General features: G+C 41.7%; 1 long non-coding RNA gene across 1 annotated transcript; it reads left to right on the plus strand.

Moving 5' to 3' along the window:
- The first annotated feature begins 3,585 nt into the window (after window positions 1-3,585).
- On the plus strand, window positions 3,586-32,102 carry LOC105538014. The gene is made up of 4 exons (XR_001005821.1): window positions 3,586-3,680; window positions 26,972-27,237; window positions 28,344-28,497; window positions 31,212-32,102. It is a non-coding gene; the product is annotated as an uncharacterized LOC105538014 (long non-coding RNA).
- Window positions 32,103-72,089: the final 39,987 nt, after the last annotated feature.

The raw sequence follows: 72,089 nt of genomic DNA on the forward strand, positions 1-72,089 counted from the left end.
ATAAACATATGTGAATATATACACATGTACATTTATATGTGTGTATATATATACACATACATTTGTATGTGTATATATAAACACTATAAAAATAGGATTCTACTGCCCATTCTGTTTAGTAACCTTAAGCAGTGTAAATTCAAAGATGCCAAGATTTTATCTCTTTTTTTGCAACAATAATGAAAACAAACAGAATGTGATTTTCTAAAATCCCTTTTCTGCAGAGATAATCATAAATATTTGTTAAACTATATCAGTAACTGGGGGTGAGAGAGGTGAGTGAATACTAGTCCTTTGTAGGGAGTGGGCTTTACATTTCACCTTCACTGACTTGCCCAGCCTTACAGAAAGCCATGAAAGTATTTCATATGTCCACAGCTATGAGTCGGAAACCATTTGTCATCAGAACCGAGGAAGAAGAATGAGGTGAACAAGGTGGGCCTAATACAGGTACTGTAGGGATTATCCATTCCCAGAAGGGAGAGGGCAACAAACTCATTGTCACCTTCGGATACAGTCATGCATTGCCTCAGAGAAAGGCATCATTAGGTGATGTTGTGCAAACATCATGGATTGCGCTTACACAAACCTAGATGGTTTGTGTAAGCGCAATGTGTAAGCGCAATCCATGTGTGTAAGCCTACCACACATGTAGGCTCTATGGTATAGCTTATTGCTCCTAGACTACAAACCCATACAGCATGTGACTGTACTGAATATTGTAGGCAATTGTAACACAATGGTAAGCATTTGTGAATCTAAACACAGAAAAAATACAGTAAAAATATCACATTATGGAACCACCATCATATCTGCAGTCTGTTATTAACCAAAATGTCATTACGCAGCACATGACTGTTTTTAAAGAACAAATGAGTCACTTAGGAAAGAACACATGAATCTTTTTTCATAATTACTCCCCACCACGGGTTCATTTTCCAATTCACTAGCTGTACTTTGAGCACATTCATTCAACAAATGGCAGACACGATGTTCTAGGTGCCGTTCTGGGTGCTGGTGACAGTGCAACAAAGCAGAAGAACTCCCAGCCTCTTGGAGCTTACCTTCTAGTAGCGGGAGGCAAAGCAGAAATAAATACATGGTATGTCAGATGGTAAGAATAATGAGGAAAATAAAGTAGGGAAAGGGATTGGGGCTGTCTGTGCTAAGGGGTGAGATTTTAAACACTGGAGGTCAGAAAAGGCCTTACTGAGAATGTGAGCTTGAGCAAAGACCCAAAGAAAGTGAGGGAGTGGGTCGTGTGGCTGACTGGCCAATGACATTGCATGCAGTAAATAGCAAATGCAGAAGGCCCAAGGCAGGGCGTGCTGGGAGTATCCAAGGGATGTAAGGGAGCATCCAGCTCAGAAAGGCTGCCAGTGTGTTAGTACCCAAGAGAGAAGAGAGGGAATCAGAGAAGATGAGACTAGCCGAGAACAGAGGAGCCAGTCTGGGTAGGGTCTTGTAAGCTCCTGAGTGATTTGGGAAAACACTGAAAAGATTTTGGACAAGAGGGCGCCATGATCTGCGTTAGGGTCACTCTGGGAGCTGTTTTCAGACTGCAGTACCTGTAAACATAGATGGAAGGACCCCAGAAATAGGGACGTCAAGCCTGGAGATGGCAATCATGATCAGGGAGAGGAGCCATTGGCGAAGCTGAATCTCCAGGGACAAGAGACCCATGGAGTGCAGTCTCCTTTACCCACGTGGTAATTCTCCTACACCACCAACCTTGGTTTGGACTCTTGGCAGCTGCGCATAATGTGGGCTCTCAGTCAGGCTTGTGAATAAATGGAAGAAGAAAGAGAGAACAAAAAGAATCCTGCTGATAGAGGCTGCTGGTCAGGACAGTGTTGGGCAGGCCTGGAAGGGAGACAGGTTGCAAACACAGGCTCCCTGTGCAGCGGGGAGAACAGCCTGCAGAGCTCCCATGTAGGGGAGAGCAAAGTCCTTGACCCCACAGGGGCCCGGGTGCCTGTTCTGATCATCTCCCCAACATGCATGCTTCATTCTGTCATCTGGACCCCTGGGGACATCCTCTTGGCTGCTCATTATGGTTTTACTTCTTTTTAATTCAGCTTCAGAGCTGTAAGGAGAGACACGGTATAATTAATGAGTTGAGCTTTTAGTGTTTGTCCCAGCTGCCAAGGCTACCTAGGTAAAGATGCTTTTGCAGCTTTTTTCTATTGTTAAATATTGGTTTACTCTTCAAATTTTCCCCACTTTCCAATATCTATAGACTATACTTATGTATGCCCTTTAGGGTTTGCCATCTGTTGAAAAGCAAGTACAGATGAGGAAGGAGAGGAAGCAAAGATCAGCTAGGGCACGTTGTGGTTGGAAAATATGCCAGCTGTGATTCAATTCTAAATTTACTACAGGTTCATTGCAGAATTCGAGTCACCTTTCTGTAAAATGGAGAAATAGTATCTTCTAATTTAACACAGAGAGATCCCATAAACACCCAGAGAGCAGTCGCTGCCTTCCTGTTATGAAGGCTATGCTTTCTACACTATTGGTCATCTATCTCTAAGGGCTTCTGGTGGGCCCGTAAGACTGTCCAAGAAACTATGATAGAGCCAAAAACACTTTCTACCAGTGTCCCCACTGTGGTCAAATGATGGTCACAACATTTACTTACTGGTGAAGACTGCAACTTCCAGATTGCAACTGACTGCTGGTCTGTGGCATGACATATATATATATCCTCAGTCGGGCACGGTGACTCATGCCTGCAATCCCAGCACTTTGGGAGGCCGAGGTGGGCCTCCCAAATATATATATATTACTTTTGAGATGGAGTCTCGCTCTGTCACCCAGGCTGGAATGCAGTGGTGCGATCTTGGCTCACTGCAGCCTCTACCTCCCAGATTCAAGTGATTCTCCTGCCTCAGCTACCCGAGTAGCTGGGATTACAGGCGCCTGCCACGAGGCCCAGCTAACTTTTTATATTTTTAGTACAGATGGGGTTTCACTGTGTTGTCCAGGCTGGTCTCCAACTCCTGACCTCAGGTGATCCGCTGACTTCGGCCTCCCAAAGTGCTGGGATTACAGGCATGAGCCACCGTGCCCGACTGATGATTAGTATTTTTATATGTTCTTAAACAGATCTGTATTAATTTGCTATGGCTGGCACAACAAAATTCCACAGACTAGGTGACTTCAACAACAGAAAATATATTTACTCACAGTTCCAGTGGCTGGAAGTCCAAGATCAAGGAGTTCGCAGGACTGGTTTCTGCTGAGGACTCTCTCCTTGTCTTGTAGATGGCTACCTTCTCAGTGTGTCCTCAAAAGGTCTTTATTCTGCATACAACCATGTCTGTGACCAAATCTCCTCTTCTTACAAGAACACCAGTCATGTTGGATTAGGGCCTACTCTAAATAGCTTATTTCAACTTAACTCTTTAAAGACTGATATGGTTTGGTTTTGTGTCATCTCCCAAATCTCATGTCGAATTGTAATTCCCAGTGTTGGAGGTGGGGCCTGGTGGGAGGTGATTGGATCATGGGGGTGATTTCTAATACTGTTTGAAAGTGTAAAGCACCTCCCCACTTCTCTCTCTCTCTCTCTCCTGCTCTGCCATGGGAAGATGTACCTGCTTTCCCTTCACCTTCCACCATGACTGTACATTCCCTGAGTCCTCTCTAGTCATGCTTTCCATACAGCCTGCTGAACTGTGAGTTAATTAAATCTCTTTGTTTCATAAGTTACCCAGTCTCAGGTAGTTCTTTACAGCAACGTGAGAATGGACTAATACAAAGACCTTATCTCCAAATACAACTATATTCTGAGATAACTGGAGGTTAGGACTTCCACATACGAATTTTGGGAGGACAGAACTCAGTCCATGATGAGATCTAATTTTCTATTTGACAAGCACCTGCTGAGTACTTGCTATGAGCTAGGCAGTTAGCCTAGCTGGTCAGGGCATAGTCAAAACCATACTGATTATGTTAATGAGCCAGTTGGCATAACCCTCCCCAAGGACAGGCAAGAGAGTATAGCAGAAGTGGAGTAATGCTTCCATCATTCTTGCTGAAGCAGCCCCAAGTACTTGTGGTAGGTGCACCAGGAGATCATTTTCAGCAATAAGAATGCTCCAGTTGGGAGACTGCTGTTAGACACAGTGGGCTAACCCAGGACTATAGTGTCCAGAGATGAGGGCTTCCTCTTTGAGCCACTGTAGGGGGCACAGTCCACTGGCGTTGGAGTCAGAATAGACTTGGGGAATATGGGCTTATAGGTCTTAAAGTGAAGGGGCCATATGAATACTTCGAAGATGTTAAGTGATGACATGAGTCAGTGCTTGGAATAACTCAGCCATGGCCATATGACTAGCAGCTGTTGACCAAGTGTTATGGGAAGGTGAATGGAGGCAGGGGGATCAATATCTGACAGTTGAGGGTAAAAGACAGGACAGCCTAGACAATATTCGGTGGCGGATGAGAGGAATACCTAACTCCAAAGCAGAAGCCCATGAACACATTGAAACAACACTGGACACAGTCATGGGCTTTCTTTTTGTATGCCTTAAACCTTTCATATTTATTATGTGATCTTATCCTCCCAACAAACTTGTTGAGTAAGTAGGGCAGGTTTTACTAATCCTATAAGTTAAATAAGGCAATAAGGCCCAAGTCAGTCAAATGAGTGGCTAAGACCACACACTACATTAAATCAAAAGCTGTTTCCTGACTCCCATTCCTGAGTTCATTCAACTTTCAGCGCTGAGACTGGTTGTGGGATTTGTCAGCAGTGATTTTTAGAAAAGCTCATGCAGTCCTTTTCGGCTTTGTGAGAGAAGGTGTTTTGGCTGGGTCTGAGCCCTGCCCACCTGCTTGTCATATGTCAAGAATCATAATGCAGGGGTGAACCAAAGGCACCCCTTGTCCTTGAATATGCTGAGTGGTCATTAACTAGAATGGTTTTTGAAGGGAGACTTATGCTTGAGTCATGGCAAGGCAAAAGGAAGCTTTCATCCCTCCCTTCCTTCGTTTCTTGTCTAGAGCTTAAAGGCAATGTCAAGCAGCCTACTCTATTCTATTTCACCTGGGCTACCTCTTTGGCCTTCCTTGGCTCCTAGACTCAAAGTCTCTCCCAAGCAAAAGATGCACCAACATTTCCAATCTAACTCCGAAGTCCTGAGGCTGCTTCCTCTGGGAAGCCCTTCTTGAGCCCCTAGACCTGAGGCAGCAGTCTATCCCTTCTGCTCCATAAACCCTAGCACTGTCATAGCACCAGAAACTTTGACTGGCAATTGCCCATTGGCCTTTCTGGGTTTCCTAAGAGACTGTGCTTCTCATGGACAAAGGCTAGTCCTTCTGGATCACAAATTTACTCCCAGGGTGACTACAGTGATCCAGGATACTCCCTTGAAGGAATGGAAAGAGGAAACAAAAGAGTGAGGTTTTACAAGATCTTCACTCCTGCCTCCCCCAAATTCCACTCCAGCTGTAGGTTGTCAGAAGAAAGAAGTAAGGGAGTGTTGATCATTCTTTGCTGAAGCTGATCTATGTGGTTCCATTATGGTTATGATTTTCAAGAAACTTGGACAGAAAGGGTGTGTGGAGAGAGGCAAATGAGGGCCACCACAAAGATCGCTTTCTTGGAAGGAAAGGAAGGTGGAAACCAGTGGGATCCTTTCTCTGACCTTGGAGGATAAGTGAGGAAATGGAATTCCAGTGGAACGGTGGTAACAGCTATTGATCATGACGGAAGCTAAAAGGGTTGGGTCATGTCTGCCATGGCTCATCTTGGCAGTTGCACTCGGATATGGCCTGCACTATTCAGAATCTGAGTTTGGACTCTGAACCATTATCAAAAGCCTGAATGAACCAAATATAAACATGCAGAATGCAAATTCCAAGAAATAAAAAAGTGATGATATTTATTAAAACCCCAAGGCAAATAGTATTTAAAGAGGACACTGATATACACAGGACTGCTGTCACTTCCTCACTCTAAAATAGAGCCTGTTCCAGCTCATCTCACACATGACTATTATGTAGAACAAGCCATAAAATATGACCATAAAGCACTTTGCACACATAAAATGCTACATGGCAAATCCTTACTACTACTTCCCATCATTTAATATCTGAAAATAAATGTCTACCAATCATAATAATTTTATGTGACTTTGATGGGTGCTGGCTCTTACCAAACATGGAAGTAGAAAATGGGCTATCTGTGGAAGGCACAGTTTTACCTTGTAGGTAAAACTGCCTTGCTAGAATACATTTGTTTGTGTCCTTCATATTGAAAAAAAAAAAAAATGTTTGCCTGTCTGGAAGATTCTGTAGGTAGATAAAATGCTTTACTTGACATTTCCCCCCCCCAGACCCTATCACACAGTAGGTAATTATTGTAATATGTTCATTGAATGAATTAATGATTGCATGAATTGATGATTCAAGATAAACTAAGGGTACAAGCTTCTGGGTACAATGGGAGCCATCAAACACTGTCCCTAACCCGGATACACACATTGCTTTATGACTGGAGTAGGATCACTGGCATTGTTAGGGAACTGGTCCAAGTTATTTCTATATTATGCATTTCTTCAGAGGTTAGGACTGTCAGGTTTAAATCTTTTCCTCTCATGCACTATAAAAACTGTTTTTATTTTGCATTCGTGACTCAGTTAGCCATATTCTTGGAAAGTGTTGGCACTATTTCATTGTTCAGATTAGGATCCTCTTCACTTTGTTCCCCACCCAAAACAAAACAAAAACAAAAACCACCACGGTTCATACTCTGAACATCAAACTCCTCGTCTCTAAAGAGTAGGGGCTGGTCCAAATGCCTCCTTTCTACTTAAGACTCCGCGATTTTGTGAGGACACCTCAGTCTAGTGCCTGCCAATGGAATAGATTTATTTTAAGAAGAAAACAGGTTGGGGAAGGAGCTGCTGGGCAGCTTTAGCCATTTAGTACTGTGCTTGACAATATAATTCACCTTGTGCTCCTTCCTGAATCACAGCCTCCAATATGCTGTGTGCCCCTGACAGCTGGGGCACCATTTGCTGAGTTGAGGCAAGATATGCATTTTGCAACCACTCTATCTCACCCACGCAGGAAACCATTCACCTTCTGGCTGACCTAGCAACCAAATCATAAGCTCAACAGAGAAGCCGGGTGTGACGTGGAAGCTTAGAGGGGGAAAGAACAAGATTGCTTTATGCAGGGTTATTGTCCAGATTTATTTATGGCCCTTAAGTTAGACCCCCTCCACATGCTGTTGGCTGAGAAAGAGAGGGCTGCTATTTAGCAGTAGGATGATTTTTTGAAAAAATCCTTGAAATGATTACATATTCCCAAAATTCAGCTTGTAACTGATTGACAAAACACAATGCCTGTATGTGTGGTCATTAACTACAATGATCTGGGGCATGAGGCAGGATGTGGACACACCACACACTCCTACTGAGATTACAGTCAGGAGCTAGGCATTGCTCTTCATTTTGAGTTTAAAATAAAAAAAGACTGACAAATGAAATATTAATATGGAGCACCCGCCAACAGGTTCATAAAAATTAAGTACTCCTTTTGCCTTTTGCCTCCTCTGCATGGTTTCTCTTTTTGGAATCAAACCAGCTCTCCTTGTCATTATCCAATCGATATGGCCGATGGCAATCCTGGGCACTTGGAAACGATGTCCATGTGCTGTCCAGCAGCTGCCATCCATCTCTTGCTTTTCCTTAATTTCTGCTGACAAGCATGTTTGCTCCCACAAAAGGCTTAGATTTGTAGGATAAGAGCATTGGGATTGTGTCCATTTGACCTAAATTTGGGGATGTGGTGACATTTTGATGAGATTTGCTCATTGTAAATCTTAATTGATAGGACTAAAGCAAAACCTGAGTGACTGAACATTGACTGGCTCCATCTGTGTTGGGAAATACAGGTACAGAGGGGAGCATTCGAAGACTGCAACTCTCTGATGTGTGTGTTTATTGGAAAACAGTGTGGAGAAAAGAATGGTTATAACAGTAAGCTATAACAGTAAGCAGCCAAGAAAGGAGAGTGTTGACAGAGGAAGGAGGTAGGTGAAGGAGATACTAGGTTTCCCCACTTTATCACTTCTCTCCTTCTCCATGCAGAGCAAGAGACATCATTGTGGCTTGGTTCCTTAGATGTACTTCTATATGCTCTCCTACACTGCAGATACATCCAAATGTCTTCAGCTGATTAAAGTCAATAGGTAAGTTTGGGGCCAGGTGCAGTGGCTCATGCCTCTAATCCCAGCATTTTGGGAGGCAGAGGCCAGAGGGTCACTTGAGGCCAAGACTTTGGGACCAGCTTGGGCAACACAGTGAAACCCCATCTTTGCGAAAAATAAAAAAATAAAAAAACAACTAGCTTGGCATGGTGGTGTGTGCCTGTGATGCTAGCTACTTGGGAGGCTGAGGTGGGATGATCGCTTGAGCCCAGGAGGTTGAGGCTGCAGTGTGCCATGACTGCACCACTGCACTCCGGTCTGGGTGACAGAGCAAGACCTCATCTCTAAAAAAATATTTTTAAATTTAAAGAAACAGGTCAGTTTGAGGTGTCAGGTTGTCAGCATCGCACATGGTGCAGTAATTAACGAAGGTGACTTGTGAGCTGCAGATTCCATCATGAGGCTCTTCTCGTGAGACTTGGTCAGCCACAGGCTCTCCCAGTGGGATGTGCTGAAGCCCCTCTCCACCCTGTCCCTGCCCTCCCAAACAATGAGAGTGCTGCTGGGCCATATGCAAGAAGCCCTGAGTGGTAACATCTGACATCATGTGCTGTCCTGGGCACCAAGGGGGGGCCTTGATGGTGTGTCCATCAGATCGGAGTCTTCCTTCAGCCATTTGACTGGATTTCTCTTCCAATTCCAACTTCACACTATTCATTTCCCCACTGGGCTTGAAGGTCTGTTTTGCACCCTAGGCAATTCGATGGGGACTGACAACCAGCCTGGTCCCACCCTGCCTGACCGATTCTCCTGGGGGAGCATAGTCCCTGAGATGACTGAGACTCAGGGCGTTTATCTCCACTTTGATGCTATTTCTACTTCATCCTGTGCCTCTAATGACCTCTAACAGTCAGTAGACAGAGTCCTACTTGATCCAACCTCATGAGAAAAAGACTTCATTCTTCTTCAAATGTCTTGAGGACACATGTGTCAACCATCTGAGGTCCTTGAAAGAGAGTCTAAATTCAGGTATGGGATATATCATGGTGATCAAGTTAATCTGCCTAATTTCTCTTCTCCACATGTCAGCAGATAATAACAGGATATAAGTAAGGAAGACACTTGAAGGTTTTTAAGAGGACAGTGTGTGTTTCAGACACGGCCTCTCAGCTGTGGCGGGGGAGAGGTGTTAGGTGGAGGATAAAGGACAAGGCTTGGGAAGGTACAGATGGAGACAGAGGGTCCTGAACACAAAGTGAGAAGCCAGACTGTTCCATTGCCCTTTTTACCCCTTCCCTGCTGGGGCACAGCTTCACAGGGCAGGGTACAGTGCAATTCTGACATCAACTACCACAGTTGGTGCAGACTTTCCTGGTTGAAAGCACAGGTCCCCCAAAAACCCCCACCCTTCAGACCCCAGCCACAAGCCCTGGGGTTTCCAGGCCACCCACACATGATTGAAATACAGGCTACACGATCGATCTTGTCTGCAGCCTTCCCCACTTCCCCAGCCCCTCTAAGCATATGATTGGTGTTTCTGGCCTGGATAGTCCCTATCCTGAAACTGTCAAGGGCACAGTCACCTCACCTCATCAGCACGAACTCAGGCCTGGCCTCAGGGGCCCACCATGAGTACCAAAGACACTCCTATCGCTCAGAACATTCCAAGGGTTTAGAAATTCCCACCCAGGAACCTAGACCAAGACCAGCCGCATTCTTTACTGTAGAATGTCTGCCTTTCTCCTCTCTGCAAAGCCAGATGGGCTGTGAAGCAATCAGCTTCAACCAGCGGCTCTCATCCCTCACCAGTTACAAATGGGCTTCCTTTTGCAAAACTGGAATTGAGACTTAAAAACAGAGGCCAAGTCAGATTTTGTTTTACAAACTTGCTTTACCATGGGATTTCTTTTAGCTCAAACTCCCCAAGGCATTTAAAAGCTAATAATAACTGCACTGCATTTGTGTGCTTGCCGAGAGGCTGTTCTGCACATGGAGAGCACAGTTCCAGTCCCAGCTTGTGGTTTCTTGGCAGAGGGACCTTGTAGCGGCTGCCTTACGGTGTGTGGCCCTGGGAAAATATTTTTACAGGGTCTCATCTCTATACAGAAATTTGAGTTACCTTAAAATCATGGTGTCGGCACCATTCTAGTGCCTCACACAATCTCATGAAAGGATACTCTGCCGGCTGGCAGGCATGATCTGCTTGGTGGGACACTCTCTTGGGTCTGGGTCCAACTGAGGACCCTGGGACAACCCCATAGGTGCAGGTCTTTAAGCTCCTTGGGTAGCTGGTCACCCCAGTGAAATGGGGTAAATAGAGTATTGGAGACACATGAAGACCAAGGCCCCCAGGGGTCCCACACTCCTCAGGGATGGGAGGGCCTAAGGCATGGAGCACAGCAGCCCCACCTCCACAAGTCCCTTGAGTTTGCCAGGGTGTCAGGATGTTTCTGGACATTGGACAAATTCCTTAATCTCTGTGTGTCTCTTTCCTCATCTGTCGAATGGAGGTTATAATAGCAATGACTCAGGGTTAATGGAAGGACAGAGCCAAAGCACAGCCTGGCGTAAAATAAGTGCTTTTTTAAGGTGTTAATTCTGATTCTGTTTTATGGTTTGTTTTTTGTTTTTTGTTTTTGAGTCTTGCTCTGTCACCAGGCTGGAGTGCAGTGGAACAATCTCGGCTCACTGCAACCTCCGCCTCCTGGGTTCAAGTGATTCCTCTGCCTCAGCCTCCCTAGTAGCTGGGACTACAGGTGCATGCCACCATGTTTTATGGGTTTTTTAAAAAATTAAATGTTAACCTTTAATCCACACAACTCTCTAAATAACTTCCTGTTTTAATTCACATTTCACTGATGAGGAAATTGGGATTTTTAGAAAATTAAAGTAATGTGTCCAAGGTCACACATATATCTGGTAAGTGTCTGAGTCAGAATTTGAACCCAGTTAAGTCTGACTCTAATGCCTGATTATTTTATGATATGCTCCACTATCCCTTAATTGCTGAAAAGTCAAATTTATGTTATCTTTAAAAAAATCATGGCTAATGCATACAAAGGCTCGTTTATGTGGCCTGATATCAGCATGGGGGTATTCTTTCTGGAGTGCAAGCTGCAGATAACTTTGGCTGCTAGAGGATCTTCTAGAAGCAGGAGCTGTGTGGCAGAATAGAGCCTATAATGCCAGCTTATTAGCAAGTATGTAAACACCAAGAAAGTGACACTGCAAGTATTTCTCAACCCAGCACCCAGTGGCACAACCTGCCTTCCTTTAGGGACTAACAGAACTTCATCCAACCTTCCCTGTAGGCTCCACCAAGCACTGGAGGTTCCTCTGTTCCTGCAATCCCCTGGAGGATGTTTGAACATCCTATTCTTTAGCCTTGGCTTTGGGAGTGTGGCATTTACAAAGGAGCTCCCAGCCAAGCTTAGGTATAGGGAGGAATCACTTAGCAGCCTGCCTATGAACAGAGTTAAAAAGGGAATAGATAATTCCAGGAGCAGCCTGAAGGCAGTTTCAGCCAAAGAAGGGCACATTAAGATGTAGAAGAGAACAACTGGGTAGGTATATATCCAAAGGATTATAAGTCATGCTGCTATAAAGACACATGCACACGTATGTTTATTGCGGCACTATTCACAATAGCAAAGACTTGGAATCAACCCCAATGTCCATCAGTGACAGACTGGATTAAGAAAATGTGGCACATATACACCATGGAATACTATGCAGCCATAAAAAAGGATGAGTTTGTGTCCTTTGTAGGGACATGGATGCAGCTGGAAACCATCATTCTCAGCAAACTATCGCAAGAACAGAAAACCAAACACTACATGTTCTCACTCATAGGTGGGAACTCAACAATGAGATCACTTGGACTCGGGAAGGGGAACATCACACACCGGGGCCTATCACAGGGAGCGGGGAGGGGGGAGGGATTGCATTGGGAGTTATACCTGATGTAAATGACGAGTTGATGGGTGCTGACGAGTTGATAGGTGCAGCACACCAACATGGCACAAGTACACATATGTAACAAACCTGCACGTTATGCACATGTACCCTAGAACTTAAAGTATAATAATAATAAAAAAAAGGAAGTTAGAGGAATCCACAAAAGTGAAAGAAGTCGTTGAAGTTGGGAAGAACCCATTAGGCTTGGGCCCTTGGGCACAGCTAAGAATATCTGTGCCAGGTACAAATTCCAAGCCGCATACTTAGAGATTTGGAGCAGACAAGCTAAGAAGAAAGGCAGGGAAAAGAAGTCGCTTCTACAGCAACCAGAAGAAAGTTACCCAACCAGGGAACCTCCCTGTTAGAACTATTCCGGTTATACCAATGTCAAGAACATCGCCAGTGAGTTCAGAAATTTAATAGCCAAGGAAATATCTAGAACCTCTAGAAAACTGAGGTTCTAGATCTGTGAAACTGGAAGCACCTCAGTTGTGATTCTGACATAGGTAGGAAGGGATGAAAAGGACATATTTTTGTGACTTTGTGGATCTGTGCAGAGCAAAACAGTTTCAAATGATTCCACAAAGCAAAATGATTCCTCTTCTGAAAACTGAATGTGAGAACCACCACCAACATCCACCTATGCAAACCTTCAGGCGATTGAGCCATGTCAGGATAAGTATAATCTGGCATTTTTATCTTTGATTCGAAGGTGGTCATAAAGACCTTTTCAAAGAGGTAGGAAATGAGGCCAGTGAGAGCAACTGTGAATGGGAAATGTCAGGATACCAGAGATAGTGCAAATGAAACAGAATTGAGCCAAGAGCTGCGGCAGGTAATTTCAAAAGCCTAAGGTCATCCAATCTCCCTCCATGGGGGTGTGAGCTTTTCAGCAACCAGAGACTTTGCAGCTCACACTTCCTGGGGAATTAGTCAAGGTCATATGGGCCGCCTGGAGGTAAAAAGGAGGCTGATCACTAAATCTCCTTGCTGATGAGGAGCTGGATCTGAGAATGCAATCCACCCATGAGTTCTGGAAGGTTTCTATGACTCTCTCCAGTCAAAATTGGGTGCTGGCTATGGTGTCATTGACATTTGTCTTCACGGTTCTTTGCCCTTTCTCTTTCAGCTCCTAACAGGACCCACTTCTACCCCCCAAACACTGGGCTCTCTCACCATGCAAGGCCTCCATTCATGGAGCTGACTGAGAAGGCAAATAATTTATGCTCAATGTTTGGTCATTTAAAGCATTGCTTTCCTATCTCCGGAAATATCTTTGTTGCTGCTCTTGTTTTTGTTAATAATAGTAATTAGATACAAAAAACAATGAATGTATCAGGAGGGGATGTGAGGGAGCCTTCCCTCTTCCTTCAACCCCCACTGAGTTCTAGTGCTAATCACTCTGGGTTTAAAGCCAGGAAGCTCAACTTCTAGCCTCTGCCACTTAGGACGCCGTGTGATCTTCAACAAGTCATGTCGCCTCTCGGGGAGCTCATTATTCTTATCTAGAGTGAGGAGGAGAGGATGGTTTCCAAAAATCTGCTTCAAAAATCTTCTAAATTCTATGAGCTGCCTGTGAGTGAAAGCCAGACCTGTTAGCATGTCTTGGGTCTAATTCCACAGAACAGCCCAGGGGGTATGCAGTGCCTTGGCCAATGTCTATTAGGTCTACAACCCGTTCTCCCTGAGAGTGAGACAGGAGAGCCAGTGGGAAACGTTACAGAGCCCACCACACTGGCCTGGATTGCATGAGACTGGCCAGAAGCAAGGATTTCAGACATGGTCATTGACGTGAGCAAACTTTTGCCTTCTCCACTCATTGAGATAAAGGCAGCAGGAAAAGAATGGCCATGCACCCTGGGAGGCAGCCCAGCTCCACGTGGGCCCAGTGGAATATTTGCTGGCCTATTTGGAAGTTAGAGAGAAAATATTGTGAAAGAAAATACTATTTAAAATTTTTTCTTTTTCTTTTTCTTTTTTTTTTTTTTGAGACAGAGTCTGGCTCTGTCGCCCAGGCTGGAGTACAGTAACGTGATCTCAGTTCACTGCAAGCTCTGCCTCCCTGGTTCACGCCATTCTCCTACCTCAGCCTCCCGAGTAGCTGCGACTACGGGCGCCCGTCACCACGCCCCGCTAATTTTTTTGTATTTTTAGTAGAGATGGGGTTTCATCATGTTAGCCAGGATGGTCTCGACCTCTTGACCTCATGATTTGCCCACCTTGGCCTCTTGAAGTGCTGGGATTACAGGTGTGAACCACCACACCCAGCCTAAAAATTTTTCTTTCAAACAAAGCCTAGTCCTCTCCCCAGCACTTATTTTTTTATTGTTGTTATTATTATTATTATTAACAGCTCTGGTGACCACAGATTCCATGCCAGGAGTCGTTTTGCTCAAGAAGTACTTTCCTGGTCCGTGTTAGGTTTTTCATAACAGTCGATGATGAAAAGTCTTGACAGCTGCTGTTTGCATTGTAGGTGGGGACAGGTGAGTTGACATGGAGTTGTTTGTGCTTCTTTTGTGCAAACATTGAGTAACAGTTACCTTCAGTTGAACTTTACCGGGTCAAGTAATTCCACTTTAATAAAACCTAACTCAGGCTTCCCATTAAAACAGAGGTGAAGAACTAGGGACACCTTGAGCTAAGGAGCAGAGAGGCCTAAAGTTGGTTTTACTGGCACCCAAGAAACCATCATTCTTCCTTTCTTGAGCTCAAAGCACTTGTTTTTGCCCACTAATTAATTACTAGGAGGTGATTTGAACCCGTGGTCATGCCTATTAGGTATAAGGCTTCTGACACAAGACAGATTCAGTAATCACTGCCTGGCATTTCCAGTTGAAAAGGGCCCATCCCAAAATTAGTTATAGGATACCTCTCAAGGCATCCGTGAGAGATCCAGGCAGCATCTCCGAGGAGAGCGTTCAATCTAACCTTAGGGCAGGGGAAGGGCCTTATTTTGTGATATTGTGCTTTGTCCCTGTGACGAGTCATCTCTTTTTCTCTGCTAATTTATTTCTGCTCTAGGTGAAATCCTCCAGTATGTGGCCCTTCCGGGAGGACCTTCCTGTTTGGCACGCACAGCCAATGAGCTGTGAAGCACTTGCAGAGCTCAAAATAGAAAGTCTGCAAGCACACTGCTCCCCAGGGCCTAGTCTGTGCCTGCTTGCTCAGATGCAGGAGAGTGAGGCTAGGAGGGCCGGCTCCTCCGAGAAGGCCAGGCACCTCTCAGGGGTGGGCCTCGGCGCAGAAGAAATATGATTGCTAAGTCACCACCCTCATAGTTCTAGAAATCATTTCAGATCTCTGCCAAATGCAACATTATCACTGAGCCCTGGATTCCCACCCCAATCTAATATCAAGAAAAAGTTGATTGCTTTCTAAGATTAAACAAGCTAAACACCCAAATTTTAGGATTTCTGAGGGTATGAAAGGTACTTGGCTATTATCACCATCAGAGAGAGCTATTAAGAGGAAAGAAGGGGAAGAGCTTTGAACAAACAAACAAAAGCCTTTCTCCTGCTCTGCTAATCCACCTTGAGATATGACTCATGTTGGGTTGCCTTGGTAACCATGACATCAGAAGAGGGACTGTGTGTGTACGTGTGTGTTGGTGGGGAATCCTTTCACACGTCCATCCTGTGCCTCACCCTGTGAGTGCCGTGAGCTGACCCCGCCTGCACAGACATCGCCCTTTTGCACCTGGAATCATTTTGCCATTGCAGGATCTCGCCACGGGCTGCTTGTCATTGATCATTTTCTTGGGGTGAGCAGTTTTGATGGACAGGGTGTCTGTCAGTGGCCCACGGGCACCCAGAGTATGATCAGAGGCTCTGCTAGCCTCCTTCTCCGTCCCCTCCCCAGCTTTCCTGATGGGGTCTGTGGTTTGTCCTCATCAAACGAAGACTGCTGCAGCCCCAGGGTGGTTTTAGTTTTGGGGAAGTCTGGTCTGTCCTCCCAGGCTGTGAGTCTGGCCCTGTATAATGACAACCAGGTGGGCACATTGAATCAGAATTAGAAAAAGCATCACCAGCTGGGGAAGGGGGTGTAGACTGTGTGGGTCCCTAGCCTGCCTTTTTTATCTCTAAGTCCAAAGAGAAATTCCTCTAATCCCTGGTTTGCTCTGGAATGCCAGCTGCAGAGAAACAGCCACAACAGTCACTTGTAAAGAGAGGCCCTTTCTTTGAAGCGGAATTTGTAGCCATGGCTAAACATTCAGGTGAAATCACATTACAGCAAATCCTTTCAGGCCGAAGTGCCTCAGCAGAGCTATTCTATCTCCTGGGAAGAATTTGGGATTCAGCGAATGCTCTGTGATGAATGATCCTGTGCAGTGATCATTTTATGTGGTTCTAGTCCAGTAACTGTTACCCATACTGTGAAAAGCTCTGTAAAATGAGATCTGTCTGAGAATAACTTGTATCCAAGAAGTGGTGTTATTAAAGGGCAATATGGCGACCAAGCACGGTGGCTCACGCCTGTAATCCCAGCACTTTGGGAGGCTGAGGCAGGCGGATCATAAGGTCAGGAGATCGAGACCATCCTGGCTAACACTCTGAAACCCCACCTCTACTAAAAATACAAAAAATTATCAGGGCGTGGTGGCAGGCACCAGTAGTCCCAGCTACTCGGGAGGCTGAGGCAGGAAAATGGCGTGAACCCAAGAGGTGGAGCTTGCAGTGAGTCGAGATTGTGCCACTGCACTCCAGCCTGGGCAACAGAGCAAGACTCCATCTCAAAAAAAAAAAAAAAGAAGCAACATTGAGCAGTTAAAAAATTGACCAGTTACAGGTAATGTGACTTTAGGCAAGCAAGTATCTTTAATTCTATGACCTCAGTATATTTTTAATAAGTTTATTTATTTTTAATGATGAGGCTAGTAGCACTTTTCAGGGTCTTGGTGAGAATTCAGGGAGACAGTGTGGGAAAGTGCTTCGTGATCTGGGATGGGACATTCCAACAGAGGCTATTACCATTGCTTCAGATGAGATTTGAATCCCAGCCAACACAAGTACATCAAAATGCTGGATGTTGACATTGTCTTGTCATGAGAATTGTAATGTCTTCCATTATTCCATGAATGCTATCAAAAGAAAATTTTGAATTTTTTTCTAGCTTCATTGAGGTATGATTGACAAACAAAAATTGTATGTGTCTAACATATACAGTGTAATGATTATATATATGTGTGTATATATGTATGTATAGTGGAATTCTTACCACAATCAAGTTAATTAATATTAATCTCACAGTTACCCTTAAATTTTTTCTTTGCAGTGAGAACACTTAAGATCTACTCTCTTAGCAAATTTCAAGCATACAATGCACTATTATTAACTATAGTCACCATACTGTACATTAGCTCTCCAGAACGTATTCATCTTATAACTGAAAGTTTGTACCTGTTGATCTCCTTATTTCCCCCACTTAAAATTTGTAATTTTATTTTGTTTATTTAGTTCTTTTGAGACGGACTCTTGCTCTGTTGCCCAGGTTGGAGTGCAGTGGCGTGATCTCAGCTCACTGCAACCTCTGCCTCCCCGGTTCAAGCAATTTCCCTGACTGGGCCTCCCAAGTAGCTGGGACTACAAGCATGTACCACCATGCCTGGCTAATTTTTGTATTTTTTTAGTAGAGATGGGGTTTCACCATATTGGTCAGGCTGGCCTCGAACTCCGCACCTCAGGTGATCCACCTGCCTCGGCCTCTCAAAGTGCTGGGATTACGGGTGTGAGCCACCGTGCCTGGCCCGAAATGTGGAATTTTAAATAGAATCTCACACATTATACTTAAGGTATGTGCTTTCTAGATCCCGTGCTGTCATGCAACCAGGAGCATGAAGTCATAAGTGGGGCGGGGGAGGGGAGGGGGAGGGAGAAGGAGGGAGGCACTCCCTGACACTTCTTGCAACCTGTTGTTACCAAGGCAGCAGAGTAGAACAATGAAGTGCAAGGACCTGGAAATCAGACACACCTGGGTTCCTGGTGAGTTTCACTGCTTCCTGGTCTCTGATATCAGGCAAGTCACTTAACCTCTTTAATCTTCAGTTTCGTCTTTTGTAAATGAACCATAATAATGACTCATCAGTTTCTTGTGACATTTAAATAAGCCAATGTATGTAAATGCTTAATCCACTGACTGGAACACAGTAAGTGCTCAAAAATGTTGGTTATTAATAATTCCCATAATCAATTGATGTTTCCTTATCATTGAATGTTTCTTTTAAATATGGAACTTAGAAAAAAATCACTCAATTCTGAGTTCATTTGCTGAAGGTTGAAAATATTAAAAGACACCCATATCTGTCACCATTTCCACTGGTGACTTCAAAGTTGCACACATGTCATAATGCAAAAGCACCTGGCACAGTACCCGACATGGCACATGGTGAGTGTTCTGGAAACTTACAAGAATGGGATGAGGACATATAAGCATCTGCAATGCCAGGCTCAGGAATTTCGAATGACTTTGATAATCAACTTCGTGCCATCAATGGTTTCTGAGCCATAGAGGTGCAAGATCATATCCAGGCTTTAGGAAGACAACTCTGAGAACAGAATGCAGAATGAGTTGAGGGGGAAGATGTCTGGATGCTCGGAGATTATGGCTCTGCTGCCAGAGATAAGATTATGGCAGTATAAGAACAGGGAGAATGGGATACACTGAGAAGCGTGGCAAGTGTAGGACCTACAGGAAGAACTTGGAGCTGGGGGTCAGGGTAGAGAAAGGAGTGATGGTGAATGGAAGTTTTGTAGGTCAGGCAGGGTGGAGATGTGAAGTCAAGGAAGGACTGTCGGGGTGGGGAGGCCCTCATTCATCTGCACTGTTGGGTTTGAGGAAGGGCTGGTGAAGGGGCATGAATGTAGAAACATAGTTTAGAGCAAAGAAGAGAGGGTGGGGCTTGAGCTAAAGTAAAGGGGCCTTCTGCCTAAAGATTACTACTGAGACCATGGGATTCTCTGCCCATATCCAGGCTAGGAGGGAGGAGTAACCCCAGGGGAAGAGTGGTCAGAGAGGCCACTGTCTATGAAAAGGGGAGAGTGGAGTATCACAGACATCAATGTGATAGAGCATTAAGACTTGTTCAACCAGACTTGTTGCAAGAGTCAAGGGAGGCTCCAGAGTCAAGGAGGCTGGATTTGTAATGAGGATGCCCCTCAGTACCCTAAGCCATCCCCTTTAAAGAAATGGAAGGAATGAAATCATGTCCTTTGCACCAACATGGGTGCAGCTAGAGGCCATAATCCTAAGCAAATTAACACAGGAATAGAAAACCAAACACCGTATGTTCTCACTTACAAGTGGGAGTTACGCATTGAGCATACATGGACATAACTGTGGAAACAATAGACGGGACTACCAGAGGGAGAAGGGAGAGGAAAGTGCGTTACAAAACTACCTCACGGTTACTGTGCTCACTACCAGGGTGACAGGATCCATACTCCAAACTGCAGCATCACACAATATTCCAACGTAACAAATCTGCACATCTACGCACTGAATCTAAAATAAAAGTTGAAATGTAAAAACAAAACAAACCAACAAAAAACAGCAATTGACGGGATCGCAAAAATATAAGAAAACACAAGATAGAGGGGGTAGCGAATGCAGTAGCAGAGTTTTACACATGTGAAATGCTTAGGATATGCACAAATATGATAATAAATATGGTACTTTTTTTTTTTAATGCAAGAATGTGCAGTTAAGTAGTCAGGGAGGGGGCTGAGTCCAGAAGTGAGTCAGCTGCCCAGATAAGACCAAGCATACCTTGGCTATAGATACCAACTGCTTTAGTTTCGAGCCTTGCCGAGAATAATACCCTCCCTTCTGGAAGCTGTGTGTAAAGGCTAATGTTTCAGGAGAGGAGCGGGAATCGGGAGGCTTGGTGGGAACCAGCTGTGCGACCTGGGGCAGATTTTCTTTTCCTTTCAGGTCCTTATCTCTAAAATGAAGTGATTGATCCAGGTTATCTCCAGGGTGTCTCAATACACTCACTTCTTCTCCTTGTGGTAGGAACAAAATATAGTTAATTTTGATAAAAAAGATATCAAAGACAAAACCCCATCAAGTCTCTCAATTGTTTTCCTCTCTGGTTTCCTACCCAAGTCTAAGTCAATATCCTCTCCTGCTTCAGTGTACGATCTTGGCTAGGACATCACGATACTTTGCTTCCAAATCTAGAAGACAGAGGAGAAGGGAAAAGAGAAAAGATAATATGTCACTTTTCTTGCCTGCCAGTGATTATATCTGGAGGGAAGGTGAGGCACAGAGGATAAATCTTATTGGATCCTCATCTCACAATAATTCTATGGAACACATAGAGCAGGGATGATTTTCCGTATTTTGTGGTCAATAGAACTGAAACCAGAGAGGTTCAGTAGCCTCCCAAAATTCATGCGGATAACTAATTAAACATTTACCAGATACCTCCTATGCTTGACTTCAGGGAAACAAAGATGGATAAGGCACTAGCTGTGTGATATGAAACAAATGACTTAACCTCACTGGCTTTAGTGCTACCCCCTATAAAAAGAGGGGACTCCATTCTGTGATTTGCTAGGTCCTTACGTTTCACACATTATGGTTTGGTCTCTGCATCCTTCTGTTCTATCACAGGAAAAGGCTGAAGCCTTTGCCTGGGCTCTAACTGGGTCTAGGTTGTGTGAACCTCTAGATGCAGACATCTGGGGCAAGAGGTGAGGCGCTGGTTGCCTTCCAGGCAGATGTAGTTAAGAGAGTTGGCTGCAGACAATGATTTTGCTCTGTGTCTCCAAGATCGTGGGCAGGTGGGAGCCCAAAGAGAGGCTATTAGGATTCACATCAGATTGTTAGTTGGGGGGTTATTATTTTTAAGCCAGCACCACTTTAAGCACTGCCTTGCTTGCTTGCTGTCTGGGACATTCTTTAGCACCTTTTCAGCTTGCAGCTCCCATGAGCAATACAGGTCACTCTTCAGTCAGTTCCCCTGATCTGTCCTTGCTATTTCAATCCCTATACTTGTGGAGGATCAGTAGCAGAGGAGAAACCAGACTAAAAAAAGATAAAATGATCAATGTCAATGTGAACATACCTATTTGTATGCAAGTTCATAAACACACTTCGCTGCGAGCCCACGAGAATGTTCTGCATAACCACCTGCCAGGGTTGTGGTGGGGTGAGGAGCAGGGCTGACTCTCTGGCTCTCACTTTCTTTTCTTTTTGATATGGTTTGCATCTGTGTCCCCACCAAATCTCATATCGAACTGTAATTGCCAGTGTTGGAGGTGGTGCCTGGTGGGAGGTGATTAGATCATGGGGGCGGAGTTAACAATGGGTTAGCACCATCCCATTGTTCTCGTGATGGTGAGTGACTGAGTTATTGTGTTTGGTCCTTTAAAAGTGTGTGGTACCTCCCCATTCTCTCTCTTCCTCGTGCTCCAACCATGTGAAGTGCTGGCTCTTCACTGTAAGTTTCCGCCATCACTATAAGTTTCCTGAGGCCTCCCCAGAAGCAGATGCTGCCATGTTTCTTGTACAGCCTGCAGAATCAGGAGCCAATTAAACCTCGTTTCTTTATAAATTACTCAGTCTCAGGTATTTCTTTATAGCAATATGAAAATGGACTAATACAGTTTTATTTTATTTTATTTTATTTTATTTTATTTTATTTTATTTGGAGACAGGGTCTTGCTGTCACCCAGACTGGAGTACAGTGGTGTGACCATAGCTCAATGCAGCTGGGCCCAAGGGATCCTCCTGCCTCAGCCTCCTGAGTAGCTGAGACTACAGGTTCATGCCACCACACCCATTTTTTTGTTGTTGTTTTGGAGACAGGATATTGCTGTGTTGCCCAGGCTGGTCTTGAACTCCTGCCTCAGTCTCCCAAAGTGTTGGGATTACAAGTGTGAGCCACCACCCCAGGCCAGACTCTCACTTTCTAGGTGGCATTGTGGGTGAAGCCTTAAACTCTGCGCTTTGGTTTCCTTGCTGTAGAGTAGAGATAATAATAGTACCTACCTGAAAGAGTTGTTTTGAGGACACAGTGTCCTTATTCATGTGAGATGCTTAGAGCAGTGCCTGGCACACAGTAAAAACTTAAACTATGAACTGCTCATCAGTTCTCATTATCTATAGGCAGTTAGTTCACAGGCTCACACAATGTCTCTTCACAGCCTCTTTGAGGATCCATAATTCTAATCATAATTCAGCCTTTCTTCTTAGAGCAGCTTCAGATCCTGACATTAATTTCCTCAGACATTTAAGGAATCACAAGGTAATGGGTTGTTATTATCTCATTTTTTTTTTTCAAAGTAAAAGCAAGTTTATTAAGAAAGTAAAGGAATAAAAGAATGGCTACTCCATAGACAGAGAAGCCTGTTATCTCATTTTATCAATGAAAAGATTTGAATAAAAAATTAAGTATCAGTTTGTACCCAGTCTCCTTGGGCATCCACAACAGAGATGGTAGAAGTATCTATAATCTTGCCTGGCCTGGCTCATCTTACTGTCAGCCCTGCCAGCTCTAAGGGTGCCCAGTAAGTTTCTGATCATGCTGGAAGGATCCTGTCCTACCCCTGGAAACACGGCTGGCCTTTTCAGCCAAAGCACCATCCCCAGAGACTTCAGTCCTGGAGTCCTCATGACACCCACATCCTGAGGGACACTTACCATTAATCCCCAAGTTGAAAGTTTGCTAGGTTACAGCTGACCCCCAGGAGGCCGAGAGCAAAGGAAGGGAACATGTCCTTCCTCTCTGTAGCCATGGAGGGTCCCTGCATATCCAACCAGCCAAAGTGGTGCTGTCCTCGGAAGGCTGGAGTGGAAGTGGCGAGAGGGGTTTGTTAGGACTTGTATTATTTTTTTCTTCAATCTAAATAAATGTTTATTATAAGGAAATAAGTTTAGATTATTGAGGTAAACAAAACTAAACCAAATATAACCTATATGTCCTATAATATAAAATATTCACCTATAACTTTGTTTCTCATAAATATCCGAAGGAGTAGAGTACCAATGGAAGTATGCTATACAAATAGATCTCAGTATGCTATACAAATAGATTTCAGCATTTGGTAAAGTAGAAATTTTTAGTGGCATAAAAGCTGGCAGAACCGATGGACTGCCTTTAGAGGAAATAAGGTCCCAGTTTCTGGGGAGGCTTCACAAGATGCAGGGTAACCGTTTCACATGGAAAGGGGTTCCATTTTAACGGCCATCCAAGAATTAAAATAAGAATTTTGCAGTAATGAAATAGGTTCCTTCCAAAATAGCACTGAACACTCTCTCTGTGGTGTGTTCAATCAAAATAGCTGACATATTTTTTTTTTTTAATGGCCCAAACACCTAGTTCATGATAAAATTCCTCAGGAATCTTTAAGAGGAAGGAAGGGTCTGTGTTAGCTGGGAGTGAATCCTGTGTGAGCAGATCACATCAAAAGGTCATGCTCAAGTATGTTGTATGTTCCAAGTACAGCTCTGGATGCTCTGGGAAATAAAGTGTCATAAGACAGGGGTCCCCAACCCCTGGGCTGTGGACCAGGACCAAGCCACAGAGCAGGAAGTGAACGGCAGGCAAGCCAGGAAAGGTTCATCTGTGTTTTTGGCTCCTCCCCATCACTCGCATTACTGCTAGAGCTTTGCCTCCTATCAGATCAGCAGCGGCATTAGATTCTCATAGAAGCACGAACCCTATCGTGAATTGTGCATGCGAGGGATCTAGGTTGCACATTTCTTTTGAGAATCTAAGGCCTGATGATCTGTCACTGTCTCCCGTCACCCCCAGATGCCCCAGATGGGTCCAGCTAGTTTCAGGAAAACAAGCTCAGGGTTCTCATTGATTCTACATTATGGTGAGTTGCATAATTATTTCATTATATATTACAATATAATAATAATAGAAATAAAATGCACAATAAATGCAGTGGGCTTGAATCACCCAGAAACCACCCCCTCTCACCCCCCACCAGTCCATAGAAAAATTGTCTTCCATGAAACTGGTCCCTGGGGCCAAAAAGGTTGGGGACCACTGGTATAAGACACAACCAGCACCCCAAAGGAGCTTATAGCTATTTGGGATATAGAGAGGTCAAACCCATTCTCCTTGCTTCTAATGTGGTAATACTGAAAAATTACTTGCCCAGGTCGCAGGGAGTTAGAGGAAGAGCTGGGAGGAGAATCTGGAATTGGACATGAGGAGACAGGAAAGGGAGAGTCCTAGGGAGCACAGGGGGTGTCGGGAGTGAAAGCTGACACTGGTGGCTCTGGTTCATAGAAAGAGATGCCCTCTGGATCATTTAAGGTCAGGAGTTCAAAACCAGTCTGGCCAACATGGCAAAACCCCGTCTCTAGTAAAAATACAAAAATTAGCCTGGCTTGGTGGTGGGTGCCTGTAGTCCCAGCTATTAGGGAGACTGAGGCAGGGGAATCGCTTGAACCCGGGAGGCAAAGTTTGCAGTGAGCCAAGACTGTGCCACTGCATTCCACTCCAGCCTGGGCAACAGAGTAAGACTCTTTCTAAAAAAAAAAAAAAAAAAAAAAAAGAGGTCTTCTGCACCCTCTACTACTCCTACTCCTACTCCCGGTTCTAGCTCTAACTTTGAGTGGAAAACATCTCACTTTCACTGTCTTTCCTGCCGGCACCAAGACCTTGGCTCTTTTGGGCAGTGGCAGACATGGGATCTCTCTCTCTCCTCCCACACTCCACACTCCCACCCTCCCTTCCAGAAAGCTGAGGCCCCAAGGAGGGAGGGCCTCTGCCTGCAGCCTGGCTGGTACCCCAGTCCTTGCCTTTTCTGTGCTGGAACTGCACAAGGCCATTTCATGTCCCATTTAGCAAGTGTGGAGAGCTCTTTGATTTGGTAGGTGATAGCACAAGTCATCCTGCCTCCGATGGTGGGTGAAATACCATCTGATTCAGAGCTTATTTCGTGACTTCCTCCAGAACCGACTGCCTCATTTGTGTCTCCAAAAATAAAAATAGCAAGGGTTAGATCCTATGCCTCTCCTATTCCCTGGGGATGCTGTGATTGAGTGATGACTCTACCAGCAAAGTATCGAGGCTGTCGGTCTGTTCCCTTTTGATCAGAACCTAGAAAAAGCACGTGGAGCAAGTGATGTTATCCTCTGAACTTCACTGCAGTCCTCCCCAGGGGTTAAGGGCTCAGGACCCTGTTTGGCCCAGCACTTTCAGCTTGTTCATTTCATGTTGAGCTTTGCTTTCTACAAATCAGTGTGTGGACAAGATCAGTCTTTTAGCAAAGGAGTAGTTAAGGCAGTGCTATGGGGGAAGTATCGGGTGGGACTACAGTGCCTGGATTTCACCATCAAAGATCCCTTCCATTGGCTGCTTCTCACTAAGATCCTTTCAAAAGGTTCTTTAAAAAGAATACAAAGCTTTGTAAAGAGCCACACAAATGTAAACTAAGGTGTGGCAAGGTTATGTTACTCTAGGTCAGAGGTATGGGTGTCAGGAGGCTCAGGGAACCATTAGATCCTAGAGACATTAGAGCTGAGACAAGAAGCTTCCAGAGTCTAGGAACTCAGTGGACAACAGCAAAGACACCAACCCCAGGACAAGGCAGTGCCTGTAACCCTGCTGTTATTGCCTATTTGCTCCAGGACACCATCCCCCCTCACCGACGCTTAGTATTGGGGTTAGAATGGGTGCTTATGATAGAGTATGTATTAAAAATCAGTTCCCGTCCAGGCTGAGAGGCTCACACCTGTCATCCCAGCACTTTGGGAGGCCAAGGTGGGCGGATCATTTGAGGTCAGGAATTTGAGATCAGCCTGGCCAACCTGGTGTCTACACCAAAAACACACAAAAATTAGCTGGGTGTGGTGGTGCATGCCTGTAATCCCGGCTACTCAGGAGGCTGAGGCAGGAGAATCACTTGAACTTGGGAGGCAGAGGCTGTAGTGAGCCAAGATCGTGCCACTGCGCTCCAACCTGGACGACAGAGCAAGACTCTGTCTCAAAAAATAAAAAAAGTTCCCTTCTCTTCCATTAAAAAAAACTCATTTCATCTATGTGTCCAACTATAGACCCCAGATCACATTTGAAGATAAAATATCAGGGATCACCCAGGCCCCTGACAATGTGGAAAGGAACCAGATTACATACAGGGGCAGTGTGAGTCTCCTTCTTAAGCTCCCCTCCCACCCCCAGAGCAGCAGCCACTTGCCTTTGGAAGAAGTAGATCATGGCTGGCACTCCACACTTGGACCCCTCTCTGAAAGCACATCTTGGCTTCCATAAGAATGGATCCATTCTTATGATCCCTTCTAATCACAAATAGCAGCCTTCCAGAGCAATAAGCTCAGCCCCTTCCATTGTTCCCACAGCCACAGACACAGGCATGCCTGTGCCCTCCCGTTGATTCTTGCCACGGACAATCCTAGGGACAAAAATGTAGTGTTTCATGGCGACTTTGAGATGACACGCACCTAGAGGTAAGTCTACAGACAGGGCCAGCATTAGGTACAAATTGCAGTGAGACTTGTCTATGGCACCCTCCATTGGCACCTTTCTGCCTTTTACATCTTTCCTGTCCCTTCTCTCCTGCACTTAGTGCTTTGATACACATAGGCCAGGGATGGTAAATACATTCCATTTTCAGTGCCAACTGTGATTAATCAGTAGGGATCACTGTATTGAGAAAGAAAAAACAGTGGTATGTGAATTCTGGAATCAATTGCTAATGTCTGCCATGGAGACATTATTTGCATCTTCTCATTCATCTGTGAGCCTTAAAAGGCAAGACTGTGTGTTATTCAACTTCAGATCTCTAATTATTAGTGCCCAATTATGTATTATATTTGAACAGTATCTGTAGCAACTGTGGAATCTTTTATGTCTAACTTGCTTGTTTTCAGCTCTGCCCGAATTTCAGCTGTCACAGAATGAGTGACGTAGTAAAATGGAAATGCATCATCTCAGTTTCCCCGTGGCCTGAATGTCCATACAAAATGAGAGCCAGTAGAGAAGAAGAGAGGACGTGAGGAGTTTTTAATAACTGAGGAAAAGTGGAAGGAAAAGTAAGGATGAAGGTGAAGATGAAGGAATATGTCGGAGATGCTAGCACTGGCATCCCCAACCACACAGTACCATGTCCTGCTAAAGAACTCTATAGAATATACATGTAAGTGCTATGCTGCAGCAGACTTAAACTTGCAAGAGCTGCTTGTTAAATTTTCAGGAATTTTGTGAGTCAATTGACATCATGTTTGTAGATTGAAATTAGCTGTGATGACAGTATTTATACCATAGGAATTGGCACAGACTAAAACATTTATAGTACCACATTGCATTTATGCCCCCAAACTCTGGGTGTAGACAGGAGTGAAATCATTAGTATCAGTCAATAGCATCCAAAATAGGCTAAGCTGCCTTCAGTTTTGAGTCTTGGTGGGAAAGTAGGACTGGCAATCTGGCTACTCTTCATGCCCAGTGGGGATCAGGGGTTGCTGTTCTTTTCAGTGTTCTGGGATTTGATTGGCCCTCTGATATGATTTGGATGTTTTGTCCCCTCCAAATCTTACGTTGAAATGTGACACCCAATGTTGGAGATGGGCTTACTGGGAAGTCATGGAGGTGGATCCCTCATGAATGGCTTGGTGCCCTGTCCTCATCGTAATGAATGAGTTCTCACTCTATGAGTTCACTGTTATTTAAAAAAGCCTGGCACCTCCCCCGTCTCTCTCTTGCTCCTACTCCTGGTCTTGCTATGTGACTGCTGACTCCCCCTCTGCTGTGATTGGAAGTGTCCTGAGGACCTCCCCAGAAGCAGATGCTGACACTATGCTCCCTGTACATCCTGCAGACCTGTGAGCCAAATAAACCTCTTTTCTGTATAATTACCCAGTCTGAGGTATTCCTTTATAGCAACACAAACAGAGTAACACACCCTCTTATCAGAGGCTCACCTTGACATCAGAGTGGAAGAGTGGTGGCCTGTCAAACATGGATGGTGGGAAGGGCAGCTGCACAGAGGGGGCTCTCGGTGATTACACGATACTGTAAATTAGGTATCACGTTGCATTCCTGCAATGGCAATTTGAAGGGAAAATGACACAAGAACTCCTAGGTCATGTCATTGACTAAGGAATGCTTTTTCACTCCATTAAAATGAGCCCTGAAGGACAGGCCCAAGCCTACACAGGCAGGGTCCTGTAACCTGAGGTCACTGGGAAGAAAGGAGTTTCTCACTGGAGCTCAATGTAACTCTTTCCTTCTCTGACTAACAAGGGTGTAGATGGCAGTCTTCTTGGGGAACCCATCTGAGAAAAAGAAGCTTCAGCATTGCAAGATTTCAGCTACTGTCTCTCCTTGGACAGGATTCCACCTTTCCCATGGCTGGAGCCCTTGACACATGTCACTGTACACTGCTGTTCTCGCTGGGGTAAGGAGGAGCGGGGAGTGCTGGTGGAGAGGGTGGAAATGTCCTGGGAAAATGGCTGATTTAGAGGCCATTCCTTCACTATACGTTGCTGGTGGCAGTCTAGACACCTCTTTTTTGCTAGATTGTGAATTTGGAGCCATGGCTGAATGGGACCACAGAAGGACTGTCCTGCCCATTGACACTGTCATTGATTCAGAGCAGTAGGAATGTGTTCGGTGAAGACAGGAGCAGGGCAAACTAGAGAAGCACAATAGATAAAATGAATGCAAGAAGGACCAGTCTCAAGAGAGGGGAGAGGATGATAGAAAGATAACCCTTGAATAACGTCTGCTCACTTTCTGAAGTGTTTTCTGAGCTTCGGTGATATTCAGTGCTCTCTCATAACTTCTGCCCCCTCTCTTCCCTTTCCATGTACTTTCTTATTTATTTAATATTGCCTTTAAAATTGCTCACTTAAAGAAAAACATACTCAGCCTCATGTTAAAAATAGAATTCTTAAAATCATAGGTTTGATAGGTGAGTTTTAGTTTCTCTAACACATATGACTATAAAGACATAACTGTTAAAATGGAAAACTCTTAATTCATCCACCCCCGAAGTCATGGCGGGTCCCCGTGCTGCACCTGGATGGGAGGAATGGTCTCCGTGGACACAGACAGATGTCACTTAGAATGAAACTTCAGAAAGTGCCTGAATCTGTATGTCTGTAATTCATCAATGCCTCCCCATCTCCTGCCCAACTCACATAATGTCAATTTAACAGCGGTGGCCGTAGTTGCTGCGGCATTCATTCACTGAAGCTCTCATTTGGCATCAGACAAATTTTTTCCCTTTTGAAAGGCCTCAAGCACGTGAACAAGAGTGAGAGGTGTCTGCTCTCTGTCCAATCAGGTGTTGAGTTGCGGTAGTTTGTTTCGTTGTCAAGAATAGAGTTGTTGCTTGTCTAATGTACTACAAGGTATTCCACTTAAAAACAGGGTCTCTGGAGGGAATTATTCTAGAATAAGCTATTTCCCTTCATCTAAAATGAAGGAAGAAAAATACCAAGAAGAAATCCATATTTTCATGTCATTCTTCCTGTTTCTGCTCTATCCTCTGTCTCCTCCTTTTCATGCCACTTCTCTTGTCTGTTCCTAATTTTCTTAATCTTTTTCTCGCTCTGTCTGTTGTCTCTTCATCATAACCCAAAAATACGAATCTAGGCCGGGTGCTGTGACTCACACCTATTATCCCAGCATTTTAGGAGGCCGAGGTAGGTGGATCACGAGGTCAGGAGATCGAGACCATCCTAGCCAACATGGTGAAACCCCGTCTCTACTAAAAATACAAAAATTAGCTGGATGTGGTGGTGCATACTTGTAATCCCAGCTACTCAGGAGGCTGAGGCAGGAGAATTGCTTGAATCAGGGAGTCGGAGGTTGCAGTGAGCCGAGATCGGGCCACTGCACTCTAGCCTGGTGACACAGCGAGACTCCTAAAAAAAAAAAAAAAAAAAAGAATCTAACTTCTTTTTGTTTATAACAATGTACATTTTCTTGGTAGACGCTTAAGCCTGATGTGCACTTTCTTGGTGGCATAAATCACTTCTGGTAGGGGACTGTAGGGCAAGTCTCCAAACATGAACGTTACCCATCAGCTTTTAATGGTAGTCTTGGCTGTCTGATTGGATTATATTTCCACTAGGGGGCGCTCTTCCCTTTAAATGTCAAAAACTCTACCTTCCCTGGAATTCAAGATTGCAACAGGAACAATGGAAATGTTGATTTCCTTTCTGAAATAGCTGCTACTGAGCACAACTCTGGAAGGAGATTATCAGCGATATGCCAGTTGCAAAGAAAATACTTGGTTGTAGCAGCAAATTCACCTACTATTGAAGACATAATGTCAACGAACAGTGGTTGTAGTTGCTGTGGGATTCCTGATGTAGTGACTTCTAGGAGATCCTTTCCTACTCCAAGTGCCAGCTAGCAAATTTCTCTCTCTAAATTCAACCTGGAGTCAAGGGATCCTTCTCAATAATTTCACAAACTTTTCTGCCTGTAATCTTTCTAGGTTGAATTCTAGGTTTGATTTGGTGACTTTAAATCTGGTGAGATCTCAGCCATTTCCAAGACCTAACCCTTCACTGTATGAACAAGGAAACGGGCACAAAGAGGTAGAGCAGTGTGTCTAGACCACACAGCACAAAGGGGCAGATCTTCTGATGCCATGTTTCCAATTACTTCAGTCCTTAGATGTCTGTGTCTTCATTACAAATACCTTCTTCCAGCTTTCCACAGTGTCTTTTGTCAATAAGATTTATTTAAAGTCTCTTCAGATTTGATAGGGTTCACTGTAGCTCTGACCTTGTAATATTTTACTATAGACATTAGGTTATGGTAGTTTTTATATACTCGGGGCTACTGCAGTTTTTTCAAATAATTCACACATATTGAATTCTAAGTGAATGACATTCACTGGGCCCTTAACACATGAACCATCATATCCAAGAGGTAATAAAAGAGAACAAAAGAGCACTGACTTTCTCAGCACCCACGGACTGATTTTTGAGTTCTGTCCACATCTTAAAGAACGAGTTACTTTGGACAAGATTACTTAATCTTCTTTGGGCTTTCATCTTCTTTTCTGAACAGAGACTTTCTGTGTATTCTTTTGTTTACTCCTTGAAATAGCCCTCAGAGGTCAATACAATTCTCATTGTCCCCATTTTACAGAAAAGGAAACTGAGACCCATAGGTGACAAGTGAATTTCCCACGACTGTCCAGCTGATACGGAGCTGAGCTGGAAAGTGAGCCCGGATCTCTCTGGTTCTGAAAGCTTTGCTCGAAAGCACAGGATGACACCACCATTCAATCAATAAGCAGAGACCCTTCCGTGGACTCAGCAGGTCCTGTTGTCCCTGAAGCTTGACACTGTCATTTCAAACCACAGCAAAAACCCAAAAAGGAAACAGTGCAAGGAAAATAATGTGATATTGGAGAGGCAGCGTGGGTTATTGGGGGACATGGGTTCATGCCCCTTCTCTCCCACACACGTGGCATGATGCTAAGCAGGTCGCCTGACCTCTCCAGGGTTGTTTCCTCAACAGAGAAAATGAGGGGGTTGAGATGAACGCCAGCCCTGGGTGCTCAATGCTGCAGTCTGGGGTGGCGTGGACTGAAATCAGAATTCTTTCTCCTCCGCTCTGGGTGCTGACACATGATCTCTAGCTCTCACTCCCCACCCCTAATCTTGCCCATCTGAGTTTCAGGTTATTTTTTCCTTCCCCCTGCTCTTCAATTTCCTTATTGAGGAAGCTCTTTCCTGCTGCCTCTGTCCCCGCTGGAGTTGTTTGATCCGATAGAGCCAGTTGAAGCCAAGGGGACCCTGACTTGAATCTTGCTTTCTGACATGCTGGCTGTGGCTTGCTTGGAACCTGAATAAGAGCTTGCTTACTCCCGGTGTTCACCACGGCGGAACCATGGGTGCAGAAATGTAATTCTCAACCAGCCCAGTTTAATCAGCGAAAGACAATAGGGCTTGCAGGCGGTATCACGTTGAGTCTCTGAACACAGCACGGCTGCTGTCGCCCTTTTCATTAAAATGATTGAAATGTATTTCTAAACAGAATTGAGGGCCCCTGTCTAAATCAAGCCACTGTATTGGTCTTATTGTCCCGATCTGAAGTGCTTCAGCTTCTAGTGCACAGTTGCTTCTCAATAGAAGTTCATTATTACAACGATAATAACAACTGTATAGATACACAGAAAAGAAGTTCCCATTTCATGAGGGAAAAAGAAGCTCATTCAAACCAAGAGAGAATGAAAATTACTCTTGTTCAGCAGCTCCACAATTCCTGCTTTCCCTTTCTTCTGGAAAGGAAGTTGAATTTAAAAGCTTATCTTGGTTTGATTTTCTTTTTCCCTGAACCAAAATAGAATAGCTATTTAGCTTGAAAATTTGTAAGAGCTCAAGTCAATTGGTTAACCAAACACACACACACACACACTCACACACACTTACATGCACATCTTAATATCCTCATTATATAAAATCTCAATCACCAAAAATGACCCCCCAAATTGTAAGACTCCAATGTATGATTGGGCAAAGGACATAAACAGATGATTCATAAGGAGGAAAGACACATGACAAAAAATAGGAAAAAATTTTCAACACACAGATAATAAAAGAAATTCATAGGATAACAAGATATTGTAGGTGCTAATCAAAGTAGCAAAGATTTTTAAAATTATAGCAGAAGAGGTCCTTGCTTTTGTGTAATGAGTTCCCAGAAAATACATGAAATTCACTCATCCTCTTCCAAATCAACATTACTGTCTGTGAAAGGAACAGTACAACCACACACACAGATCCCAGCCTCTGCTGGGAAAATCCTGTGTAAACTCACCGTCCTCTTTGTTTCTTAAGTTCCTCCTTGGTAAAAAGTTGTTTGGCTCATGCCTGTAATCCCAACACTTTGGGAGGCCGAGGTGGGCGGATCACCTGAGGTCAGGAGCTCGAGACCAGCCTGGCCAACATGGTGAAACCCCATCTCTACTAAAATTACAAAAATTAGTTGGGGGTGGTGGTGGGTGCCTGTGATCCCAGCTACTCGGAAGGCTGAGGCAGGAGAATCACTTGAACCCAGGAGGCAGAGGTTGCAGTGAGCCGAGATCGTGCCACCGTACTCCAGCCCAGGCAGAAGAGTGAGAATCCATCTCAAAAAAAAAAAAGGTTGTTTGTATTCAGACTCTGAAATTTCACAATTCTCCTCAGGTGCTGTTTTTCTTTGCCCAATGCCTTTAAGTCTTCACTGATGGATATGTAGACACCTAATAAATATTAGACCTGAAAGTATCCTTCAAAGCATAGAATTCAGATAGTGATTTTACAACTGAAGAGAGTGAGGCTCACACATTCTGAAGGTGGGAGTCAGGCTCTTTTTACCATAAAAGTTTTTCCTTGGGGTAATGGTCAATATCCACCAAAATCCAGGTGGCACATGCTTGATGCCCTTCTGAAAAGACTTAGTCTGCTTCACCACTGGTTTTAGCAGGCTGGAGCCAGGGTCTCAGTACACAGTGAGCTGCTCAGGTGAAAGAAGGTCATACTAGGATTTCTGCTTTCTAATGTGTCATCCTTTTTAAATTTTCATTTTTCTTACTGTTATAATGTATAGGTTAATAGAGCACTTTACTTCTTGGGGATGCATAATTAAAGTTGTTTTGCTGATGGGATAGTGTTATCAAAAAGTTTGCAGGCAGCTGGAATGGTGAGGGATGTGAATGTGTCTGATCTTGTACAATTCAGGAAGCAGGGCCTTCAGAGTGAAGGGAGGAAGGAAGGCTAGCTGTGGTCAGAGGAGATGACCAGCAGCGCTCTTAACAGAGGGCAAGAGTCACCTTCTCACCCCGCAGGCTGCATTGAAACTAAGGCAACCGGAAAGTTCAACTGAATCACAAAGACATGCTGACATGCTGGGGAAAAGCCAAAAATTTTAAAGGCCATCTTGCCAGAAAAGTGGCTACTGCTCAGGTCCTGTCCTGGCAGTCTGCGCCCAGGATCCCAGGACTCAGCTCATGGGGTGCAGAGAGTTGTGGTATGCCAAGCCAAAGGTCTCAAGGAGATGGTTCCAACTGGGAGTCAATGGCAGAGAGGCCAAGATAAGCTAAGGGGCATGGCAATCTGAGGATCCAAGCCACCTAGTACAGACACAAGGACAGGCAAGTGAACTGGAGACCTTAGCAGGCTTGTCAGAGGGAAAGTGGGAGGCAGCAGCGGCCCAGAAGCAAACTCCCTATGTCAGATAGAGGTGTGTGCAGTGAAAATGAAGGGGGAACCAGAACCCCTTACAGGAAATGCCCAGTGGAACTCCATGGAGTCCCTCGAGTCGTCTTTGCACTGCTGAGCCAGGTATTAGAGGACCCACAGTGCACTTCTGAGCCTCATTTCTGTCTCTCTCACCTACCATAAACTGGACAATCAGCTCGCACATTTGTTCCTGTATTCCCAAGGAGAACATGAGGAAAAGACGTAGATATCACCCAAATGTATCATTTACCAGGTAAGAAAATTATTATTTCTGGGTGTCCCAGCAGCCTCTGTCAGGAATGCAGGTATAAGTAATCTCATGTGCCTTTGTTCCGGCCTCCTTGTGGGAGTCCAGTACCCCAACCCCATCTTGAGAGACGCTGCTGTTCCAACCTCAGGATCTCCTAATGGAGTCAAGAGGTAAGGCTGATTTGAATTCACGCTGCTTCTCCTTAAAGCTAGTGCAACTCACAGAAAATTGAGAGCCAACTGGAAAACAAACTGTCAGTTTTCCTAACAGGTAGGCAGGTGTGTCTTAACCCCCAAGGCTTTCTGAGGGAGCCGGAGAGGAGAAAGTGACAGACCTGAGGACAAAGGAGATCCACCTGCTTCTCTAATTGTAGACCTTGAGCCTGCCTGTCACCTGGACTGCAGCGTACTGAGCACAGGGGTGGTGCCGGGCAGGTACAGCTCCCAGCACTCTGCTGTGGACATCCTAACTCGCTAGAAGGTGACTCAGTCACAGTCTATCTAAGTTTATAGCTGAGGCTCTAGCACCTGTTCTAGAACAGGAGAATCCGAAGGAGGAGATGAACTGAATTTAGCACTGATTTTCTTTAAAAATATTTATAGAAACTATAACATTTCTGAGTTATCTAGAAATGTTATTTTTGTTTAGTTTGGCTTTCTTTTTTCTTTTTCTTTTTTTTTTTTTTGCTTTCATCTCAAAATTAAACATTTTGAGATAATTGTAGATTCACATGCACTTGTAAGAAATAATACAGAAAGAACCCTCTATCTTTCATCCAGTTCCTCCAACTTGGTAGATCTTGCCAAACTATTGTACTATTTCATAGCAGGATATTGACATCGATACCATCAAAATACAGACCATTTCCTTGGCTACAAGAATCCTCCACATCCTCTTCCCTCTGGCACCCACCCCTTCCTTAATCTCTGGCAACCACTGTTCTCCATATCTATAATTTTGTCTTTGCAGGAATGTTATATAAATGGAATTATACAGTATGCAAACTTTTGGGATTGGCCTGTTTTTTTTATTAGAAGCATAATCTTCTGAAAGTTGTTGCATGTATCAATAGCTTTTTAATTTTTATTGCTGAATAGTATTCTAGCGTATGGCATACTACAGTTCGTTTAACCATCCACCTGTTAAAGCATATCTGGGCTGTTTCCAGTTTGGGCAATTGCAAGATGGACATTGATACACAGGTATTTTTGAAAACGTAAGTTTTTATTTTATTTCTCTGAGGTGAGCATTTGCCCAGAAGAGCATTTGCTGGATCTTATGATAAATGCATATTGATTTTTTTTTTTTCCAAGATGGAGTCTTACTCTGTCACCCAGGCTGGAGTGCAGTGGCACGATCTTGGCTCACTGGAATCTTCACCTCCAGGGTTCAAGCGATTCTCCTGCCTTAGCCTCCTGAGTGGTTGGGATTACAGGCACGTGCCACCATGCCTGGCTAATTTTTTGCATTTTTAGTAGAGATGGGTTTTCACCACGTTGGCCCGGCTGGTCTCAAACTCCTGACCTCAGGTGATCCACCTGCCTCGGTCTCCCAAAGTGTTGGGATTACAGGCGTGAGCCCCCACGCCTGACCAGTTTGGTTTTTTTAAAGGTTGCGTTTTGAGAGTTCTTTATATTCTAGATGCTAGTTCTTTGTCAAATATGTGATTTGAAAATCTTTTCTCTCAGTCTATAGCTTGTTTTTTCATCCTCTTCACAGAGTCTTTCACAGAGCAAAAATTTTTAATTATGATGAAGTCCAATTTATCAAGATTTTCTTTTAAGGATCACACTTTTGGTGTCAACTCCATGAACATTTTGTCCAGCCGTAGATCCCCAGGATTTTTTACTATGTTTTCTTGTAAATGTTTTAGTTTTATATTTTACATTTAAGTCTCTTTACATTTTGAGTTAATTTTTTAAAAATTAGGTTTGAGAATTAGGTTGAGCTTTTTTTGTTGTTTTTGTTTTTGTTTTTGTCTTGCCTGTAAATGTCCAATTGCTCCAGCACAATTTGCTGGAAAGGCTATTTTTCTTCCATTGAATTGTTTTTGTAACTTCATTGAAAATCACTTGGGCATACTTGTGTGGGTCTATTTTTGGGTTCGTTCTTCTGTTCTATTGATCGTTGTGTCTATTCTTCCACCAGCATCAAACAGTCTCAATTAATGTAGCTATATAATAAGTTGAGAATCAGGTAGACCAATTCCTCTCACTTTGTTCTTCCCTTTCAAAATGGTTTCAGCTATTCTAGTTCATTTGCCTGTCCGTATACCTTTTAGAGGAGTCTTGTCTGTATCTACAAAGAAATCTTGCTAGAATTTTAATAGGAATTTCATTAAACCTGTGTATCAGTTTGGTGGTGAATCAACCCTTTGCTATGTTGAGTGTTATGCCATGGTGTGTCTCTCCACTTATTTAGATCTTTAATTTCTTGCAATATTTTGTAGTTTTCAGCATACAAGTCCTGCACATATATTAGATTTGCATCTGTATTAGTTTGTGATGGCTTCTGTAACAAAATACTACAAACCGAATAGCTTAAACAACAGAAATTTACTTTCTCACAGTTCCAGATGCTAGAAATCTGAAATCGAGATGTCAGCAGGGTTGGTTTCTTCCTAGAGCTGTGAGGGAGAATCTGTTCCAGGGCTCTCTCCTTGGCTTGTAGATGGCTGTCTTCTCCCTATGTCTCCTCACATCACCTTCCCTCTGTGCACATCTGTCTCTGTGTCCAAATTTCTCTGTTTCATAATGGTGTCGTCATATTGGATTAGAACCTACCCTAATAACCATATTTTAACTTTACCCCGGTAAAGAGTCTATCTCTAAATAAGACCATACGCTGAGGTATGAGGTTTAAGATTCCAGCATATCTTTTTGGGATGAGAGGGGCAAAGCATAATTCAACCTGTAGCAATACCTAAGTGATTTGTTTATTTATTTATAAAACAATTTTGAATGGTATTGAATTTTCAATTATGGCTTCCATATATTGAATATGAAAGATACTCAACAATATTAGTCATCAGGGAAATGCAAATGAAAACCACAATATAATTTAACACCTCATATGTTAGCTAATAGTTTTTAAAATGATAATAACAATTGTTGGTGAGAATGTGGAGCAACCGGATTACTCATATATTGCTGAAAAGAATTAAAAATCTTACAACCACTTTGAAACAGATTGGAAGTTTCTTATGCATTTTAACACATACACTTACTACATGACCCAGCAATTCCATTCTTAGATATTTACCTAAGAGAAGTAAAGACATGTGTTCACATAAACACCTTTAAACATATGTTCACAGCAACTTTACTAATAATAGCCAAGGACTGGAAACAACTCAAATATCCATCTTCTAATGGATGGATTAACAAACTGTGGTCTGTCCATACGATGGAATCTCACTCAACAGTAAAGAGTGGTGAACTACTGATACATGAAATAAATGGATGAAAATCAAAATGATTATGTTAAGTGAAAGAAGCCAGACACTAGTGCCTATATGACCATAATTCAATTTATATGACATCCTAGAAAAGGCAAAACTAGGGAGATAAATGTTCAGTGCTTGCCAGGGATTCAGCGTAGAGGCAGGCATCAGCTACAAAGGTCCATGCAGGAACATTTTGGGAGTGATGCATATGTTCTATATCTTGACTGTAGTGATGGTTACATAGCCATATGCGTTTGTCAAGACTCATCTAATACAGTACCCTTTAAACAGGTGAATGTTTTTGTAGGCATATTTTAAAAGCATTTTTAAAAATCACATCAGAAAATTTTGTTAAACATGATGGATTGAATAGATGTGTTATCTTTGCTTCCTTCTGAAATCCTGTGGAGATGATTGCAGATGAGGGATAGGAGAACATTTTGGATGACTGAAAGTGGATGGACCATTGATAACTTAGCAAAGTAGAGAAAGCTTATGTTTAATCACAAGTCAATAAGAATGTCAATAAAAACCAAGACGATATTCTCATTAGAACCCAAGAGAGCCCAAGGACTAGAGGTGCTGGTGAGCTTTGAAAGACAAGACAAGAGATGGGGTGGATATGAAGATGACGAACTTAGAGTTAGACCTCCAGATTCCCTCACTCACCTGCATACTCAGGTAGCATCTCCTCCCCCAACCTAGCAGGCAACGGAGATACATCTTCCTGAGTAATGGATCCAGAGAGACTCTGGATTTGGGGTTATCAGAGACAGTTGAATAGGGAAGTGAGGACAGAGGCAAAACAAAGGGTGAGCTAAACGTCTCTCTACTGAATTGTGAGACAATCAGCCCCAACCTCCTGGGCTCAAGTGATCCTCCCACCTCAGCCTCACAAGTAGCTAGGGCCACAGGCACACACCACCGCTATCCACATCCCTTAATCAGTTCCCAGATTTGGGTAGCCAGGTCTATATTTATACCAGACAGCAGATGAGATATTCCTTTTCTGGGCCAACAGAAAGAAAGTGCACAGAGATACTGACATGTCTACATCCCCCTAAGAAATGGGTAGGGATGCCCTACAGTAAAGTCCACTAGTCAGCAAGCTCCACCCACATGGTGTTTTTATGCCTTATTCCAATTACAAATGAATTGCTAGGAATAAACCAGACATCAGAGGAAATCCCTTGCATGAAAGGAGACCAAACTATTTTAATCAGAAAAACAGAACTTAGAATAAATAGTGGTAATGTTAAAAGACAAAAAAAAAAAAAAAAAAAAGCAGAGTAAAAAGGAATTTTTGAAGACTCTAAAATATTTTCAGAGAAATGAAAGAGAATTTCACACTCATTAAACAAGAAAATATTATTTAAAAGATCACTTATTTTTATACTAAAAATGACAGCAGGCCAGGCACAGTGGCTCACATCTGTAATTCCAGCACTTTGGGAGGCCGAGGCAGGCAGATCACGAGGTCAAGAGATCGAGACCATCCTTGGCCAACATGGTGAAACTCCGTCTCTACCAAAAATACAAAAAAAAAAATTAGCTGGGCGTGGTGGCGCGTGCCTATAGTCCCAGCTACTGGGGAAGCTGAGGCAGGAGAATCGCTTGAACCTCAGAGGCGGAGGTTTCAGTGAGTTGAGATCACGGTATTGCACTCCAGCCTGGCGACAGAGTGTGACAGACAATTCAAGATTTCACTTTTAGGTTTTCACTAGAATTTAAGGTTACTAAGAGTTAAAAATTATAATATGCGTAATTCTTTATACAAAGTGGACAAAAAAAGATGTGTTTTTAATTTAAAAATTATAAGAAAGGCAAAATAAATAATACAATAACACTGACATAACTCAGAAAACTAAGAAAGGAGGTGGACTTCCTCAACACATTCAAGGGAATCTACAAAGCCCTACAATTAACATTATGTTTTATAATGGAAGAACGAATGTTTTACTTCTAAGATCAAGAATAAGGCAAAGTCCTTTCAACTTCATACAGGAAGTCCTAACCAGTTGAAATAAGCCACAAATAAGAGATTAAAGGTGTAAAGATTGTAAAGAAAGAAGTAAATCTGTCTTTATCTGCAATTCAAGAATTAATATATAAATGAAAAAAATTAAAACACTGTAAGTATACTTCTTAGAAATACAGTTAGAAATTCAAAAAGAAAAAAATTAAGACATTAAATGATTCAGGAGTAGGGAGGAGTGGCATAGTAAACTGCTTTTTGCTTTATAAGCTTTGTAGTGGTTTTTGATTTGTTTTAAAAAAACTTCCATTTTACTTTGATAAAACATAAATTAAAAAGAGAAAGAGAAAAAGTCCTCAGCAGGCATTTAATATGTTATTGAACTCCAACTATTTCTTCAAAGACAGTTTCTTCATTTAATAAAGCCTTTCCCTTGACTATTCCCCGAGTAAATTAAAATGTTGATGAAGTTTTGCTGTCTTTGAAAACAAAACTTGAGAAATTCAGAAGTGCTTAAAAATGCAAGCACATTTTCATTTATTAATAGACTGTAATCAAGGCTTGGAATAAAAATAAAAATGTAAATTTTTGGCATAATTAATGAGTTTTAAAATTGTTTTTCCCATGGCAAGAATTAATAGTTTTTGGCTGTTAGCCCCAAGGGCAAGCTACTGTTCTAACACAAATGGTTTGTCAATAAATAGTTCCTTTTGTACACGCAGACATATATTTTTACGGTTCTTTGCGTAAATATCTATATATGTGCATATGTTTATATCCTTTGCCTAAATATTTAGCAAAAGATGATTTTATAGGTATTTTTAGTTTTGTGGTTTGTTTTTAAAACTTTAACCAGAAAAATTCTACATTGGCTTTAGATTTATGTGACTTACCTTCACTTTTAGTATCAGTTATCTCTTTGTTAATACATGTTAATACATGTTGAACTATGCTGGGCATAGTTCAAGCATCTTTCTGAGTATGCACATTCAGTTCATTCAATCTCAGGCCAAAAGAAAAATCAAAGAAAGGGAAGGAAAAGCATGTTTTAATTGGAGGACCCAATACTCCTTAGGTCTACTTCCTTACTTCCTTTGACTTGCCACAGTGCTTATATTATGAATAAATATATTGCTCCTCTTAGCAGATATAGTCCATGGTCCGTGCATTCTTCTTTGTATTTTCATAGATTAAAAGGTTGCCCCCAAATTAACTTATAATTAACATTTTATATAAAGTCAATAGACGGCAGTTACTCAATAACTACCAAGCAAAGCTGCTCATTAATGGGGACAGAATTATCCCTCCAAGGGAGTACATGTAAAACTCATGAACTGCTTCTCAAGGGAAAGGGGCAGAAATGCTGTCATGCAGAGTGGATCTCTTTTGGAAGGGCAACACCCTCTTGGCAGAGTCTTAATTATCCAGGGGGACCACTGTGGGTGAAAGACCTATAACGTTAAGTACAGCAAGTGACACTGAAGCAGAGCTTTGAAAGGCTAAACAGGATGTCCCCTTTGACCCATCTAATAATGGAGCTTTTCAGCTCAAATGTCTTCTCCTCAGATGCCAGTCAATCTCAAGTAGTCTCTTATTATCCTGGATTCCAGTACTATGGTTGCCTCTTTCCCAGCATTCATCACAATCTGCTATTATTGTATTTCCTTTCTTTGGGTTTGTGTCTCTGGCTAGAATTTAAGTTCTCTGAGGGCAAACCATTGTTGATTTTTCCCATCACTCCATGTGCAGTGCCTGGTACAGGGCCTGCCACCTACCTGGCTTGGCCTCATCCAGAATATGTGATTTATAAACTATGGCTCAAAATTGACATTTAGAATTTATTATTATTTTTGTTGTTGTTTTATGTTCAGGATATAGGCCTATTCTTTTTGTTGTTGTTGTTGTTAGTTTGTTTGAGATAGAGTCTCACTCTGTCGCCCAGGCTGGAGTGCAGTGGTGCAATCTCGGCTCACTTCAACCTCTGCCTCCTGGGTTCAAGTGATCGTCCTACCTCAGCCTCCTCGAGTAACTGGGACTACAGGTGGGCACCACCACACACGGCTAATTTTTGTATTTTTAGGAGAGACGGAGGTTTTGCCATATTGGCCAGGCTGGTCTTGAACTCCTGACCTCAGGTGATCTACCTGCCTTGGCCTCCCAAAGTGCACGGATTACAGGCATGAGCCACCACGCCTGGCCTAGACCTATTCTTTAGAGGAAACTGCCAGTGAAAGTTTCACAAAGAAGCCGATTGTCTATAAAAATGCAGTGCACACTGCCTGGCAGGGAATAGATGCCCAGTTATCACTTGCTTGTTTAGTAATCTCCTCTAGTATAATCCAACAAGTACCCACTGAACATGAAATGATTTGTCTTTAAACACAGAAATCAAAAGTTATGATAGGCAGATACACACAATATGTGATTCATTTTCTTAGCCATTGCTTCATTTATGTACTTATTCATTCACTTATTCATTCATATATTCATGTGATTTATTTCTTCATTTTACATTTACCAAATATTTACAAGTGCTTAGTGCTATGCTGCAGTTCAGACAGAAATTTCTCAAGAAGAGAAAGATTGATGGAAATCAGTGTGATTGATTAGAATAGTTCAATAGTCCCAGAAAAGCTTGTTGGAGACACTCGCTCTCTAAATTATCTTTTCCATAAGTTAGAATTTTAAAGCATTGAATTTCCCTAAAATAAAACCAGCTTTAAAAGAAATACTTTATTAGCTATCAGGACTTTTCAGGCATACAGCATATTATTGATTCTACCTGGGCTGCCTCTCCAATCAGCCAATGAAAAATGAAGAGTGCCCTGGTTTGGAGCAGATTGAGGCCTTGGGTGCCTTAGTGCATCCTGACTGGCTAAGAGTCAGTAACACGCTCTGCTTAAATGTTATTTTAGAAATCTATGCCCTAATATAAGATAGGGATCTAATTGGAAGAAGGCAATGCCGATCAGTAAACCATTATGAAATTTGCAGAAACCTGGGGCACCCACAAATGATGGGAGAGTATTGTCACATATAAGCTTCAAGGAGCAACTAACAGCTGAAAATATCCACTTAGAGGGAGACTATTCACTCTGTAAGGAGAGAAAAATGAATGATCTCTCCAACTGGGAGAAGCCACGGAGATGCACATTCAGCCTGAGGGAGGCCTGAAGCCTGAAAGCCACAGCCATCCATGCTGCCTCCTGAGACCATATAATTAGAAGATCCATGAAAGTAGGAGGAAGAGAAAAAAGACTGGGAGTGGGAGCTAAGGCTCCTTCTCAAATCTAGAGTTCCATTCTTAGGTTGTTGAACTCAAAAGAACTTGAGTTGGAGGAGATGGTCTAGAGCCATGAAGGAAATTAAGAGCTTTGAGTTCTGAGTGAAGCTGAAGATAGCTGTGTACAAGTCTAGAGTGGGTGGGATAAGAAATTGGGGGTGTTTGTCTTTGAGACTGTGAAGAGAAAGTACAGAAAAGATCAAGAATCTGTATAAGAATGATAATTACTAAAGAATAGTATATTACAATATTTATTTAAAACCATGCACCTATTATTTAAAAGCATGCAACCATATCGCATGCATTATGCAGACATTTCTACACTCAAAGGAATATAAATCATTCTACCATAAAGACACATGCACGTATATGTTCATCACAGCATTACTCACAATACCAAAGTTACGGAATCAGCCTAAATGCCCATCAGTGGTAGACTGGATAAAGAAAATGTGGTACACATACACTATGAAATACTATGCAGCCATCACAAAGAATGAGATCATGTCCTTTGCAACAACATGGATAAAGGTGGAGGCCATTATCCTAAGCAAACTAATGCAGGGACAGAGAACCAAATACTGCATGTTGTCACTTGTAAGTGGGAGTTAAACACTGAAAACACATAAACACGTAGACACAAAGAAGGAAACCACAGTCATCAGGGCACACTTGAGGGTGGAGAATGGGAGGAGGGAGAGGACTGAAAAACTATCTTTTGTGTACTATGCTTATTACCTGGGTGATAAAATAATCTGTACGCCAAACCCCCATGACATGCAATTTACCTACATAGCATACCTGCATATGTATCCTTGAACCTAAAATAAAAGTTAAAAAATGTCAAAGAATGCACTACAAGATTATACACTCTTCAAATGAATTTCCATTCAACACAGACACATAGGCACCGAGAGAACCTACAATAGCTCACCTACAATGGCTAATCTGAGAGATATTGTTCCTGCCCTCATGGACCTTTCAGTTAACTGGAAGAAGGACATTAAACAATCTGTGAACAGGAGAGCAAATCTCATTAATGAAATATGTCAGGTAAAGAACTGCACTAGCCATTAGATTTTCTGTGCTGCCATAGGTGGTAAGTGGCTACTGGTGCCTTTAGGTGGGCTATGTTCTTGTGTACTTGTCCTGATCCCCACCAGGAGATCAAAAACTAGCAGGTTGCTCGTACCTCATGAGAAATCTTTGGGATAATCTTTGGGAGGCTGGTACATATCTCTCATTTTTTCTTTTCTCTACATCCTAGCCCCACCAACCTCTTTATTTTTTTTTTCATTGAAATAAGTTATTTTAAAATTATTTTAAGTTTAATACATTTTAAATTGTTTCCAGAGGCCGGGTGCAGTGGCTCATGGCTGTAATCCCAGCACTTTGGGAGGCCGAGGTGGGTGGATTACCTGAGGTCAGGAGTTCAAGACCAGCCTGGCCAACAGGTGAAACCCTGTCTCTACAAAAAATACAAAAATTAGCCGGGCATGGTGGCACGTGCCTGTAATCCCAGCTATTAGGGAGGCTGAGGCAAGCGAATCACTTAAACCTCGAAGGCAGAGGTTACAGTGAGCCGAGATTGCACCAATGAGCTCCAGCCTGGGCAACAGAGGGAGACACTGTCTCAAAAAAAAGAAAAAAACTTTTTATGTTCTGCTTCTCTTTTAAATATAAGTTCCAGTTTTAGATTATCTCTTTGCTTATGCAGATGAGCATAGGCTTTTAGAAGCAGCCAGATCACACCTTGAACACTTTGCTGCTTAGAAATTTCTTTTGCCAGATACCCTAAATCATCTTTCTCAAGTTCAAAGTTCAATAGATCCCTAGAGCAGGGGCACAATGCTGCCAGTCTCTTTGCTAAAGTATAGTGAGTGATTTTTTACTCCAGTTCCCAATAAGTTTCTCATCTCCATCTGGGACCACCTCAAGCCTGGACTTCCTTGTCCATATCACTATCCAGCATTTTGGTCACAGCAATTTAACCAGTCTTTAGGAAGTTCCAAACTCTCCCTCATCTTCCTGTCTTCTTCTGAGTCCTCCAAACCGTTTCAATCTCTGCCCATTACCCAGTTCCCAAGTCACTTCCACATTTTCAGGTATCTTTATAGCAATGCCCCACTTCTTTGGTGCCAATTTTCTGTATTAGTCCATTCTCACACTGCTCTAAAGAACTACCCGAGACTGGGTAATTTATGAAGAAAGGAGGTTTAATAGACTCACAGTTATGCAGGCTGTACAGGAGACATGGCTAGGGATGCCTCAGGAAATTTAAAATCATAGCAGAAAGTGAAGGGCAAGCAAGCAAATCTTCACATGGCCAGCAGGAGAGAGAGAGAGAGTGAAAGGGGGAGATGCTACACACTTTCAAACAACCGGGTCTCATGAGAACTCACTCACTATCATGAGAACAGCAAGGGGGAAGTCTGCCCCCATGATTCAATCACCTCCCACCAGGCTCCTTCTCCAATAGGTGGGGATTACATTTTGACATGAGATTTGGATGGGGACACAGAACCAAACTATATCAGTGCTTCTTAAAGAGAATTTTGAATTAATTCTTCTATTATTTTGCCCCACTGTCACCCCAACTATCACTGCCAATTCTCAAACCTTTACGGGTACAGGCCCAGCGTCTTCAGTGTAAATTCAGTGTAAATTAAGTTGCTTCTCAGCTTTTCCCATCACCTGCTTAGGTTCAGGGTTTTATTTGTTTGTTTGTTTTGTTTTGTTTCGTTTCGTTTCTTGGTTTCCTGAACTACTAGCTCTTCTACTTTTTTTTTTTTCTGTGCTTATAGGCTTATTATGTTTTAAATATATTTTTAACTGCTGCTTTAATGAGACTTTGACAGGAAATGGATGTCATAGAATACATAATTTTTAAAACTACAATTACATGTTGTTGTAACTAAAATTCAACAACTGGATAAAAGTTCATGTAAGTGAAAACACCCCAAAATAATAGTGGCTTGTCTAATGCCTATTATGTTCTAGGCACTGTGCTAAATATTAGTATTCAGTTAGCTTATTTGAGTCTCAAAATAGTCCTGTGAGCGAGGTACTGAAATAGTCAGATTGTCATTAGCATGACTTTGGCATCATAACTAAAGGACCAGATGAAGGTATGGGAGATATGTAGCATCTGACCAAAGGAGTTTTGCCCTGTCAGATAAGGCAGATAAAATAAAATTTAAGCAATAAAAACCAAAGCAGGGTTCAAAGAGACAATAAAGATATTACTGAAAGACATTATACTCAAACAGTGTAGATAAGTGTAGATGAAATAATTAGGTAATAGTGTACCTAGCCTCAGAAGACATCGGTAAAACCAACTTCACCTGAATAGTAATGACTTTCAATCCTCTATTACTGCAACAACAACAAAAATGAATCCATGTATCTATCAGTGGGTGGAGAGAACTTTCCTAGGTGTACAAAGCCCCCAGGTTTCTTTTCCTGGTCTAGAATGTCTAGTCATTACGTTTCTTTTACTTGCTTCGGTTCTCTTGGGGCAATTGGTACAATTCACTGGGAACATGAAACTGAGAGTATTTTAACTCCAGGAAGGTTTAAAATTGAGGTTATAAAGTAAATGAAATCCACAGTATTATTACCTTCATGTTAGGTTTAAGAAAATTGAAATAATCTTTGTGTGTTTACTGTTTAAGATAATTTAAAATGTATTATGTTTATAAACTTCACTCATTAAATTTATAAGAATTGAGTCTGTGGAAACTCAGTTATTTCAATTTTGGCTAAAAGGTAGACATTTGAAGAACCTATAAAGTAGATTGAATATATTAAATTTATATAGAGTTTAGGTATTTACCAACTATTTGAATAAGTTTTACCTGTTCAACTTGAGTTGATCAAACATTAATCAAAGACCATATTGAAAGTGATGGCTGAAATTTGCTATATGTAGATATAGAATTGTAAGAATTTTAAATTAAATTCAAAGACTAAAGAAAACTAGGGTTTTGAATGTATATGTTAAATAAATTAAATGTTAAGTTAAAATCTCAAGTAGCAAAGGTAGTATTTTCTGAACTTGGGAAGTTGACTTTATATGAAAAACAAAACAAAACAGACACAAAACCCTCACTTTGACCCAGAGAAGAAAATCCAGACACAGAGAAGTTAATAGACTCTTTAACCATTGAAATTATGTCATATCTAAATATGCTTCTTGGACATATATACTTAAAAAATACCTCTTGAGATGGGAACAATTAGTGTATCAGTACAATCTGGTAAATCTCAATTGTGAAAAGTACAGTACAAGCAGTCCCAGGGTGACTTTGTGTTTTTCTTAAACTGAACATTAGATGCTCTTTAGGGGTGACATTTAACCATGGGTAGTTATTGTTGGAAATTAGCTTATTATTGAAATTAGAAGCAAGATATGTAAAGTGTAATGATAGCACTTGGGGGAACATGGCTCAACTAAACATTCAGTGCAGGTTAATGCAAGTGGGGACAGAAGGACAATTAGAATATTCATTAATTGTTTCTATTTATGCTACTATCCCCAAACCTTAATATTTAAGTAAAAGCCTCCTCTTTGATTGTAGCAGCAATAAATGAAAGTGTGTTTGCAATTCCCAACTAGGTTTAAATTTATGAGTTTTGAATCTTACAGCAGGGAGCCTGAGTGAACAGCCCTGTTTATGAATTAAAAACACTTAGGAGAGAGCCTGGTTAGGAAAAGAAAATGGGCTTGCAGTCTTGCAGATCTAGGTTCCAGAACTGCCTTTTTTTTTTTTTTCTTAAAGTTGTGTGACCCTGAGTGAGATATGAACCTCTCTTGCACTCAGGATTTGTGAAATGAGGATAATGGTGTCTATCCCTTAGAACCACAAGGCTGCAGGTGATCCACTAAATCATCTAACCCAGGGCCTGGAAGGGACACTGAAAATGATAGCTATTATTAGGTTGGTGTAAAAGTAATTGCGGTTTTTGCCATTGTCTTCAAGAATAGGGACCTCAACTAAGGTAATTAGACAACCAGAAGAAAATAAAAAACGAAAACAATGCATTTATTGTATTATTTTCTTTCCAGTATTGGATATTTATTTGTTGCAAAATGTCTTATTAATGTGGAAAATAACCATCTTTTATTTGAGATGAATATTTGGCGGGAAGGTCAGTTACCAAGAAATTAAATCAAATGGAAAAACTTTAGATTGGCATTTTGCATAGTAGGAGTCAGATTCTGACAGATACGGGAAAAGGTTTTCTCCCATGATAGTTTATTTAGTACAAAATGTTTTTATTTGAATAACATCCTTGATAAATCCCTGATGATTTTATCTCTGTCTCAGATAGGTGTCCAGGGTTTTTTTGGTTTTTTTTGTTTGTTTGTTTGTTTTTGTTTTTGTTTTTTTAGAATAACTGATTTCGGGGGTTTTTTTTTTTATTTGATTTGGTTTTTCTTTGAGGATATCTGTCCGCTCTTGCATTTCAGCCTTTACAGCCAGGTTATCGCTGAAAAGTAAGGTAGGTCCTCCAGGTCCTCATTTAAAATCACAGATAGGCTCTTGGAAACTGTGACTAAGTAAAACGATGTATGCTGAAACCAGTTTTCCCATGGGCTGATGGAAGCATGAGCGAAGTTCCTATGGTGTATTTCTGGTCATGAAAACATCACCAAATTTCCAAATAAAGATGAAAACACTGCTAATATTAAACATCTAAGGCCGGACGCGGTGGCTCACGCCTGTAATTCCAACACTTTGGGAGGCCGAGGCGGGTGGATCATGAGGTCAGGAGATCGAGACCATCCTGGCTAACACGGTGAAACCCTGTCTCTACTAAAAATACAAAAAATTAGCAGGGTGTGGTGGCGGGTGCCTCTAGTCCCAGCTACTTGGAAGGCTGAGGCAGGAGAATGGCGTGAACCCGGGAGGAGGAGCTTACAGTGAGGCGAGATCGTGCCACTGCACTCCAGCCTGGGCGACAGAGCGAGAGAGCGAGACTCCGTCTCAAAATAAATAAATAAATAAATAAATAAATAAATAAATAAATAAGAGCTATACATACATTTCAGAAAGAGTAATAAAAAAAGTAAAATCACTACTTACTCCAATATTCTAGTTCACTGTCATGAGTGGCTGGAGCCTGCTGCAGGAGCTTAGGATGCAAGGCAGGAACCACCCCTGGCCAGGATGCCAATCCATCTGTGTTTTTGTTTTTGTTTTTTTGAGATGGAGTTTTGCTCATCGTCCAGGCTGGAGTGCAGTGGCGCGATCTTGGCTCACTGCAAGCTCCGCCTCCTGGGTTCATGCCATTCTCCTGCCTCAGTCTCCCGAGTAGCTGGGACTACAGGCGCCCACCACCATGCCCGGCTAATTCTTTGTATTTTTAGCAGAGACGGGGTTGCACCGTGTTAGCCAGGATGGTCTCAATCTCCTGACCTTGTGATCCCCCCCCCTCGGCCTCTCAAAGTGCTGGAATTACAGGTGTGAGCCACCGCGCCCGGCCTAATCCATCTTAATCGTACCCATCCACACTCAATCATACTAGGACTGAATGGGCACACCAATTCACCTAGTGTGTACAGCTTTGGGGTGAGGGACCAGGCCACAGTACAAAGAGAAAACCCATGCAGAGGTGGGGAGAAAGTACAAACTCCACAGAGACGTTGGCCCCAGCTGGAAATTAGCTGATGTTTTCTCATCAATGTTACAAATAAACAACATTGAGCAAATGACTTTATTCAAGGATCTGCTGTAATGTCTTGGCTTTATGATATTACTTGAAAGGTTTTGCAATAGTGTAATGTATTGGATATTGGATATAATATCTCAGGATATTATCACTGAGAAGTATAATTACAAGGGAAATGCCTTACTACTGTGTTGCTGCAGAGGCTAACAAGTCATGTTAGGGCAGGAACGAAGCAGAGATGTGTGTAAGCGTGTGGCGCTTCTCTTGATCTCACTGTTAGTTCACCAGTTATTTCCTCTGCCTACCCCACCCTTCCTTGACTTTAGAATGGGCATGATATTTCCCCAGCAACCTCTAAAGACAAAATAACTAAAGAGAGTTAATTGATTAATGAGACAATATTTTCTTAAAAGCCTTTGAAATCTTTAAATAAATGATACTATTAGGTTGGTGCAAAAGCAAGTGCAGTTTTGGCCATTACTTTCAATGGCAAATACCGGAATTATTTTTGCACCAATCTAACATATAGCTGTCTATACACTATGTGTGTATGTGTGTGCGCGCGCTTATGGTATTATTATCACTGATTAGTGAAAAAGAAATCTACCAGTCTATTAACTTTCAAAAGGAACAAATATGCATGTGGGTGAGGGTGTGGGATCCAATAAGTCTGTGAGTGTAGACCTGCATTCATGCCATTGTAACTGACCACCTGCTATGTTTCAGACACTTGCCTTCATTCATTCAATTGTAACTGACCACATGCTGTTTCAGATACATTCCTTTATTCACTCCATTGTAACTGACCACATGCTACATTTCAGACATGTTCCTTCATTCATTCAAGTGTAACTGACCACATGCTATGTTTCAGACACTTTGCTAACCATTTTGGTTACAAAAATGATAAGACACAAGTACTAGCCTTGGTTTCTGGAGGAATTTACAATCTAGGGGAAAAAACAGGTATATAACTAAAGCAATTATATACAATGTGGTGCATGCAATGATGAAAGTGGCGTGGAACAGTTCCCAGGAGGATTTGACACCTGAACTGAGTAATAAAGAATGAATAGGGGTTGATTGAGCAGAGAGGGGTGAAGAGGGCATTCAGGCCCAACAAGAATAAAGAGAGGCACAGAGTAAGGAAAGGCATGGTATAGATGCAGGAAGCATCAAGCAATTTGTGTTGCTGGATAGTAGGGCAGAAAGCCAGGAGTGGTATAAAATGGGGATGGTGGTATTATTTGCCCTTTTAAGAAATATGAATTTTATCTTGGAAATACTAGGGTGCTTTTTTTTTTTTGTATGAAGACACCTATTATAGCATTCTTTGTAACAACAAAAGATGAAGAATAATCTGCCTATTGGTAAGAAATAGCTAATCCATGTAACATTCAGAGTATTAAATATCAGGCAACCACTGAAAAAACAAAGTACCTTCATAAGGAAGGAAATGAAAAGATCTCTAAGACTACATTGTTAAGTGGGAACAAAAATGAAAAAGCAATGCTATGGTTTGAATATGTCCCCAAAATGCTTATGTGTTGGAAAATTAGTCCACAGTGCAACAGTATTGGGAGGTAGGGCCTAAAAAGAGATGATTGTTTCATGAGGGCAGAGCCCGCACAATTTGATTGATGTCATTATCACCAGAGCAGGTTAGTTATGTTGGGAGTGGGTTGTAATAAAATGGATGCAGCCTCTGGTGCTTTTCTCTTGTGCTCTCTCACCATGTTATGCCTTCTGCAAGGGGTGATCCTCACCAGGTGCTGCTGCCATGCTCTTGAAATTGCCAGCCTCTAGGACTGTAAAACATAAGTTTATTTTCTTTAGTAGTTTTTTTTTTCTTGAGACTATAACAGTGTATGGTATTCTATTATACCAACAGGAAATGAACTAGGACAACCAGCTTGTATGATATGATCTTATTGGCATAGGAAAACAACAACATAGGGTTCCTTCTCTCTACTTTGTTTATCTCTGTTTCTCTGTGCATGTCAACTGTATTCTTTCTTCCTTTTACACTGACTGGCTGCCTCAGCTTCTCCCCTCATCAGAGTAAGAAGTCTGGCCACCAAGCTTGTGAAATTTTGTGTCTGACATCTCTATCCATGGAAATAAGTCAACTGGATTCTTCAAGCTCAAGTTCCAACACCACAGGAAAGAACTCTCAATATAAACCAAGTAACTGTGGCCCAAAAAGAGAGATCAGAGAAGAAAGTGACAGCTTCTAGGGAGCACTTTATGGAGTTTAAAAAGGTTCAGTTCTTAGAAGGAAGGAAAAGGGAGGAGGTGTTGGATAGAAAGGGGGCAAAATGACAGAGGCTTCTTTTTATTACTGTATATGCCCGTGTATTATTTGACTTTCTATGGACAGCATGTATTATTGTGTAATATTTTTAATGGAAAAAATAAAGACAAAAAGAGCTATTGTTGGCTCTGTATTTCAAGTGCATCACTCTCAAGTCTAAATAGAGAAAGTATTTGGAGAAAACGAAAGTGGTGGAAGGCAGACAAATGAAGCATTTTCCTCCAGCCTAAGAGAGCAATGAAGGAAGCTGACATTACCACCACACTGACAAAGATAGAGAGGAAGGGGAATTCTGAGAAACACTCAGAGGTAAAACTGATAGATCATGGAGCTTGATGTAGACAGGAGGTAAGAGAGAGAGAAGCCAAGGATGACACCAAAGTGACACCAAGGTTCTGGCTGGGATTGTTGTGTCAGTGATGAAGAAAGGAGAAGAAGGAAATGTACATGTTTATTTTTTTGGACATATTGAGGTTGAGACATCTGTGACTTCTGAGGAGAGTGTAAGCTGGTGTCCCAGATGACAATTTAAGGGCGAATACTGGGTTAGAGAATAGCATATGTTTAATGGAATCGGAGCATGTTCATGTACCCAAACTGAATGTGCATGACTCCCAGAAACACTTAGGCACTTTGCTGCTGGAAAGGAAAATCTTCCTTTTTATCTCATATATAGGTAGGCTTGACTAGGAAAAGGATAAAACCCTAATACTCCTTCCTTTTTGTTATTACAGTTAATACCTAAAACTAATCAGCTCAGGGCCATCCTAGGTCCAAGAGCTGGTGTGAGTGTGAAGCAGCCCCAAGCTGGAACGCTGTCACTGTGCTGCCAAGGATCAAGCATGGTAAGCCCTCACTTAGGCACTAGCCCAGGCTGTGTGTGCAGAGCCCAACCCAGCGAGGCCTGAGCCCGTGATTTCCTCTTCTCTCTGTGGAACACAGCACATTGAGAACTGAATGAGTACTTCCCTTTACTAGAACCACCCCTGGAAACAACTATCTGGGGTCACGTTTCCTGGAAATAGACTCCAAGACAGAGATTTCTGTGCAGGAATTTTATTAGGGCATTGTTGCATAATAATAAAGAATTTTTCTGGTTTTTATTCAGGGTTCCTGACATAGAGCTTCAAAAACATGCAATTTCCTGAGTCATAGAAGTGTCTTTGTTTGGCTAATGAGATGACTCAAGATGGACACCTAATAGCTTTAGAATGGGAGCCTTATAGCTTCAGGATGAGGGCTGGTCATCAGAAATGCCAACCACCTGATTGGATGGTTGGGATTTTGCACTAGCCAACCTTCAGGGAGAAGACGGGGACTAGAAATTGAGTTTAATCATGTGTTCAACCAATCATGCCTACATAATGAAACTCCCACCAAAAACTCTGGGCTCAAAGCTCTCAGTGGAGCTTTTGGTTGTTGATTATACATCCATGTGCTTGGAGGATGGGGCACCCTGATTGCATGCAAAGAGGGCACAGGAGCTCTGTGTTCCCTCCCAGACCTCGCTCAATGCATCTCTTCATTCAACTGGTCCTCCCTGTGTATCCTTTATGATAAAACTGTAATAATAAGTACAGTGAGTCTCTGAGTTCTGTGAGTCATCCTAGTATACTGTATATCAAGCCTGAGAAGGTTGTGGGAACCCGCAAATTTATAATGAGTTGGTCAGAAGTGCAGATGGTATGAAGACTTGCAGCTGGCATCTGAGGGGAATCTTTGGAGGACTCTGCCTTTAACTTGTTGGGGTCTGAGCTGACTCCAGGTGGTTAGTGCCAGAATTAAATTGTATACCATACAGTTGGTGTTAGGGAGTTGGAGTCTTAAGAGAGTAGCCATACTCTATGCCATACCTGTAAGATAATGAGAGAAGCAGCATTGGATATAGAGGGAAGTTGAATTGCAGTACTATAGCAAGAGGGACCTCAGCTGATCCTATAAGGAGCTCTGAAACTTGAATGGTCCTTTAGAGACATCCTGAAGAGAGGCAAGAGGACTGGCCCTTTGTACTCCCACACTGACTCCCCAGGAAGGGGACATAACTTTGGCAGAGGGCATTTCCTCAGGAGGAACTCAGCTGTAAGTCATTAGTGTTCCATACTCCTGGCAGCTGGGGAAATAAGTGACTTGACCCTGAAGGAGGCTTTGGGGAGGTACACTACAGCATCCACTACAGTGGCTTAGTCATATACAAGTGTCTTATGTATTGTGCATTCATGCTTGGATTTTTAAGCATCTAGGCACATACAGCTGATTCCCAAGGTCTGAAATAAGCCAGCACTTTAACTTGCTCTCCTTATTAAAAGAGAAATTTTCTCCAGAAACAATGTGTATGATTGTTGCAATTTTTTTTTTTTTTTTCATTTACAAGCCAGCCACAATTGTGTGTCGTTAAGACTCATCAAGCTATTATGGTTGGGGCTCAGGAGAAGGTTGCAATAGCAGGTGCAGAGACTTTACATAAGGTGGGACTTTTCAAAATGAAGTCTAGAGGTAAAATGCATTGCCATTTTCAGTTTCCATCCTCATTATTTTATATATAGATCATATCTTTCTGTTCCAATCTCATTTATTTTCTAGTGTTTAAATTCTGAGTAATTATTTTATTTTATCCACGCTGATAATCTTTGTCTTATAACTGGAGCATTTATTCATTTACACCTATTGATATACTTAGATTTATATCTATGTTTGATATAATATTCTTCCTTCTTGTTATGTTTTATTTTTCGTCCTTTCTTGTTTGATTCTCTTTTCATCATACTACATTTTTCCCCCTCCTAGTTGGGAAGATATATACTCTGGTTCTGTCCTTACAGAACTCTAACTTTGCTGACTCTAGGGGTCCACTCTTGGACCTTTAGCCTCCGTTTTAATTTAATTTTTCTTTCTGTGGATCTTAGATATACAAAATTGGATTAAACCACAATCTTTGGTTCATGGCATGCTCTCAATATTGCTCTGTTCATTACCCTTTTATTTGATTAGTTGGTTTTAATAATCTAATAAGCCCCTGAAAACTCATTTCCTAAGAGACACACCAGGATCTTGACAATAATTTCATTTAAGCCCATTAGTTTTCCCCATTCCATCTTCCTGTCTCCCCCATCCAGGTAGCCATCATCCTGAATCCCAGGTTTATCATTCCAAAACTTTTTTTTATATGTAGTTGTAGTGCTTCTATTTGTATTCCTAAGATACACATATGTATAAAATTCCAGTTGCTTTTAGTTGCATATGCTGTCATTCTGCATATAACCTTTTGAGACAACTTTCCAATTGGTTGCATATGATCATTTTTAACTGCTACATAGTATATCTGCATAAACCACAGTTTAGTAATCTGTTCTTCTATTGATAGCATTTGGAATTATTTCCATGTTTTTGCTAAATCATACTGTTATGGACATTGTTTATATATGTCTCCTGTACATGTGCAAGAATTTGTCTTCAGAACAAACCTAGGATGAATTGTTGGACTATAAACAGGTTAACATTCAACTTAGAAGACAGTGCCAACCCACTTCCCAGTTTATAGACCCATAAGCACCATAAAAGAAAGTTTGTGGATTCACATACCTTCCAACACTTGGGATTGTTCATTTTCTAATTTTTGATGATTGAATGGGGAGAAAATGTAATCTCACTGTGGTCTTGAGTTTCATTTCCCCGATCTCTAATGATGTTGAATAGCTTCTTATATCTTTATTGGCTACAGTTCTGAGAAATGTATTTATGTCTCTTGTTTACATTTCATTCCTTCCTATATCTTAGATCTTCCAATTACAATCACTTTCTGTCTGAAGTTCCTCTTTTAGTATTTCCTTTAGAGAGATATTGCTGGTGGCAAACTGTTTCCACTATGTTTTTAGAAATGTCTTCATTTTGCTCTCATCCTTAAAAGATAATTTTACCATGTATACAATTCTAAGTTGGCAGTTACTGTCTTTCAGCACACTGAAGATATTATTCCATTGTTTACTGACTTCATTTATTGCAGTTAACAAGTTTGCTATTAGTTTAATTACTGCTCCTTCAAGAGCAATAAATTTTATCTCATTTGATATTTTTTCTTTACCTTTGCTCTTGTGCACTTTTACTGTGACATTTCTAAGTGTGATTGGTTTTATTTTATTTTTCGTTTTTATCTAACTTGCTTGGGGAGTCTTTGGAATTCTTGATTCTGTAGTTTGTTCTCTTGCATTGGTCCTGGAAATGCATGAAAATTTACCACCATCTCTTCAAATATGGTCATGATCTTCATTCTCTCTCTTCTTCACTCTTCCATATATTTTTACATCTTTTTATCTTTCTGCCCTGCATTCTGGGTAATTTTCTTCTGCTCTGTCTTCCAATTTGGTAATTTTCTCTTCAGCTGAATCTAATCTGCTCCAATTCTATCCATTAAACTCTCTATTTAATTATTACATTTTCATTTCTGAGAGTTCTATTTGGTTAATTTTTAAGGCTTCTCGGCTAGTATTTGTAGTTTTTGTTCCCTGCAGATATGTATAAGCTTGTCTTTTGCTTTCTAAATATACGAGGCAAATTTTTTCTATGTAGTGTCTAATAATTAAAACATCTAAAGGCTTTGATAGTCTATTTGTGTAATTAGTTATATGTATAATTTCATGACTCCTGGTATACATGGTAATCTTTCTCTTTGAAATGCTCATTTTCTTTGGAAAATTGTAAGAATTATTTGAAGCCTAAGATGAAGGTGCATTTTTTCAGAAACAAAATAGGTAAAGTTAATATTCAAAAATCGATAAACAAACAAAGCAGTGTGAAGATAGGGCTATCAGATTGCCAATGGGTTATAATGGGAGAGAAGCTAATCATTTATGATAGTAACAAGAACCAAAAAAGGAAAAAATACTTAACCGGTAAACTTAATAAGAATTATTGCAGCCATTATAAGGAAGAAACTATTTAAAATGCTTTTGAGAGAAAATAAAGAAGACTTGAACAACAAAAACACATGATATGTGTTGAGTAGGAAGATTTAGTGTCATAGAGGTAGCACCCAAAGTCAGTAGGGAAGAGATGGATTATTTAGTACATGGTGTTGAGACAACTAGATAGGCATTTGGGGAAAAAAATAAGTTGACTACATGCCTCACACTTTGGACTAAAATAAATTCTGTATAAATGAAAGACTTAAATTAACAAATGAAATCATAAAGTACTGTAAAATGGTAACTGATTTTTTTCCTCAGAGTAGAGAAGTTATTATAAAAATCATATGAAAACCTGATATTGGTGAATTTGAGTACATAAAAACAAAGAGTTTTCTAATTGGAAATATTATTTTAAATAAAGTAGGAAGACAAATGATTAAGTTACAAAAAATATTTGCAACTCATATGAGTCAGAGGAATAATTTCTTGCATATAGAAAAGCTCCCATATATCAATATAGGAGCTAAATTAAAATGAAAATGAACAAAAGGATTTAAATACATAGTTCTCAGAAATACAGATGACACCCGAACATAAGAATGAGTGATCAATTTTATTCATAACAAAAGACAATAAAAACAAAACCACACTGAAAAAACACTTTTACCTTATTAGGTGGAAAAAATTTAAAAATTGGAAGGGTTAATAAAGGTAAAATAAATAGGCAAACCATGGATTACTGGTGGGAGTACAAATTAGTACATCTTTGAGTGGCAGTTCAGCAATATCAATCAAAATATAAACAACCTCAATTTTTGATCTAGAGATTCTGACTCTAGGAATTTATCCCACAGATAAACTCACACATATATGAAATTATGTATATACAATTTTATTCATTGTTCCCTTGTTAATTATAGAAAAATATTGAAGGGAACCTAAGTGCCCACCAATAGGGAACTGTTTAAATACATGACAGTACATGCATGCAACAGTATACTTGCTGCTAGAAAAAAGTAAAGAATAAGAAAATTATGTGGGGCATGGTGGCTCACACCTGTAATCCCAGCACTTTGGGAGGCTGAGGCGGGAGGATCACCTGAGGTCAGGAGTTCAAGACCAGCCTGGCCAACATGGTGAAACCTCGTGTCTACTAAAAATACAAAAATTAGCAAGGCGTGGTGATGCAAGCCTATAATCCCAGCTATTCAGGAGGCTGAGGCAAGAGAATCACTTGAATCCACGAGGCAGAGGTTGCAGTGAGCCAAGATTGCGCCATTGCACTCCAGTTTGGGTGACAGAGCAATACTCAATCTCAAAAAAAGAAAAACGAAAAAAAATTATGTATTGATGCATAAAAATGTTTAAGATTATTACATAAGAAAAACAAGATGCAGAGTAGGATGTAGAGTGTGAATTCATTTGTGTCAAAAACTGGAAACAGAATATGTATGCATATTTGCTTATATGTACACATATTTCTGGAAGAAGAAATATAGAATGTCTCTGGAAGAAAACAAGAAACTGATGTTGGAGGGAACCTGCATATCTGAGGGACAGGGTTATGGAGGGGAGATTTGTTACTCTTTCTTTTTTGAACATATTAAATTTTGACCATGACTATGTGACTATTATACTTCTAAAAATATGTTAACTTAAAACAAAAATCCTTCATATGGCTTTGAGAGAGTTAAAAATATTTCCTAAGGTGACAAAAAAGATTTCTGGCCACCATTACTGTGTTGTGATTTTTCAAGTGGGAGAAGGTAGGGTACAATGTGGCCTATCTCAAAGTCTAAAATTAAACATCAGCTGATTGAAATCCAATTCGGAGAAATGTTCTGATATTTGTATGGCTACCATCTGTTGGCATGGGCCTCCAAGCCTAGGAGAAAACTAACCCTTCAGGAAGCTTTTAGAGAGAGAGTTCCTGTAGTGGGGATGGTAACAAGTTGAGCAGGTAGGACTAGGGAGAGAATATTTTTTTTGAGAATCTTGGTTTCCCAAGCTGACTCAGTCCTTGACTGTGGTGATACCATATTGCCAATTTGGTTTCTTACTTGCCTTGCCATAGAATGTTGCTTAAAAGCCTCTCAAGTATATTAGGAGAGCATTAACTCATTAAAGATAATCTTCATAGGAAGAAAGTTTAGAGGATGAGATGAAGACCTGTCTTAAGTTTTCCTATTGTGGTAGCTAGCTTTCAAACAATGGCCCCCACAAACTGCACTTCCCAGTATTCGCACCTCACTGCAGTTCCTCCCACATGGGATCTGAGCTGAGTCTGTGACTCACTCGAAACTATAGAACTTGGCAGGAGTGACAATGTGCTGGGCCTTAACGATGCCTGGCAGCTTCCTTCCTTGCATTTTTGGAGCTAAGCTGTCAAGCAAGATGTTTGGCTATCGTGCTGGAGAGACCACATAAACAGACCACCTGGAGAGGCCTTGTGGAAAGGAGAGGCCCTGAAGCTATGTGGAGAGTGAGAGAACCAACCATCCCAGCCCCAGCTGCCATCTGCCTGAAACTGCATGAGAGACCTCGAGAGAGACCAGAAGAACTGCCCAGTTCAACAGTCCACCGGCAGCACTATGAAAAACCATCAAATTAAAGCCCCTAAGGTTTGAAGTGGTTGTCATGACGTGGTAGATAGTAAAACACCCACTTTCTTTCTTTCTTTCTTTCTTTTGGAGAGACAGTCTTGCTCTGTTGCCAGGCTGGAGTGCAGTGGCACAATCTCTGCTCACTTGCAACCTATACCTCCTGGGTTCAAGCAATTCTCCTGCCTCAGCTTCCCAAGTAGCTGGGACTATAGGCACCCGCCACCAAGCCCAGCTAATTTTTGTATTTTTAATAGAGACGGGCTTTCGCCATGATGGCCAGGATGATCTCAGTCTCTTTACCTCATGATCCACCTGCCTCGGCTTTCCAAAGTGCTAGGATTATAGGCGTGAGCCACCGCACCCAGCCGTAAAATACCCACTTTCACAGAAGTATAACCAGAAATGAGAAAGCCCTCTTTTTGATGTAGGCATTTACTGAGAGGGTCATGGAAGCCTTCAGAAGCCCCCTTCTATCTGTCTTGCAACTTGCCCGACCAACCCTAAACACAAGGCAGGCTAGCAAACAGCTTGGGAAGAAAAAACACAGACAAATATGACATGATTTTTAAAGGCAAGGCAAATGAAATGCCAAGTAGGAAATTGAATCTACATGTCAAAAAAAATGAAATGAGAAAAACAAAAAGTTCTGTGATTGGGAGAACAGATTGAGGGAGAAGGTTGAATTGTGGCTCATTTCTGTCACTTACTGGCTGTGTCACCTTAGGAAAGTGATTTAATGTCTCTGAACTTTAGTTTTACCTTTGGTAAAATGAGGCAAGTGTACATACCTGCAAGGTTTATTATCAGGGCTGAATGAGATTAAATATATATGTGTAAGTTGCAAGCAAGGACCCTAGTATATAGTAGAAACTTAATTATTATAAAAACAATAACCACTATTTTATACTCGAGTGAAAACGTTTTATACTCGAGTGAAAACAACAAATCATTAAAAGGTGTGCATAGTATAGTACCACTTATGTAAAAGCAGTAAATGCATATTACAACACCATTAATTTTTTAGGCATACATAAGTATGTAGTAAAAGTATAAAAACATTCATGGGGACGTTACATGCTGACCAGTTATTTATGGAGTGGAAAGGAGAATGGTATATTATTAATAACTGCACCTGTGGTTCTACAGTGTTTTATTTCTGAAAACAAAACAACAAAAAATGATATTTGCAGTGAACAAGGCAAAATGTTAACATCTGTTAAATATGGATATGTGGGTGTCATACAGTATTCTGTACTTTTATTTGTTTGAAGTATCTTACAATTTAAAAATCTTAAAAAGTAAAATCACTTTGCAATCATCTTGAATGGCTGCACAATATCCCAGTTTACACGTATATATGTGTGCATATAACTATATATTGCATAGGATTTATATTATACTTTATTTGATATATTTTCTATATTTCCTATCTTCAATCTGCAGAGCAGATAGATCATTTTATAGTAGGAGAAATAGAGGCTCAGAATGGTTCAGTGACTTGCTCCAAATTTCAACTCACATAGCCTCTCTACTATTGTAGTGCTATAGAAATTGCTCTCCCATGAGGGGTAGGTAAGAGACTGTTACTGAGAGGAGGAGAGTCCATGAGGGCAGGAGCCTGACTTCGGAGTCAGGAGACCCGGGTTCCTCTCCCAGCTTTGCCAAACACCAGCTGTGTGATGGTAGGGAGGCTACTTGATCTCTCTGAGCTTCCATTTCCTAATCTGCCCTCCAGGTGTACTTATATCTGCTCTCTATGCCTCTTAACATTTTGAAGATTAAATGAGATCATGTAAGTAGCGTGCCTGACGCTTCTTATACACTCAGTAATTGACAACTGGTGTGTCCTTTCTAAGGTAAGACACTTTGTGTGCAAATAACACAGTAATTATAATGCGAAAGAGACATATCATCTCCAAGATTCTGTCTTGAGAAGATGTCTAAACCCTTGAAGGGTAAGAAAATTGGTTCTGAGGTAGGCCAACCACCCATTACATGGTTATATACATGCATTTATTTTCTTCTTCAGAGCTAACCTCACCTCTGAACTCAGACACGCTTATCCAGCTGTCTATCTGACATCTCAGTTTATATGTCTCGCAGCCGTCTAACATCAATATGAGTTCCTGATTTTCCCTGTATACCAATTTTCAAAGTCGGTGATTTTGCACATCTTCCCCACCTTGGAAAATGGCACCAGCTGATTGTGCATCTAAAAGCCCAGAAATCATTCTTAATTTTTTCTTTCCTTTCAGCTTACATCTAACCCAAAGCAGACTGTGTCAATTCTGTTTCCAAAATATATCTCACATCCATCCACTTCACTCCGTCTTTATCCAGACCATTATTATTGCTTGCTAGACAACTGGTACAGCATGTACATGGTTTACCCATATCCAACTTGACTCCGCTGCCATCAAGTCTCTTTCTTAAAAACAAATTGAATCAGAGCTTTCATTTTCTTCGAACTCTTCTGTGACTCCCCATTTCCCTTTAGAATGAACTCCAAAGTCCTGCATGATCTTCTTCCAGCCTGTCAATTCAACCACATGTCATGACACCCTCTTACTGGCTAAGTTCCAGGCACACTGTCTTCTGTTTGCTTTCATTCTTCAAACTGGCCAAGTCTTCCTTCTACCCAAGGCCTTGTGCATGATATTCACGCTGCCTGGAATTCTCTTGTGCATCATCTGGCTCTTTAACCGTGAGCTTGTTTCAACTCAAAGCTACCTCTGAGAGAGGCCTTCTCAGCCTCTCCATCTAAAACAGTACCTCCCAACTTCTCCTCTCCCCACTCTGTTCTCTCAACACACAATCTCAGCTACTTGGCTGTTGCCTTCACAGCACATATCATAATTTGCAACTTTAAAAATTACTTGTCTATTTGTACATTGTCTGTCTTCCGTATTAGAATAACATTTGATAGCAGTAAAGATTATTTTCACCTAGTTCACAGTTACAGCTTCAGGATCAAGCTAAGTAGTGGATGCTCAGTAAATATTGAATTAATGAAAAAAAAAACCGAAGATTTAAAAATGTTCGAATCGTACTTCTGAATCACAAGCTTGGAATCAATGTTTTTCCAGCCCTGTGAGCTTCAGTTGTTGAACTGTGTGATTTCGTGAGAGTGGCTCATCTGTCCCGGACATGTGGGATGGTGGAATTGACTTCTATAGATGTGCTCCTAGTCATTCGTGTACTTGTTAGAATTTTCCTACCTCTCAACTCTTTTTAAATACATGTGGGCAGCTTGCTTTATGAAAGAATATTCTATTATGAATTTTTTTTTGTAAATGGGATGACTCATTCCCTAATTTCTTTGGGGCTAGTTTAAAGACAGATATATCACATAATTTTTATTAGAAAAACTTTAAAATTAGTTTAACTTAGAATATTTGGAGACCCCCCTCAGGGGGTCTTCAGCTGGGCTGAGACTTGATGCCTTGGGTGATATATTTTTGCCTTGTTTAGCAGAGCCCAACAGGGCTTGGTAGGGCTTTACCAACCAGTTCCAAGCACACGTGATTATCCTAGTCCAAGAATAGCATGAGGTTCTCCCCTATAGATGCATCTCTCTGATACCTGGAATGCCACAAAAGGCAGAAAGGTCATGGCACAAATGAAAAATAAATACTTGTGATAATATAAGAAGTGCTATTGATCACTCATGGTTCATTGTCATGACTCACTCTGGACCCTCTGAAGGAATCCACTAACTCACCCTTGCACTCCCGCACCCCTGCTAGTTCTCAAATGAAATGCCAGGGCCATATGATAGCAGCGTCTGAGGCTAACCCTTCATGATGCCACCTCCGTCCGCCCTAATGATGCTCAGCCTTGTCTCCCTCTCTCCCTTCAAACTCTTGTTCCCTACTGGACTCTGATGGCTGACTCTGGCTTCTACCATGTTTCATGCAGGACCTGGTTCTCCAATTAGCATTTTGGGCTTTGCCCTCCTAGGCAACTTCTAGGTTTGCTCATTCCAAGTCCTGGCATCCCCCACTGATAGAGATAAATAGTGACCACTCCGGCTTGTACCTTCCATTCCACTCCTGCACACTCTGGAAGCCCACCTGGGACTCCAGTAAAACAGGCTCCTCCATTCTATAGACAGTGAGGAACTAGAAAAGATTTATCAGAATCTTTCTTAATGTGGGGAAAAGATAAAAAGGGCATGCAATTTCTAAGTGCTTCAGGACTGACCAGAAAAGAAAGGAAAGCATACCTTGGGGTTGGTGGGCAAAACTTCTTATTTAACTATAACTATGCATGTCTCAGACTCATCAAATTTTCCTCCAGCTACGGAAGGGCCTTTCTATCCCAGCAGGAGAGAGGAATGGCAACATCAACACCACCAGATGCCAAACAGTGTGGCACAGCCACTTCATCATTTCAGGCATTCAACAGGCATTTTTTGAATAACAACATGGTGCCAGGCACTGTGTTGGTTTCAACCATGTTAGAACACAGTCTCTGCCCTTAAAGAGCTCACAATCTGGAGAAGGACAACTGCAACAAAGCAAACGATGGCATTACAATGATAGCTATTAGGAGAGATATTTCTACTAAGAGCTATTGGAACATGAAAAAAGGAGTTCACTTTGCCTGGGGTAGAGCAAGAACTTCAGAGAGGAAATGACATCTGAGCTGGATCTGAAAGAATAGCAGGAGTCTTTCAGGAAGAAGAAAGCTGAGCAAATAGTATTACTGAGGCATGGAAGCTGGAAGATACCAGTGGGCTTATGAGAAAGTGAGTGGTTCAGTGTTGCCCAAGCCACCAGGAAAGGAGGTTGTAGAAGTAGAAGAAACTAAAGGATTTATGGCTAGACCACAAAAGCACAGGCAACAAAACCAAAACATGATGAGGACTATGTTAAAATAAAAGGCTTCTGCACAGCAAAGGAAACAATCAACAGAGTGGAATCTGCAGAATGTGAGAAAATGCTGGCAAACTATTCATCTGACAAGGGATTAATATCCACAACATACAAGGAATTCAAACAACTCAACAGTAAAAAAGAGAAAAAAGTCCCATTAAAAAGTGGGCAAAAGACGTGAATAGAGAGTTCTCAAAGGAAGACATACAAATGGCCAATAGGTATATGAAAAAATGCTTCGCTGGGCATGGTGGCTCACTCTTGTAATCCCAGCACTTTGGGAGGCTGAGGCAGGCGGATCACGAGGTCAGGAGATTGAGACCATCCTGGCTAACACGGTGAAACCCCATCTCTACCAAAAATGCAAAAAATTAGTCGGGCGTGGTGGCGGGCACCTGTAGTCCCAGCTACTCAGGAGACTGAGGCAGGAGAATGGCATGAACCTGGGAGGCAGAACTTTCAGTGAGCCAAGATTGCACTCCAGTCTGGGTAAGAGAGTGAGACTCCGTCTCAAAAAAAAAAAAAAAAAAAAAAGCTCAACATCACTAATCACCAGGAAAATGAAATCAAAACCACAATGACATATCATCTTATCCCAGCTAGATGGGCTACTATTAAAAAGACAGAAAATAACAGATGCTGGCGAGGATGTAGATAAAAGAAAACTTTTATACACTGTTAATGGGAATGTAAATTAGTATAGCCATCATGGAAAAAAGTGTGGAGACTTCTCAAAATACGTCAAATAGAACCACCATTTGATCCTGCAATCTACTAGAGTATTTAGCCAAAGGAAAATAAATCATGGATACCTGTACTTCCATGTTCATTGAAGCATTATTCTCAGTAGCCAAGATATGGATTCAACCTGAGTATCCTTCAGTGGATGAAAAGATAAAGAAAACGTGGTATATATTTACAATGGAATATTATTCAACCATGAAAAAGAATGAAATCCTGTGTCATTTGCAACAGGATTAATGGAAACTGAGGAAATTATGTTAAGTGAAATAAGCCAGACACAGAAAGACAAATTTTGTGTGTTCTCACTCATACATGTGGGAGCTAAAAAAGTTGATCTCATTGAAGTGGAGAGTGAAATGATAGATAATTGAGGCTGGGAAGAGTGCGTGGATGGGTGGGGAATGAAGATAAAATGGTTAATGGGTACATACAGTTATATAAAAGGAAAAAGTTCTAATGTTTAATACTAGAGTAGGGTGACTATAGTTAACAATGTATTGTTATTATAGAAGAGAGGATTTTTAGTGACCCCAACACATGCAAGAAAATATAAATACTCAAGGTGATGGACATTCCAAATACCATGACTTGGTCATTGCAAACACTATGCATCTAACAAAATAACATATGTACCCTCATAAATATGTACACATATTTTTATCAATGAAAAATAATACACAAACAACAAAAAAGAAGTAGTTGAAGGACAGGCTACCACCAGACTATGAGATGGTTAAGGAGTTGGGACTTCATAATGGGCACTGGGGAGAGTGGGCTTAAGGACTTTAAGCAGGACAATGACATGACCAGATGTGGGTTTTAGAAAAGTCACTCGGCCAGCAGTATGGGGAGAAGGTCAGGTGGTTGAGGGCAGGGTGGAAGAGACAGAAGGAGAAGTTGACACTAAAGGCAGAAGGAAGAGCTTGGAGGCTGTTGTCTTGGCTTTGTTGAGTGACTATGAGAACCTAAACCAAGGGACGATATTGAAAGGGATAAAGGAGTCAGAGCACAGACAATCTGAAAGTAGAAGTGGAAGGGTGTGGTGATGGCTTCACACAGAGCAAACAGCAGATGGAAGAGCAGGGGTTGACGTCATCCCATCTGTCCTTTGTAAATTGTTTTGTATCTCTTAGGACACCTAGATGTGCATCATTGTTTGGGTTTTTTTCTTTTTTTTGGAAGCAATCTCAAACTTACAGATAAATTACAAATACAGAACAAAGAACTTCTTTCCCCAAACCACTTATGAGTAAGAAGTCAACATGATTTTTCATCAACCCTGAGCACTAGTATTTCCTCCAAACAAGGATATTCTCACAATATAACCACCAAAGTCTAGAAATTAACATTGATACATTACCACAATCTAATCCTCAGACTTCGTTCAAGGTTTTCCAATTTTCCCATAATGTCATTTATAGTGAAAAGATACAGTAGTCCAGGATCACACACTGCAGTTAGTTATCATGTCTCCTGAATCTCCTTCAGTCTGGAAGAGCTCCTTGGACTTTCCTTCATGACCTTGACACTTCTAGAGATTTCAGATCAGTTATTTTGTAGAATATTCTTTGATGAGCTCTTACTGTTGGAGAAGAGGGTTACTTCTTTGTGATTAGATTCATGTGATGCATCTTTGAGTAGGATATCCCGACAGTGATGCTGTGATCTTCTCAGTGCACACTATTTGATGGCACATCATTTCAATTTACCCCATTATGGATGCTATTCATCAGGATAAATTGATTAGGGTGGTGTCTGCCAGGCTTCTCCAGTGTAGTCTTAGTCTTTTTCTCTTCATAATTCATAAATATTTTGTAGAGGGGACCTTTGAGACAATGTAACTACCCATTTCTCATCAAACCGATATTCATGGATTCTTTCTGGACTCATGGTTTCTTCTTTTAGTCAGTAGGTTATAATTTGCTACTACCATTATTCATGGTCCAATTGCCTCAAATATGGTCAGTGTGGAGTTTCTTCAAGCTGGTGCCAGTATTGTCATCATTCTTAGAACACACCCTTACTTTCTGGTACAGCAGGGCACATTTTGCCCTCTCTCTGCCCCAGCTATGGAATCATCTATTTATCCAAGGAGCACTGAATTCCTTTAATGAAACATGGAATTTGGGCATCAAGATAGGGTGTTAAGTGTTCTCAGTGCTACTGGGGGTTGCTGATCCTACGATCTGTCAGTGGACAGAGCCGGAGAACACACACACACACAGCCTTGCATTTACATCTATATTTGTTTCTATGTCTATCTAAAAACAACTCTAATTTAACATTACTGGATCTATTCTAATTGTCTCTCTTCCCATGTTGGTAATTCCCTTCTTCAACAGTAAGGGCCTGGCTCCCATTGTCTTTAATATATTTATTTATTTGACCCATCTCCCTCTATGTAGCCAATTTCCTGTGGTTGAGACCACAGCCAACCTACATTGCATGTGGGTTTCCTCCTCACCTTATACAGGCTCTTTCAGACACCCTGATCCACACCACCCCACCCCTAGGAGAGTCTCCTGGAGGGGGACTCTATTACTTTGCATCAGGCTACCTTCTCACATGGCTGTCCTGCTGACCCCCCATTGACTCCAGGGAAGGAAAGGGAAGGCTGAGACAGGAGAAGACAGGGGAAAGGCAGAGGAAAGAATGGTGGCAGAGAGAAGAGAAAGCGAAAAGAAAGAGGAAAAGACATTCTTGCTTGGATCCCTACAGCAATCCTGTCTGGTGGTTTTGAGGCTGGTATTATTCTCCTTGTCCAGGTGAGAAAATTGGTGTTGAAGGGTTAATGTCTTACCCAGAGCCTCACATGCAGAGGAGTGTAGAGCTGAGGACCACTCCTTGGTCTTCTGAGTCTAAGTCCAGTTCTCTGACCTCAACACCACCTTACCTATGTCCTGAAGGTCTCCCAGGGACATGTAGATATTCCAAGAAATGAAACGTGTCTGCAAGAAATGCAGTCGTAACAGTAAAAATGTGTTTTGGCTGCTGATATGGTTTGACTGTGTCCCCACCCAAATCTCATCTTGAATTACAGCTCCCATAATCTCCACATGTCATGGGAGGGACCCCGTGGGAGGTAATAGAATCATGGGGGCAGGCTTTTTCCATGCTGTTCTCATGATAGTGAATAAGTCTTACAAAACCTGATGGTTTTATAAAGGGCAGTTCCCCTACACTTACTGTCTTGCCTGCCACCATGTAAGAGGCCTTTCCTACTGCTTTGCCTTCCACCATGATTGTGAGGCCTCCCTAGACATGTGAAACTGTGAGTCCATTAAACCTCTTTTTCTTTATAAATTACCGAGTTTTGGGTATGTCTTTATTAGCAGTGTAAGAACCCACTAATGCAGCTTCTAATTCACAGATGTTCCCAATAGTCCCTGGAAGGCCCCTGGGGAAAAAAATAAAAAGCACTATCTGTGTATCCTTGGGCAGTCAGCAGGGTATAGACTCTCTCTCCAGCTCTTCTTTACTCTGTCCTTCAGAGAAAACAGGTGGAGCTCATCCTCTTTCCTCCCAGCAAAGGATCTTTCCTTAACATTTACCCTAGTCAGGACAACCATTCAAGGTCTTTTCGGAATATTCTGAGTTTGATCTCTGGGGACATAGAATGGCATTACTCAAAGGATGGTGGCAGCAGAAACATCTCCTGGGAACTTGTTAGAAATGCAAATTTTTGAGCCCAACCCAAGGCAACTGAAGCAGCATCTTTTGGGATGGAACCCAGATCTTCCAGGTGATTCAAGTGCTCACCTGTTTTAGAGCTCTGGGCTGGGCTCTGAGATTCTACATTTCTACAAAGCTTCCAGTTGATGCTGATGCATAAGTCTGAGATCTACCAAATCAGAACCTGCATTTTAACTACATCTAAAAGTAATCAAATGTCCATTAAAGCACTACTGTGGAATTCTCTCTTTTTAGTTGCCTACATAGCCCTTGAGGCAAATCAGAGACAAAATGCCTTCCAAGTTGTATTGCTTATTGACTGAAGTGAAATTAATAGGCATCTAAAGTAAATATCTTTTCCAAGTTGGTCCAATGTCATAAATTACTTTGAGATTAAAACTTTTTAAATGTCATACCCAGTTGGGACCTTTGCATATGCTATTATCTCAACCTGGAATGATTTTTCTCTCCCTTCTTTTCCTAGATTTCCAAAATACCTTGGCTCAGGTATCACTTTTTCAGAAAAGTATTTACTGACTGTTGACTTGGCAAAATCCCTGTGCTGTGTTTCCTAGCACAGTGAGTTGCATTTTCACATGAACTCATGCCTGCCTTCTCTTGTTTTATAAGCTGCATGAGGCAGGTACCATGTCTCATTTTTTAAAACTTTTGTTTGGTTAACCACTTAGCACAATGCCTGGAAAACAGTAGACTACTATCTGTTGAATGCAGGAGTGTGGTAGGCAGCTTCTAAGATAGCCCCTAGGGATCCCTTTCTCCTGGTATTCATGTCCTTGTATAAATCCCCTCGTCTTGAATGTGGGTTGAATATTGTAACTCTCATCTAATGAATAGAGCATGACAAAAGTGAACTATGCTTTCAAGGCTAGGTTACAAAAGATCTGTGCCTTCATTGTGTGTGCCTTCTCTTTCTCCCTTATTCGGCATTCTGGAGGAAGCCAGCTTCCACGTTGTGAACTTCCCTATAGAGAGGCCCACATGGCAAGGAATTCATTGCTGTGGTCAATAGCCAATGAGGAAATGAGGCCTGCTAGCAACCATGTGAGTGAACTTAAAAGGAGATTCTTCTTCAGTTGAGCCTTTAGATGAGACTCCAGCCTTGGCCAGTACCTTCATTGCAGCCTTGGAAAAGACCCTGAGCTGTCTTTAGTGAGGGTCTTTTTGCTGATAGAGTTTGTCTGCAGAGTCCCAAGACCCAGGTACATTGTACCCAGATTCTTGACTCAAAGATAATAAATGTTTGTTATTGGAAGCCACTATGTTTTAAGGGTACTTTGTTACACAGAAATAGATAACTAATGAAAAGTAAATGCTATGGTTTGAATGTGTCCTCCAAAGTTTATGTAATGGAAAGTTAATTACCAATGCAGCAGTGTTGAGAGATGAGAACTTCAAGAGGTGATTAGGTCATGAGGTCTCCACCCTCATTAATGGATTAATGTTGCTATCATGGAAGTGGGTTATGTAGCATTTCCCACCTGTGGCCCACTGGCCACATGCAGCCCAGCACAAATTCATAGACTTTCTAAAAACATGAGATTTTTTTGTGATTTAATTTTTTTAGTTTATCAGCTATTAGTGTTAGTGTATTTTTTGTGTGACCCCAAACAATTCTTCTTCTAATATGACTCAAGGAAGCCAAAAGATTGGACACCCCTGGTTAGTTATTGAAGGAGTGAACTCTTAACAAAAGGATGAGTTCCCAGTTTCCTAACTCTGTCTCATGTGCTTATCTGCCCTTCTGTCATGAGATGACCTTTGCTAGATTTGGCACCATGCTTTTGGATTTCCCAGTCTTTAGAACTGGGAGCCAAATAAATCTCTGTTCTTTACAAACTACCCAGACTGTGGGATTCTGTTACAACACAAGAAAATGGGCTAAAACAGTAAATTAATGAATATTATAGGTGTGATGGTTCATCAGTCCTGGCTTTAACCTCTCACCTAAAGATAGTATATTTGCCTTGCAAACGAGCATATGGATGATCAGAAAGACTAACTAATTTTCCCTGGTTATAGCTAACCAGTGAGAAGAGCAGGATTTAAACTCAAGATGTATTTTTCATTTTCCACATTCATTAGTCTCTTAGTCCATTTTCTATTGATTACCACAGAATGCCTGAAAGTGGATAATTTATAAAGAAAAGAATTTTTTTCTTACAGTTAGGGAGACAGAAAAGTCCAAGGAGACAGGGGTCACTTGAGTGAGGGCCTTCTTGCTGGTAGGACTCTCTGCAGAGTCCCAAGGCAGCACAGGGCATCACATGGTGAAGGGCTGAGCTTGCTAGCTCAGGTCTCTCTTCCTTTTCTTATAAAGCTACCAGTCCCACTCCTATGATAACCTATTAATCCATTAACCTCATAAGTGGATTAACCCATTCATGACAGCAGAGCCCTCATGACCCAGTCACCTCTTAAATGCCCCATCTCTCAATCCTACCACATTAGGAATTAAATTTCAACCTGAGTTTTGGAGTGGACAAATATTCAAACCATACCAGTTATCAAGGCTAAAGAGGGGAAGAAGAAAACTTTCCAGTTCTTTACCTTAGATCATGTAAATCATATCCAACTTTTCCAAGTACTTTTAGTTCAACCTTTTTATGATTCATTCACAAAGACGCTACCAATTGAATTTTGATCTTTTCCCAATTCTCACCACCACCAGCTTAGGATCTATTCTCCGGATTTCTCCAGTCTCATCTTGGGCTGGGTCACCATCATTTCTCAGACCCACCACCCGTGACTCACTCCAGAGGATGCAGTCCTTTGGGGAGTGGCATAAAATGTGGGAGAATGGGAGAAGGAATGAGTCATGTACCACACGTTTGATTTTATTGCTTGTTTGATTAACTTTCTCTGAAGACCAGCAGAGTCACAGGCTTGGAAAATTAGCCGGAAAAAAGAAACAGTGAAAAAAAAAAAAAAAAAAAGTAAGGCAGGACTTAAGTAATGATGCCTTTGAAATTCCACAGTAGAACTTATAACTACAGAGAGTGAGGATTTCAAAGTCAGTCTCTCGACCATGTACAAATGCA

The sequence above is a fragment of the Mandrillus leucophaeus genome, unplaced genomic scaffold (assembly GCF_000951045.1).
Source record: "Mandrillus leucophaeus isolate KB7577 unplaced genomic scaffold, Mleu.le_1.0 Scaffold183, whole genome shotgun sequence".
NCBI lineage: Eukaryota > Metazoa > Chordata > Mammalia > Primates > Cercopithecidae > Mandrillus > Mandrillus leucophaeus.